We start from the raw sequence: 72,089 nt of genomic DNA, 5'->3' as shown, positions 1-72,089 counted from the left end.
GCTCTTCCCATTCTGTTTGATTTAGATTCTCAGGCTTTTTTCCTGTAACAACCTTTTTCAAGCCATTTTGAACTAGAATTGCCATCATCCGAACTTGCCACAGATTGAAATTTGTCTCACCATCGAACTTCTCAATTTCAAACCTTGTTGCTGCCATCTCTGACCGGGCTGATCTATGAAAGTTAAACTAGCTCTGATACCACTTGTTAGGATCGTCCCGAATAAGCAACGAACAAGTAAAAATAGTAGAAGAAATTGAGAAGATGAACACACAAATTTAACGTGGAAAAACCCCTCAAAAGAGGATAAAAAACCACGGGCAAAGATAATTTTACTATAATGGCAAAAGAATGAAGAGTACAAAAGATGGAGATAAAAACTAAACCCCGAAAACCCGAAAAACAAAGAACCCTCAAACGTAAACACAAAATTCTCTGAATGTGTTATGAGTTCTAATCTAATGGGTGTCTCTTAATTCTAAGATTGTAAAGGAGCCTATTTATAGGCTAAATTAGTAAGTCAAATAAACTATACTAATAAATGCTAAATATATTATACTAATAAATACTAAATCTTCTAGAAAGAAAATATATTTTTGTTTAACTTGACTTGCAAGCAATCTCTTAGAATTTGGGTCACACAATTCTAACAGAGGATCCTCCTTTGAGGGTCTAATCTTTTTTTAGTCTATATCTATTATTTTCTCCAAAAAAAAAAGAAAGAGAGGACTCACATAATGAATCTTAAGTTAGAATAAAATTGGAGATAACCCACATATTATTTACGCAATGTGGGAGTCAAACTTAGGGTATCAAGACCTCAGCCTTTGCTAACAATGTCAACGTTTCATTAGCAATTGGATTTTAATATTTATTTGAAATTACATCTTAAATGTTCAAAGACTATAGAACCTGGAGGCCCAATTAAACCATTTCCCTTCCTCCATTACATTTAACAATAATTTTTAACTTCACAATTGTAATATTTTAATTTTTAAATTTTATTGTGAATGAGGCCTTAAAATAGTCGGTAAAAGCTCTTGAACCTTTTTTTGTTAGGGTTTGAGTCACAGAGTTTTGTTCATATTTATTTTGACTTAAATCTTGTCATATGTGAGTCGTAGATTATTTTGGTTTAAGTAGATCATATTTGATTTGTGTTTTTTAATATTTAATTATGCTTGTAATGATCTAGATTTAATATCTCCACTATTGACAATTGATATGATAGTACTTATACCTCTTCTCAAATTTTGAGAATAATTTTTAAAAATATATAGTTTAAAATTTAAATTTTAAAAGCCTATGCATGTGTGTAGTTGAAAATAGTTACAATTTTTCATAGTTGGAGACACCCCCAAAAATGTGGGAGCTATGAATGATATTCTAATAAAAGGGAAAAAGAGCCTCCTTTGAGAACGAGAGTTCCTCGTTTTCTCGAAGCAAGGGGGTTTATATAGCTAGGTGTGGAACACATAAGACTCACGAGAAGGCGTTTAATAATTACATCCCTTTTTAAAAAGGAAGGTTATAAAATGACTTGCCTAAGGCAAGAAGGTTATAGGTAAGGTGTTTGTTTATAAGGTACCATCGCAAGAAATAGCATTTTTAGTAAAAAAAAAAAGTCACTAAAACTATAAAATTTAGTCACTATAATTTATAGTGACTAGATTTAAAGTCGTCATTTGTTGTCACATATACTTCCATAACTATCATATTTGTGGCAATTACTGCAAAGTCGTCACAACTTCTCAATTTGTTTGTAACATTTTCTTTAAGCAACTGTAACCAATTTGTACACTAGAATTGTAAATAATTGTGACAAAAATAAATGGCTATGAGTATTTATTTTTTCATCAAATTGTTGACACTAAAATTATGAGAATTGTGACAATAATAAATGGTCACTGACATTCAATTTTTATGTGACCAAATTTTTAACACTAATAAAACAATTGTGACGAAATTAAATTATCACAATTATTTAATATGTTTGTGACCAGTTTTGAAAAAATTAATTGATCACACTTTTTCTATTGTAACAAATATTTTGACCTGAAAATATAAACTCTCCTAAGAAAATAAAATTCAACACTAACAATTTAATTTGTAGTCGAACTCTATTTAATGAAAAACAGGAAATTAAAACTCTTAAAGCTAATTAATAACCTGGTTTTACAAATCCTATATAATTGAATCTCAAATTAAATATCTTAAGGTTGTTTATGAGCATTACCAAGGAGCAGCATCCACTAGTGTTCAACACTACTCAACTCATAAACCTGTTGACAAATTTTGGTAACAAAATCCTTGGGCTTTAATCTTTGTTGTTAATTTGGACGTATGCAAGCCTATATTTGATATCCAAATAGTTTATAGTAACATATCCTAAAGATTGGTTTGAACCAGATTAAGGAAATCGACTTCGCTCTATGAAGAGATTGGATCGAATAAACTTGAAAGCATATCCTGAATATTTAAGAGTTATCTAGGACTCAGATATTGTATATGTTGATTATCTCATTGCTTTATTGGGATGATTGATTGTAATTGAGATGATATATTAGCAAGTCTATATTTCTTATAAATCGAGGAGACTAGTATAGATAATGTACGAATTTCAAAAGCATTTATTCCTATTCATTGAGTGTCATTTCTTTAGAGTGTTTTGAGTGTAAAATCAAGTACTGTTTTATTTGGTTTTTATCCTAAAAACTTAGAAGAAGGTGATCTCGCTCTTAAGTGCAAAAATGAGATTTTAGCCTAGTGAGTGTTACAGATTGTAATCACTTGTTGTACGAGTTACTAAGATAGTGAATTATCTCTCTCGGCAAAGTTCTGCTGCAGACATAGGAAAACTGAACTGCATAAACATATCGTATGTTCATTGTTTTTCTTCATTATTCATTTCCAATGCTAAGCAGTTGACACTTCTCTTAGCACTGCTCTGGCATTGCTCAATTTTACTTGCAATATTTAATATCTTAAACAAACTTCTACGTAACATAAAACTCTAAAACTTAACCCTAAAGAATAGCAATTGATGGTTAAAGAGACTTTCAAAGACTTTAACTCGAAAAAAAATTCATATTAACTTATACAAAAAATTTTACTTCGCAGTTTTTATTAAAACAGTTGTCGTAACCATTTTTTTTGGAAAACGGGTATCAACTTGGAGAAAAACGAAAACGAGAGTCGCCACCAATCTTTTTAGGTGTGATTGGATCACCTTGTAAAAGTGATTGTTTTTAATAAATGGTTTAATTTATTTAAACAACGATTTTGGTCCACGTAAACCAAGAAAACAAGTTCGAGAGTCGGTTACGCACGAGGAAGGATTAGCACCCTCGCAACGCCCAAAAATTGGTACCTAGTTGATTAATTAGTGTCTTAGTGTCGAAAAAAATGAAAGCTTGAAAGACATTGAAATACAATCCCTCTTCGTAAAAATGCTAATTTGAAAATGACCGAATAAATTAAAAATGTTAAAGACTCCATAATAATAGTAGTAATTATAATGAAATTAAGTAAAAATAATACTAGATATAACAATAGTAATATTAGTAATAAAAATAATAGCTATAAAAATATTAACCATGACAATAAAGAATAATAGTAATAATAATAATATAGATAATAATATATATAAAATAATAATAATAGTTAGAGATAAAAGATGATGGAAGTAGTAATAATAATGGTATTAAAACAAAATACATATAGATACAAGTATAATAACAATAATGGTAATAAAAAATAGTAATAATATTTAAAATATATGTATATAAAAACAGTAGTAAAAGGATATGTATATATATAATAATAAATGACATTAGGATAAAATAAATATAAGTATAAATATGATAATAATGATAATGATAATGATAATAATAATATAGTAGTAATAATAAAAGTAAAATTAATAGTAAATTGATAATAATAATGTACGTTAATAACAATAATAATATATAAAGGATAGGAAATAATGAATGATAAAAAAAATGACAATAATATGATAATAAAAATAATGGTGATGGTAATAATGATTATAGTAAGAATATACAATACATAGTATTAGAAGTAAATACATAACACATACATATTAGAAATAAACATAAAAAAACACTATTAATAACTATATAAATATATATACATGATATAGTTTGAAAAACATAAACATAAGATGATATGAAAAATAAAAATAAAAATGATATAGTATTAAAGTATATGCATAACAATAAAAATACAATATTAAAATATATATACGAGTAATAAAAAATGTATCCGTATTAAAAATATATACATAATAAAAATACAATATTTAAAATATTTACACAGTATATGCATAATAATATTAAAAAATAACTATTAATGATATTACATAGATATATACATATGTAAAAAATAAATACATGATAATATTAAAAGTATGTACATAACATAAATATCATACATATAATATCTAAATATACATACATATGTATATAGTATTTAAAAAAGAAATATACATAATATAATATTGATATATAAATATGTGTGATATGGAACATAATACATATATATTTATAGAGTACATAGGTGTCATAAAAAAATAAAAACAATAATAGTAAAACTATTAATAATACTATATAATATATATAATATACATATATATAAGTATGACAAAAATATAACAGTAATTAAAATATAATAGCATGAATAAAATTAAAATTAAAGTAAAATAATGAGAAAGAGTAGAAGAGGGACGAAAATCGAAGCAAAAATGAATTTTGGGGTGAATTTCAAAGAAAACAAAAAGAAAAACAACCAAATTGCAGCATGCACATATCCTAGAAGTACTGAAAATGCAATATTCCCCATCCTAAAAAGCAGAGCGTGGTCGAGGACCAAATTGAAAAACGGGGCATATTCCAGGGCCGAATTTAAAGTAGCAATAACTTGATTATAGAGACATGAAAAAGCGGAAGGGCTAAATGTGCAAATAGCCCTTCCGCTAAAAAAATGCGTGGATCCTCTTTCTAGGCGGGTCGGGTCGCGAGTTCCCTCTCTCTCACACCCTAGCCAAAGTTAAAGTCCGGTGAACAAGCTGCCATATGCCCCGCCGGTGGCCGAATTCCCGAAGGTACGTTTTTTGCTTTTTTATTTTTTTTATGTCCTTTTGTTTTAGATTTTGATTCTTGATATTTCAACTTTTATTTTCCTGTTTTTTTGGTGTTGCTTAGATCTCTACTTTCTTTTGTGCTTAGATCTAAAAATTGTCAAATGTTTTTTTTTTTATATTTGCTCCAAAAAAAAAATTCTTCTCCCTCTACAATGGTTTTAGTATAGCCTTTTTATAGTCATTTACAAACTTTATTATATATATATATACTTAATGTCTTTTCTTCTTTTTGTATGGCAGGCAAACGGTGGTGGAGGCAAGTGCTATTTGCACTATCAATGCAACTAAGGCAGTGGGATTAGGTGATTTAGGGTTTCTTTTTCTTTTTCTTTTTTTTTATTGTGGGTATTGGGCTAATTGGGCTAGGGTTAGGTATTAGGTTTGGGTTTAGTGGGTCATTTGGTTTAATCTGAGCCTGCAAATTGGGCTTGTACAACAGTTAAAACTTAAACTCTCGAACTCAAATTGATACATTTAAAAATATATTACGAAGTTAAGAAATATAACTTTGATCTATAAGAAAACAACTTGACCCAAAAATATTCGTATCCCTCACAAAATTATAATATCTCCTTTAGCAATGTATTATTTGCTAGATGGTACTTTGCACAAGTAGTTTGCTTTGGCACCCATTGTCCGTCAGAGTTGACCATTTCCATCTAGACTTGGTGTTGAAGTAGGAGGAGATGCCCAACTTTGACTTATTTCATTGATGATATATCGATTTTATGAATATCTACTTTTTGATTGCTAAGAAGACATGTAAAGCACTTAAAAGTATGATTTGGAATAACAATGTGGACTACTATTTTTTTTCTTTTTCTTATTCTTTTTTAAATAATTATTTTTATAATAATAGTAGTAGCTTGCATGATGCATGTGGGGAAGCATAACATGCACATGCGACTTCTTTTTACAAGGATTTAGGTTTGTTCAAATTTCGGTTAAAATCAAATAATCAATTGAACTGATTTAATTCGGTTAATTGGTCGAATGTTGGTTAATGATTTTTTTAAAAGTTCGATTATCAATTAATTCGATTCGAAATCAGGTAATTAACCGAACTTAATAATTAATAATACAAATTATATGTAGTTTTAATTCTGTCAAATGAACATTTTTTTTTTATGTTTTATACTTGTTTTAATAAATATATATATTTCGGTTAACCAAATTACAAATATTCAAGAGACTAAAAAGATTGTTTTTCATTTGGGGAATCATGGCCCTTGCCTATCCCTTCTCGCTTCACCCCGAACTTATAGTATCAAGATAGAAAAATATTGTAAATACTGAAATTCAAACCCTAAAATTCTTAAATGTCATCTCTTAAAAAAATTTCACTTAAACTAACAAATAATTAAATTAAACTTCATGTTTTAAATGGATTCTGTTTTATTTTATAAAAGAAAATTGCAAAAAAAAATTGTTAATATACTCAAATTCTAAATTTATTAGATCACATGAATGTTTGCATAAATCAATTGAGTTACATCATTCAGCAGTGTTTCGAGCTATCAAATAAATGATTCAACGTCCTTTGAAGATTAGGGTGACACATGTATTTAAATAGGGTAACTTAATTGTTGATGGTTTGGAAATAATGACACTCACAAAACCTCTAGGCATGTATAGATATTTATATAGAACCCCAGATAAAATTCTTCAAAAGCAACATAACAATTGCTACAGAATAACTTAACCTTGTTTAGTCTAATTATGATTTTATCTGTGAAAAAAATTAGGTTTCTAACCAATCCTTTTTATTCATATAGAAATAATAATTTTTTTAATGACACTTGGCAAAGATTTGTCCTACACTTAGAATAAGGACAAAATTTTTAAAGAAAAAAATTAAACGAAAAATTTGGATAAAATTAAAATAAAATTTTCATACCAATTTGTCAAAGGGGAATGGCAGCCTGGCAGCGCGCCGGCTCCCCCAATTTCTTTAAACTTTTTCTTGGAAAATTTCTGTTTTAGTCCCCCTACGATCTACATTTTAGTCTTATTTATAAATATCATTATTTAAATTTTGTTAAAGTTATGCTTTGGTCCTACTTGAATTTTTATTTTGATTTTATTTCATAAATTTTTAATTTAATATGATAAATTTAGTTAATCTCAATTACCTTTACATTGATTATTCATAAAAGGAAAACAAATTAAAAAATGTAAATCTAATTCTAATTCAAACTTTACATTTTGCTTTTGTTCTATATGTAATTTTATGTTTTTCTTCTGTAATATGAATTGCAGTGGCAGGACATAGTGGAGACCAGCTTAAAATGATAATTTTTTAATTTAAGTTTTTTATAATTTATAAAATTTTAAATTTGTAATAGTAAAATTATAATTTAGCCTCAAAAATGATAAAAAATTGATTTAACCTTTTAAAAAATATAAAGATGTAGGCTATTAAAATGATAAAATTATATTTTTATTATCGTAAAAATTTACAATTTAATTTTGACACCTCAAAATTTCAGGCTCCGCCACTAATGAATTGATTTTATAATTGAAATTAAATAAGATATTTTTATGTCTTTTGCAATAATTAAATAAGATGTAGTGTAATACTAGAATTCCTATCACACGTGTATGCATGTGCAAACCATAGATTTAAAACATAAATATTTGTTTAAAAATAACATATAATAAATAATAAAACGTGTATATATATAATTAAAGGAGGCAATAAAATGTACATAATAAAATTAAAATGTATAAAAATATTAAAATAAAATTTTAATTGAGTAATAAATTAAAAGTTTTGCTAATCCAATTGGCACGTGTTCAGGTACCTTAATATGCACTTTTTACTGGTTTTTAAAAAATAAAATTACTAAAATACATTAAAATAATATATTTTATTTTAAATAAGAAGAGACACTAAAATAATTTCCACAATTAAACTGGGACTTGATTGATAAATAATATCGACCCACAAAAAAAATTTATAAATAAATGATGATTGAAAATTTGAAAATTTGTAGGACTGAATTGCATGGAATTATTACTAACTTTTTTTTCTAATTCAAGAAGTAAAAAAAAAATTAGTGAATTTAGCAGTTTCATATGAATATTTTCCTTTATATATATTAATCTCAAAGTAAAATTATATTTTATTATATAATCCTCAACTAAATTAATACTAATTTTCTTACACGTGTGGACTTTATGTCGAATATAATCAAAAGGAAACCTTATCGGGTTTGTACCATTTACTCTTTCACTAAAAATTTTTAAATAACGATTAAAAGTAACAAATTATCGTAAAAATAAAAAATTAATATAATATTTATTTCCACCCTAAAACCTTAAGCAACCCCCACAAACCCTTGCCGGATCTTCTTTCTGATCGGCGGCCGCAGTCACGGCCGCTGACCGGTGATTGAACCTTCATTGACTTATATTTTCTACTCTGTCTCATCTTCATATCCTTAAGTTCAATCTCCATTGGGAACCTTCCAACTCCAAATGCAAACAAATGCCACCTAGATTTAACAGGGGTTGCCAACATTGATTCTTTTTTCAACGAAAAATTGAACTTTTCATTGTTGAATCTCTCATTTTCAACCCCAAATTTGTTCTTCGAAACTGAAGCCGGCATTGAACATGACTTGTTGAAAAAACCCTTCCTGATCCGTGATTCCTTTGTTGATTTTGATGAAGGAAAAGTCCTCGACTTGCTGAATGGACGCCGTGATGAAATTTTCCAGGGAAACAAACAGCCGAAATCCTTCTTTTTCTCGTTGTTTTCTTGCTTGATTTTGCATTTCAGCCTTTGGGATTTGTTGCCAACATTGGGTTGGTCTTCTCTGTACGAAATAACTTTCCCACAAAAGATTACGTTGTTGCTATTTTCCGGGAAAATCGAAGGAGGAGCGGGAAAATCATCACTGAAGAACTCGAACAAATCACCATTAGTATTGCTTTGCTGATTCCTCAAATATTCATCATCGTTCCAGAACTGATTCGAATGATCATCGCCGTTCATTGCAAGATCACAAAGAGAAAGTGTTTCTTCTTCATTAGATTCATATCCAAAATCCTGCCATGAATCTTTGATTTGTTGCATGATTCACCCACCTCTTGAAAATCAAAGAATCAAAGAAACTATAATATAATGAAAAAGGAAGATGAAATTGAAAAAACTTTGATTTGGTGGAAGAATAAATTTCACATATATATACACATTATAAAAATGTAGACACTAAGACGGCTTTCTAGAGGAATAAAAATAAAAAAGTTATAAAAATTATAAGATATTTTATATATCTATTATATATATAGAGAGATACGACGTCTAGAAGGTGGCTTTTCTAGATGAATTTCTTTTTCTTTTAGTAAAAATAATATATTAAATTTAAAAGGGTAAAGTATAAATATAGTCATTTTTATTACGTTTTAGTCACTTATATTATCCTTCTAACGGCAATTTTACTTGGATGTCTAACTGAGATGAGAATAATATTTTAGTCAAAATGGAAAAAAAAGAGGAGATGAACAGTTTTTCTTTTCCAGTTCAATGTGTAATTAATTTAAAATTTTCAATTAATTAAAAATCTATTCTCGTCTCAGTTGGACATCCAAGTTAGCATTTAAAATCCATTTGGACTGGTACATAGGATTGCTATTAAAGAGGTAACGAAACTTAACGGCAAAGTAACCATTTCGTAACAAACTAATAACATATGTGAGTAAAATGTAATATAAGACAAATAAAAGTGATTACTTTTGTTGTTTACCCATATGATAATAATAATAAAATCTCTCCAATATTATTATACTCAAATTAATAATAAATTGTGATTAAGAAGGGTCTAAATAGGTCAGCTATTCTTGATCATAACATTAAGAAATTGGAAATAATAATTTTTTTGCTGTGTGAAAATGTGAAATTATTGCGGTGTAAATTAATTAATCATAACATTTTGAATGGTATAAATTCAACATAAAATTCTCTTAATTGAATAAATTAATTGCAACATTTTAGTAAAAGAAAGTTGAAAATGTGGAAATTAATTATGCCCTAAACTTTATAATCAAGCCAAAATAGGAAGTCTTTGTATTGTGGAGTAAAAAACTCAAATTTTATGGCATTAATATTCTTCATTCAAACCAAAAAACCCCCAAAATTATTGCAGATACTTGGAAAATAAAGGGGAAAAAAGCATTTTCATTATCATAATTATGTTGTATTTACAAGGAATTCAAACATTTTATAACCCTTAAAACAAGAAATTACCAAAGTCAATTCAAAGTAAATTGTGAATTCCATAAAGAATTAACTCATGGGATGAATGTAATTTAGGGACAAACTATTGCTTCTTTAAACACCGCAATATGAAATCAAAAAAAAATTAAGTTATTACTAATTGAGTCTTAATTTGATTGACATGGATATTGTTGTTAATGCGAAAAGGTGTAGGTTCGAGTATGATGAAACGCATTATCCTCCCATTTTTGAGTTGGGAAGAGGCTATGACCAGAACCTGTGTTTTTTAACGTGGGGGAAGTTAGAAAATTATTGTAGAGAAGCCAAAAATGAATAAAAAGTTTTGGGAATTGAAGTACAATTTTATCATTATATTAATTTGTATTAATTTTATCGTTGGAGCCTTAGCGGTATGGACCATATGGTATAAGTTGAATCCGTATAGAATTATTCTTCTTTTATTTAACTTTGATTAGAATAGAGTTTTCAACTTTTAAATAAATGTAGCCGAAACTCATCTCGTATCATTCATTTTTAAACATTAATAAATTTCTTATTCTTTACCCGTGGGTTTTTCCAAAAAAGTTTCCACATAAGATCTGTATGTTTTTATTTTTCTGTTCTTATTATTTTACTATCATTCTAACGCCACTATCTACGTTTATTATAACAAACTATTTAAAATATTTTTAAAAGCCCATAAATTATTCCACTTTCCAATTAAGTACATATATATTTTTTATGTTTTTTAGAGACATCCATTAGAACAAGTTCAATAATTAATCATCCACGTTTTGTAAACTCATTAAAAGAGTAGATATTATTCACGAATTTTTATGACTACTTCATACTCACAATGAAAATCGAAACCTATATACTTTTCTTATTTTCAAATAAATTATTCAATTTTAATCTAGTAAACTAGAGATAAAAGGAAGACTTTAAGGACTTCCCGTACAACACGTCAATGTGTCTGTTTTCTTTCTTTTTCTTTTTGCCAATATTTTATAATCGGTGAATTTTGAATTTCAGTTTAAATGTAAAGTAGTGTTAGAATGTGTTTAGGTTGGCTAAAAGTAATTCATTAACTCTAACGGTGTCTGATTTTAGAAATAACGGTATCAGCCTGAAGCTGGAAAATTATTTTAAAAGTAAAGAATAAATAAAATATAATTTTATTATTATATTAATTTGTAATTTTTTAAAACTAAAAGGACTAACAAACAATTTTTTTATTTGTAGAATACCAAGGCGATTGCCTGTCCCTTTCTCCATATGGGGTTGTTGCATTTGGTGTTCAGGATTTTCAATTGTTATTTTTTATTTTAACGTAGACCAAGCTATAATAAACCTACACCTAAACTTTGATTTTTTTTTTTAACGTAGACCAGGTTGTAATAAAAAGTATTTTGAAACAATATTTTTAAAAATTTCGATTTAAGATTTAAATGTTTAGTATTGATGTTAAAAAATTAATTTTAAATATGATGTTATAAAATAACAAATGTACATTTAAATAATGTTCAAATCAATTAATCTTATAATATTTTAGTAAGAATATAAAAAATAATTTATTATAATTTGTTTTTAATATTTTAATATATGAAATATAAATTTTAAATATTTTTTAAGTAATTAATATTAAATATTTATAAAATTTAATTTGAATATATAAACTATATTAAAATATAATCAGTAAAAAATTAAATATTATATATTATATATTTAAAATAAATTTCTAACTACATACCCAATATAAATATAAAATGCTTTATAATGATTAAAATTGTCATTTGTTCCTAAAAGTGTTTTTGTTAAAAGTGTTATTCGGTTCAAAAACACTTTCGAGAAACAATATTAAATTAAACCTTAATCATAATAAACCAATTCAAATTAACCCATCGTACGCTATTTAATGAAGTAACAAAATCCATAATCTAACAAATAGACTTTTTATTTTCGATAAAATATTTATTTATGTTATTTTTTAAGTACAATACAACTCAAAATTAATTATAATTACAATCAATTCAATGCAAAGTTCAATAAATTAAGAATTAAAATATATCCGAACAAAGTCCACACACGATAAAACTTAAATCTAAAAAAAAAAAAATCACACAATTCATTACGCCTTTAATCCGTTGTTTGGTTCAATGTATTACTATTACGGGGCTAAACCATTACTGACCTAATCGGTGAAATTCACCGATTTCTAATCCGTCCCTTTTGCTCAGTTTAGGTACTGCTTCACTTTACCCTCCTTGTTTTACCCTCTGCCTCTTCTGTTCCCCTTTGCCTCTTCTGTTTCGCCCGATTTGCTCCCTCCGTTTCTTTTCTTTTCTTTTCTTTGCTTTGCTTTCTCCTTTGCTTTCTTCCTTTGCTTTGCTTTCTCCAGTCGACATCTTCCTTTGCTTTCTCCAGTTTTCTCCTACCCAGCACCTTCTTCAAGGTTCCAAGTTCTTTTTGTTTCTCCTTTAATTTCTGTTGTATTGAATTCCATGGATGTTATTTTAATTTGGATTTAATTATGCCTATTGAGGTTATTTTTGCTCTTGAGAATCATAAAAAATAATTGGGTCATTTTTATTTCAGTTTCTTTTGTGTTCTTTTATTTCAGAATCATAAAAAATATTGAGGGTAGAAAACCGCCGTACTGCAAAAGCAGAAGATGTATCTACGTAAAGCTGCCGTTAGTTTGCTAAGGAGAGTTCGCCTCCCTTCCCACTCCATCTTCACTTCTGTTTCTCCTCCAACAACTTCAATGGCTATCGCCACTCCGTTGCCGTTCTCTCTTTCCAGTATGTTTCTCAATTTTTAAATTTTTGTGATCATTTTTGTTAATTTCGCTATTTTTCCTGAATCCAATTTCGATTCAGTGACGCTACATTGAATCTGATCAAGCTCGTATTATCCTTTTAAATTTGAGAGAGTTCCAATTCTTAGATTAGAATGCTAATTATTTGGATTATTCCCCAAATTGTTCATCATTTTTTTGTTTATTATGTACCAGTGTTTGTTACTTCTGCTATTTACTTGCTTTAGGAACCAAAAAGAAAAAAAAAGTGAATTTGGGTACAAAAGCAAACAAATTTAGAAAATGTAAAACTTTTTGGCAACAAAATTCTTGAGTTTACTTTTGATAGTAGAAATAGTGTTGCCTTTTAGCCATGTTCATGTTTGTTGACTTCCCTCGGAAAAAACGAAGAGGAAAGAGTGAACCGAGTAGCATAAGTTACAAGTTAACTCTGTCTGTAATGGTCTTTCATGTTTAGCTGTTATATTATCTAGTTCTTCCTGATATAATCGATTTAGATATTATTGCAGGAAAAATCCAATTCCCCAATCAATTTGGTAATGGAAGTTCATGGAGTACGACTTATATTGATCCTCCTATATGGACTATACTATCTATTCAAGCTGGTATAACTTCTCACTTTCTCTCTCATCAAATTTTCTTTCTTACCTACTATACTAGTCTTTATCTCTGCACTGTATCTTTTTTCTTTTGTCATTTCTACTGAAGCTCTTGTACTCCTCCTCAATCACACCCTCAAACATTTAAAAAGGACTCAGTTTTTCTTCTTTCTTTTTTTCAATGGGGTTCTCGGTTGATAAGCTACAATATTGCTGCCTTCTATTGACTTGTTGCATTAGATCATATAGGGAGTATTTCTATGTTCTATAAATCCTCTTATTCCCTTTTGGATATCTGGGCATCATTTTAATATGATTCCTGAAAATTCAAGCACTTTCTTAATGATTTTTTGGGTTAGAAATAGAACTGCAAAAAAGTTTAATGTTTTCTCCCTTTCTTATCGAAGTGTTTTGATTTTTTTGGTCTTTCACAATTCAAAATGTTGTTGAATTTCTTTGTAGCATATGTAGAATTTTTTGGTGTTTCAATCTAGAATTTCTTAACCTATATTGTTGTCTGCCCTCCTCTTTCTCCTATGTCTAATATATTTGAGAAAAATGGTTTTTACTATTTTCTATTGAAGAGTATTTGTTTCGAATTATGCACTGGATAGATATGCAAACAAAGAATATTGGCATCTTGATATCACGTTTTAACCTTCTTGTTCTTTGAGTTGATCAAAGATTTGTCTAATGTATTAAGTTTTTTTCAGGAAATTGTAGTTTGCATTGATTTTTGCTGGAGATGGTTTCCATATCTGATTCTGGTTTGGTTATGGCTACCAAATTTGGTGCTCATACTATTGATCATAAGTTTGATCTGATGTATGCAAAGTGTGCATTTGTGCATTGGTATGTCGGTGAGGGTATGGAGGAAGGTGAGTTTTCTGAAGCTAGAGAAGACTTGGCTGCTCTTGAGAAAGATTATGAAGAAGTGGGCTTGGAATCTAGTGAAGGAGATGAAGATGAAGGGGATGAGTACTAGGCTAGAATATAGAGTAAAATCTGCCAATGGACTTATTGGTCAGCTAATAAAAATGGGTTATTTTGTTTGTCTTCTCTATTGTATCAAACTTCAAAACATGTTTTAATGGATCTTTGCTTAATTTCATATGCTCTAACTTGCAGTAATTTCATATGCTTCAAAAAGTATGCGTGCTTCAAAAATGGGTTCTTTTGTTTGTATTCTCTATTGTAGTATCAAACATCAAAACATGTTTTAATGGATCTTTGCTTAATTTTTTTATTAAATTATATAAGAATATTAATTATTAATAATTTTATTAAATTATATATTTTAATTATAATATATTTAATAATAATTATGTTAATTTATATTTTATAGTATCATATATTATGATTTGAGTAAATTCATATAAGAATATTAATTTTAAGAATTTTATTAAATTATATATTTTAATTATAATATATTTAATAATAATTATGTTAATTTATATTTTATAGTATCATATATTATGATTTGAGTAAATTCATATAAGAATATTAATTATTAAGAATTTTATTAAATTATATATTTTAATTATAATATATTTAATAATAATTATGTTTAAATATGATTAAATTATTTATTATTGATATTAATAATCTTATTAAAATTTAAATAACAATAACAATAATCATTTACCAAAACAAATTTATGATAAGGGTATTCTAGTCATTTTAGTTTTTTTCCATTATGCTATTACACCTCTATTCCATTCAACCAAACACAAGATTACTATTACGCCTCTATTCCATTACATTCAACCAAACAGTTGATTTGCTATTACACCTCTAATCCAATACACCTCTAATCCATTACACCTCTAATCCAATACAGCGAACCAAACGTGCCCTTAAGGTTTCAAGATCTCAACCTTTAACAACATTTTCGAAACCTTATTAACTAATTTATATGATTTAAGTTTAAATAAAAGTGAAAATTAAAAATTAAAGATTTATTTGGGTTACTAAATTAGTAGTCAAATTTGATGGGTTTTTTAAATAATTATTTTAGCCTCTCTTTTCCCTACAAATGGGTCAATACGTTTACTAATTTTCGACTAAATTTATTTTTGAAGGAAATCTGTTTACTCGTAGAAGAACAAAGACTACATCATTGACTTTGTTAGAAATTTGATGTTCAAATTTGTAACTAAAAATTGCATATTTTGACCGTAATTTTACCGTAAGTTAAGTTTGAGGAATAATTTAAAATTAGGGTCATAGTTTTAGGATATTAAGTGCAAATAATTCAATTTAAGGTTATGTTTGTTTCACTAAATTAGCATTCGGGAAATGAATTGGTTTTTTAAAAAAATTTTGATATTTTCTTGTGTTTGAATGATTCTACATATAAGATTTTTCACTGTCTGGTAAAAATTTTTAAAACTTATTTGAAAGTTATTTTAAGTAAAACAAACACGATATAAATAATATTAGTTATAAAATACTATAGAAACATCTGTTTTTTATAATCAGAATTTATTTTATAATAATTAATATCTTGCATGGATTTAATAATAAAAAAGTTTAATTAAAATTTAATATAAAGTTACATATACGAGAGTAGATGGTAACGTTGGAGCTAGAAGGGACAAACGAAACTAAGGATGATTTAAACAAATGCTCATATTTATATTATTAAAATAATTATATTTTATATTGTAAAAAAATTATAATTATATTTATTATTAAAATATTAATGTAAATAGTTTTAATAAAATATAAGAATATTATTTAAAATTTAAAATATATTATTAAAATAAAATTGTAACATTAAATAATTTTATTAAAATCATAAATTATATTAATAATTTATTATATGGGTTGATTGAAGTTATTTTTTATATAAAAATCAAGTTATTCCTAAAAGATTCTTTTCTAGAAAATGATTTACCCACAATGCTTATAACTACATAAGTAGACAAATCCTGCATTGACAATAATGCTCATACCAATCGAGCTAAAACTCAATCGATAAGTATTATTTTTTATTATTTAGAATATTAATTTGATTTGATTTAATTTAATTTAAGTTTTTATTTTATTTCCCAAATTCCTTTTTTTTATTCTTTTCAAATTCTGGAAGCTTTTATCATAGTGACAGTTAAAATAGTAGGCTATTATTATATTTGCTGCTCGCAAGTCAAAATATGGAAAAAGAAAGTTCATAGGATCCACCTTTTGATTTTCTTTTTGCATTCAAAAACATTAAATTTATTCAAACATTTCTCCTATCACGTGCTATTATATTATAATATAAAGTTGTTAAGCAAATAGTTAGGAACTTTTGGAATTATTCATTTTCATTTTTAAAATTTTATTTTCATCCCATTAATCGGTTTATAAAGAAAATTATGTGTTTAACATTGGCAGAACATCCTTACAAGACTAAATTTTTTTTACAAATTTAAGATATTTTTAAAAAATTAAAAGAAAATTTTAACATTTTAAGGTTCGCTACCCTTGTCTGCCCCATCTTAACATCATTCTTATAGATAGAGGTGAAGCTAGGGAGGCTGACAAAGGTCCCGACCCCCCTAAAATGAAAATTTATTATTTAGACCCTTTAAAAATTTTAAAGTAATAAAAGTAAAATTGTACTTTGACCCCCTAAAATTATAAAAAGTTAATTTAATCCTTTAAAAATTATAAAGATATAAACTATAAAAAAAATAAAATTTCATTTGGCCCTACTAAAAACTTGTTCTAGCTTCGCCCCTACTTATAAACATGATATTTACATATGATCAGACTCGAATATAAAACAATAAGATTTAAAGTTTCAACCTTATCATTTCAATTTAAGTATTATTGGTTGAACCACTTTGACGTATATTTAGCATTATATTTAGGAATAATACTAAAAATAGCCCCTAACTTTTGATTGTTTGGTCACTTTTGCCATTTATCTTTTTTTTTAGCACTTTAACACCTAATGTTTATTTTTTTTGTCAAATTGATCTATTTTTAACGGACATGTTGACGTGGCCATTGGTTGATTAATGATCAACATTAACCGCTGACGTGACGATCCAAATATAATTAAATGCTGACGTAGCACTATTTTATCTTATGTCACGTCAACTAATGATTTTATAATTATTAAAACTATTATTTTTTGAAATATAAAATTATTAAAATTATTATATTATTTTTTAAAAATATAAAATTATTAAAATTATTAATTTCCAATTTCCACAATTTATTCTTCCCCGTTGTTTCTTTTCATCGTTCACCATCATCATCATTGTCTTTGATCTTCTTTCCCATTGTTTCTTCTTTCCATAATTTCTTCTTCCCCATTGTTTATTTGAAAACCTCAAAATCCATCCTTGAACCTCAACCTTGCTTGTCTCCAATCTTCTTTTCTATTTGTCAGATGGGCTCCATTTTTCAACTGAATCTCCAATTCATTTTCATCACTACTATCACCCCATATTGCCCCCTAACAGCTCATTTTCATCAAGTGGCCTCCCACCAAAGCCATTGCCCCCGAGCAGAACCACCATACCCATCTGCCATTACCCCTTATCCTTAATAGAACCCACTTTCCCATCGTTGAACCACCACATAAAACCCCCCACAATACAATAACTAAAAATATCTAGACAATAAAACTAGCAGCTAAAAAAATATAAGTCTTAAACCCAACAAATGAACCAGACTAGATAGTCAGAGGGTTTTTAGGTGTCTGTTTGACAACTTGAAAGGTGAGAAGAAAGAGCTCAACGAGATGAAATACATATTAAAAAACAGAAGCCATCTAATGAACAGAAAAGAAGATCGGAGACAAGGAAGGTCGAGGCTCAAGGATGGATTTTGAGGTTTTCAAACAGTTTTTTTGTAACAGCCTGTTTTTAGTCAAATCGAAACAGTGGTTTTAGAACCACAAATCTGATGTCAAAATAATTATTTTATTATTATTTTAATGTTTATAGCATGATAGCATGGTTGTGTGAAATTTTCGTGAATAGATTTTACCGTTTGAGGGATTAATTCGATAAAAAGTACTAAATCGCGTAAAGTGCAAAAGTGATGTTCTAATAGTTAAATGCATTAAATAGCTATAGAATGAAAATGTATGAACACTTGCATGGTAATTAGACCATTTCATTTGTGAATGGTCAAATATGGGTAAATGTTAAGTGAAATAATAATGTTTTTATTAAGGTTAAAATGGTAATTTATAAAATAAAAGTTAATTAATTAAAACAAAAGACAAATTGTTTCATTCATCTTTCTCCCAACCAAAAATAAGAACAAAGGAAGCCATTGGTGAGCTTTGAAACGGCTAATGCATGCTTCAATTGTAAGTGATTTTTGACTTGATTTTTAGTAATTTTTATGTTTTTGAGTTCGTTGTAGCTCAATCTATCTAGCTCATACCTTCAATTTCAAAACTGTTAAAATTTTTTGAGAGTTTCCATTGATGTATATATGTCTTCTTTGATGATTTATGACGACTTGTGAATATTTGATGATAGTTATGCAAGTTTGGTAAAGTGATTTTGAGTAAAAATGCAAAATAGGGATTTATTTGTGAAAATGTGAAAATATGTGGTTAAAAGTGTGAAAATTTGATAAATATGGGCTACTATGGGCATTATAGTAATTCAACTATCATAGGTACTAAAGAAATTTCATGAATTTATAATTTTGTGTAATAAAGACTAAATTGTAAAAGTGTGAAATTCTAGGGGTAAAAGTGTAAATATGCTTAAATATGTGTTTTAGATTAAATTGAATAGAGATATTATTAAATAAGTTAAATTTGAATATATTTAGATCAAGAAAAGCGGAATTCAGATCTAGATCGGGGAAAAACTAAAGTTATCGACTAATTGACTTATTTTGTCGTTTTCACATCTGATGTAAGTTCTATGTGTTAATTTCATTATAAATGTATGTTAAATGCTTTGATATTGCATAAACTGTGATTACAAGATTACGGATAATGTATGAATTGTGAATACAACTCTACGAATACATTCGACGATGAAATCGACAAGTGTGAAATCCTGGTTGAACCTTAGGAATAGATTTGGATACTAGTGACATGTCATTAGGGGTTACATTGAGTTGGCTTCGGGCCATGATATTAGCATTTCGGGAGTGATTTATACCGATTTGGCTTTAGGCCATGAATATCGGCTGATTTGGCTTCGGACCATGATATCAGTATTTTATATATAAGCTACCTTGATTTGGCTTCGGGCCATGGTATAGGTACTTAATATGCGAGACTCCCAATTATCTGATAGTATTTCGAATGGTTTAACGGGTAAATGAAAGATGTGATTGAGTATGAGTTTGATATGAAATGGTACATGTACGTACATGAATTGTATAAGCTTCAAATCGAAGAAACTTGTAAAGGATGTGCATAATCTCATAATTGAGAATAAGAAATGTTTGTTAGTTATTGTAAGCTACATGTTGTTATATTCAAATTATTAAGTTATATTTATGTGATTGAATTGAATTTATTTCATACGAGCTTACTAAGGTGTAAAGCTTACTTTGTTTATTTTTTTCTATGTTTTATAGTGAATTCAAAGCTAGCTTAAATTTGCGGATCGTCGGAAATCGCTTCACACTATCCATCTATCACTTAGTACCTATGAACTTTGGTATTTTAAATATATGGCATGCATATGGAATTTAGTCATTTTGGTTATGACTTGATAATGATTTTAGCCATATGAATTGGCTTGTAAATGTATATGTTTTGGTTTGTATGAATAACCATGAATGATGGCTTATTTTGTTTTATTTTGGTATGTTTGAATCATGTATAAATATACATGTTTATGTCTTGTGTAATGAGTTGGTTGATGGCTGTGTGATGATTGATGGTAATAGGTATCATGAGTGTTAAATGGATGATTTATGGACATCGGTTTGTTTGTGAAACTAGGCTAAAAGATGTATATTTGGAAGTGTATAGTTAATTAAATTGTATATGTGAATTAGGTATGAAATTAGATGGTTCATTGTGGTATTTAGTGATTTGTATTGATGGATAATGAAATGGTATGTATTATGCTTGTTATGAGGTTGATTAAATGCCTATTCATGCTTTGTGTTTGTGCTTTTGAATTGTGGTGTAGGTACATACAATTTGGGTGGCAAAATTGGCTTGGCAAATAGCCTATTTTTGTCTACATGGGCAGAGACACGGACATGTGTCTCAGTCGTGTGCTACACACGGTCATGTTACACGGTCGTGTGTCCCCTGGTGTTGAATTTGAAACCAAGTCAGTATGTTCCACACGGCCTTACACACGGGCGTGTGACTTGGCTGTGTGGCATAAATCAGTATACCCTACAGGTTTGACACAGTCTAGCACACGGCCTGGCACACGAGCATGTATGGTCATTTTTAAGGCACACGGGCTAGACACACGGGCGTGTGTGTTGGCCGTGTGACCCAAGTCAGAGAGTTACATGGGATTAGACATGGGCTGAGACAAGACCATATGCTCCAATTTCGAATGTCCATACGGCCTGTAACACGAGCGTGTTTGGTGGCCGTGTGAAACACACGACCTGGCCACACGGGCATATGTCCCTTGTTTTGAGAAAAAATTTATAAGTGTTCCAAATGTTTTCAAAGTTATCGGTTTAGTCCCGAACCACTCTCAATGCATGTTTAGGGCCTCGTAGGCTCGTATTAAGGACAAATTGATTGAGATTGAATGATGAATGCTTGAATTGTGAAAATGTATGCTAAGTGGATGTTTAATTGTTTTATAAGCCTGATAACGCTTTGTAACCCTATTCCGGCATTAAATACGAGTGATGGGTGTTACATTTTTTGAGAAATCAAATTGGAAAACTTGAAAGAAGAGAAAGAAGACAGTATTCTAGAGCAAGGCAACTTGAACAGCGTTGGACAATAGCGACGGTGAACGGAGGCAGTGATGATGATTGTGAACAGTGGAAATAAACAATGGGGAAGAAGGAATTGTGGAAATTGGAAATTAATAATTTTAATAATTTTATATTTCAAAAAAATAACATAATAATTTTAATAATTTTATATTTCAAAAACATAATAATTTTAATATCACTTGTTGACATGGCATATAAGACAAAATAGTGTCACGTTAGCATTTAATTACATTTGGACCACCGCATTAACGATTAATGTTGATCATTAGTCAACTAACAACCACGTCTGCATGTCTGTTAATAATTGATCAATTTGGCAAAAAGATAAGCATTAGGGGTTAAAGTGATCAAACAATCAAGTGTTAGGGGCTATTTTGGCATTATGCCTTACATTTAATATCTACTAGTATGGTTCACCCATGTTTTGCGCTGGTAGTGGCGTATCTAAGGGGCTGGCAGGACCCCCCTAAAATGGAAAATTGTTCATTTAGGACCTTTAGAAATTTTAAAATTTTAAATTAGTAAAAGTAAAATTACACTTTGACCCCGTTAAAAATAATAAAAATTTGATTTAATCATTTAAAAATTATAAATATATAGGCTATTAAAAATTAACTTTAGTCCCCCTAAAAAATTTTTCTAGCTTCACCCCTGCACTCTAGGTTGATTATTTATGTGTATGTTTTAAATTATAGAGTAAATTGAAGATTGAAGTATACTCTAAGATTTTTAGAATCGAACCGGTGGCCAATTGGTCAGGCCATTGATTTGTATGGTTCAGTTAAATAAATCACTAAAAAAATAAAAACTAGTTCAATCTATTTTTAACTTGGTTCAACCAGTCAATACCGTTTTGCAAGTCAATCGATCTAATGCCTCTCTTCAAACTAATATCCAAGCCAGTTTCTAATTCTACCGAGCGATTCGGTTCAAACAACTATGACTCTAAGTCTCTACACGTCATACATTTGGAATTTAGTCCTCTTACTTCTATTTTTCAAGAATTTAATACCTCTACTTTTTGGATTTAAAACCTCGCTTTCAAGTTATATACAATCATGTAACATTTTAATTGAAAAGTTAACAATATTAACTATTTGAACTAATTCATAACATTATAAGAATATAGTGACCGAATTATGTTAGAAATTAAAATATAAGGATTAAATCTCAAATTAAAAATCATTAGAAGGACCAAAAATGAAAATTAATCATTTTTATAAAATGAAAAAAAAAAGCATATGTGAATGTATGCCACGTGTCAGTATGAGGAAGGTCAATTTGAATTGACCTTCCTTTTATATATACGTATAAGAATTTAATCCCTCTACTTTTTGGATTTAAAAATATGCTTTTAAATTCTATATAATCACGTAATTTTTTAATTGAAAAGTTAACTATATTAACTATTTAACTAATTAATAACATCATAAAAATATTAAACTAATTAATAACATTAAAAAAATAAGATCAAATTATATTAAAAATTAAAATATAAAGATTGAATATCAAATTTAATCATATTAGAAGGACCAAAATTAATAGTTAAGCATTTTTATAAAACGAAAAAAAAGAGAGCAGGGTGAGTGTGTGCCATGTGTCAACATGAGGAAGGTCAAAGCATGATCTACCCATGCTTCGTGCCGGATTTGATTATTTGTTTCTATCAATTTATAAACTAAAAGTTTAAAGATTAAAATATACTCTAAATAAGGTTTTCAAAACCGAACCGATAGTTGGTCAGACCATAAGTTTCTATAGTTTTAATTAAAAATTCATAAAAATATTTAAAAAATAAAAATCTAGTCCAATCGGTCCGTACCAATTTGTAGGTCAATTAATTTAATGCCTTTTTTCGAATCGATACTCTGGCTAGTTCCTAATCCAATAAGTCAGATCGACCGGTCTGGTCCAGTTGAAACAACCATAACTCTAACTCTCTATACACTTCGTACAATTGGAATTTAGACATACTTTTATTTTCAAAAGTTTAATCCCTCAACTTTTCAAATTTAAAAATTAATTTTCAAATCATATATAATCATGCAACATTTTAATCGAAAACTTAACAATATTAATTATTTAGACCGATTAATAACATTATATGTAAAAATATAGAGACAAAATTATGTTAGAAATTAATATAAGGATTAGATCTTAAACTTAAGTATAATAAAGGGATCAAAATTAAAATTTAATTATTTTTATATAATGTAAAAGAAAAAAAAAACACCATAATGCAGCATGTGCCAATATAGTAAGGTTCAAAGGGACCTTTATATATATATATATAGATTTATAAGAATTTAATTCTTTTATTTTTTAGATTTAAAAAACCGTTTTCAAATTATATATACTTATGTAATATTTTAATTAAAAATTTAATAATATTAATTATTTAAATTAATTCATAATATTATAAAAAATATAAAGGACAAATTATATTAGAAATTAAAATATAAGAAATAAATCTTAAATTTAAATACATTAAAAGGACCAAAAATGAAAATGAAAAAAAGAAAAGAAAATGAGTATGTGCCACATGTCAACAGGAGGAAGGAAAGACTTTTTTTTATATATAGGCACAATAATTTAATCCTTGGACATTCTAAATTTAAAAATATATTTTTAAATTATATATAATCACCTAATATTTTAGTTAAAAAGTTAACCATATTAAATATTTAATTAAAAAATAATATTATAAAATAATTAAAATAATTAATATTAAATTATAATAAAATTTAAAATATAAAGACCAAATCTTAAATTTAAACAAATTAGAAGAACCATAATTAAAAATTAAGCATTTTTATAATTTTTTTAAAGAAAAGGTCGGTGTGCGCCAGGTATTAGCATGAGGAATTTTAAAGAACATTCTTTTTTTTTTATATTCATGCACAAAAAATTTTAAAAAATCACTTTTAAATTATAATTAAAAAATATCGATATTAAAAATTTGAACTAATTAATAATATTATAAAAATATAAAGAATAAATTATTTTAAAAATTAAAATAAAATGATTAAATTCCAAATTTATATACATTAGAAGAAATAAAACTGAAATTCAAAATTTTTTATAAAATGAAAAAAGGGAGCATGATAGGTGTGTGCTATGTGTCAGGAAGGTCAGAGAAACTTAGATTAATCACTTATGTTTGACTAAAACTATGTTTTGCTCTTTTAAATCATTATATGATTATTAACATTATCAATTTGTGAATAACAAAAAATTTAGGTCAAATTTTAGTGCTAGTCCTCTCTGCTTTTTCTTTTTAAACAATTTAATTTTTTCTTTAACTTTCCTTTTTCTTTTCTTCTTTCTTTATTTTTCCTCCTTTTTAAGCAAAAAGTAAACCTCCTTAACAAGCTTAGGGGGACCTCCTCAAACAATCGAGTTTTAAGGTATGCTTGGGTGAAAAGTGAAGGGATGGGAGGAGGGAGTAGAGAAGTAAAAGGAAAAAAAAATTATGTATGTTTGGTTGGGGAGAAAAGTGGAAGGAAAGAAAATAGGAAGGATAACTGTTTTTTATCCCGATGCATAAAAATCAATCCTTTCAAATTGGAATGATTAGGATAGAGAAAATAAGAGAGATATATATATTAGTTCAAAATTATGCATTTTTTAAATGTTTTATTTTCTTTCCTTCTATTTTTCAACTACACTAATTATTGGGTGGAAAGAAAATATAATTTTCTTTTCATTTTTCCTCTCCATCAAGCATATATCTATGGAAAGAAGATTTATGTTTTCCATCCTTCTAATTTTCTACCCCTTTAATTTTCTATCTTTCCAATTTTATTTCCATTCTACCAAACAAAGCCTTAGTTCTAAAAATCTCAACATTTACGCAACAATAGATGTCTTAGATTTCACCTTAGAAGCAAGCTCCGCTTTGATGCGGAAACCCAACATCTAGCACACAAGAATTCAAGAAGTTGGAATTACAAATTAAAGAAAAAAGAATTGAAAGAGGATCAAATTGATAAGAGAATAAAGTTTTATGGCCATTGATTGTAATTTGGCCCAAAAAGTTTACTTTTGGCTTGCGCATCTAACCGGGAGAGTGTAGGTAAGAGAAAAAATTATTATTATTATTTTTTAATTTATAGGGGAAAGGGCTAAAAACAATTCAAAAGAATAGAATTAAATTAAAGGAATTAAATCAAAAGATAAATAATTTATCTTAGGAAATCCTTAATGAACTCTAGATTAAAAGTTCAATGATTGATCCTTGTGTGCTGACCTGATTGTCATGTTGTTTATCGTCCTAAATGTGGTTTGAGTTCAAATCGTGTTAGTTACATTATTGTTAAGGTTTTACTCTTCTCTTATAATTCACAAAAAAATTCCATATATAATTGCACTCAAATTTTAATTTTTAGAAATATTGTGTCTGATATAATTGGACTAGCCAAATTTATATAAGTATTTAAATGATAAAATTTAAAATAAATATAAACTCTTAAGAAAGTAATATAAATATACACTAACAATTTAATTATGAAACTTTATTTAACCAATAAACAAAAAATTAAACACTCTTAAAACTAATTAAATATTTAGTTTTACAAATTTTATATAATTGAATATCTAATTAAATGAAATAAATATTTAATATATTAAACAAACTTTTAAGTAATATAAAATTCTAAAATTTAAGTCTAAAACATATCAATAGGTGGTTAAAAGGACTTTAAAAACCTTCAACTAAAAAACCCGTATTAACTCGTATAAGAATTTATGCTCGTGCAATCTTCATTAAATATAGAATATTATAATAGATCGAGTAAACATTATAATATTTTAAAATATTCAATAAATTTATTTATCTTTACTTAAAAAAATTATTTATCTATTTCCATAACTAAATTATATTCAACAAAAAATTTATTGGCGCCCATACAAAAACATTTTGCTATCTATTTTCACGTCATGCCCCATGTAGTGAAAAACTGAAGGACATAACTGTCAAAATGGATCTTAAATGAGGGTATTTTAGGGAAACAAAAGATGTTCGAAACTTAGTGGCTTATAAAACTGAAACGACAGGCTAATGCAAAAACCCTTATCAGCCGCTGGGGTTTTAGCTTCAAGTCTCTCTCTCTCTCTCTCTCTATCTGTTTCCTCTAAGGTTCGATTCTTAGATCTTAAGTTTACTGAAATCGTCTTCGGTTCTTTTTTTTTTATCTATTAATTCATTTGTTGTGTATTTCCTGGATTTTGAATCTTTCGTTTTTTTCGTTGTTACTGTTTCCTCTTTTTTTTTTCTTTTTTTTTATAATTTGATGTTTTAGGATCTTATTTGCATTTTTATGTTAGTTTCGAAGATCTATATAATGTTTATTTTTTGAATTATGATATAAATCATTTGTTTGTGTTTCCTAGATTTTGAATCTTTCGTTTTGTTCGTTGACTCGTTGTTACTGTTTCCTCTTCCTTTTTTTTTATAATATGATGTTTTAGGATTTTATTTGCATTTTTATTTTAATTTCGAAGATCTATATGATGTTTATTTTTTATGATTTAATCCATTTGTTTGTGTTTCCTGGATTTTGATTCTTTCGTTTTGTTCGTGGTTACTGTTTCCTTCTTTTTTTTAATTTGATGTTTTAGGATTTTATTTGCATTTTTATTTTAATTTCGAAGATCTATATGATGTTTATTTTTTGAATTATGATGGTTCCTTTTTTTTTTGCTTCAATTCGTTTGTGATTTGAATCTGTTATATTTTTGCTAGATTCATTGTAATGATAACAGTCGAAGATTTATTTAATAATTTTATGAGATTTTTTCTTTTTCTTTTAAGTTCGTTGTATTGAGTTTTTTGTTTTATATGAATTTTTTTATATGAATATTTTATAAAGTAAATTTGTTATTAGATTTTGTTGAGATAAAATAATTTCTATTAGTTCAGCCATTAATCAAATCATTCCTTTTTTTGTGTGTGTGTACGTTAAACTGTGAGACTGGAATCATTGTATTGTTTGTTAGGTTTGATATAATTATATAAAATTAGTAGACTATTTACAGTTTTTGTTTTTAATCTTTTTTTTTTTTGCATAAAATTACTAATAGTCAAAAGTGAATCTTGGAATCTATTATAATTGTTCTATATGAAAGTAAAATCGTTGTATTTCTTTTGGTATGGATATCGTTTGAATATTGCATCTCTATTTTTTTTTTTCAATATTTCAAACAAGAATTGAAGTAATTAAAAATTAAAATGTTTGTTTGAAAGATAAATCGCATGGCTTTGCTATTACATGGAATTGCATATTAGCATTGATATTAGAATTTGAGTCTTTCGTTCAGTTGTAATTCCCCCATGTTGACGAGGCTAAAGTAAATATTAAGATTCCGGTTTAATCTGTTCTTTGTTTCTGTTTCATTTTGTTTAATAATGTTAGTGCAGATCCTAGCTAACAGTGCATAATGGGTAAGGAGAAGGTTCACATCAACATTGTTGTTATCGGACATGTCGACTCTGGAAAGTCGACCACCACTGGTCACTTGATCTACAAGCTTGGTGGTATTGACAAGCGTGTGATCGAAAGGTTTGAGAAGGAAGCTGTTGAGATGAACAAGAGGTCATTCAAGTATGCTTGGGTGCTTGACAAGTTGAAAGCAGAACGTGAGCGTGGTATTACCATTGATATTGCCTTGTGGAAGTTTGAGACCACCAAATACTATTGCACTGTCACTGATGCTCCCGGACATCGTGACTTTATCAAAAACATGATCACCGGTACCTCTCAGGCTGACTGTGCTGTCCTTATCATTGACTCCACCACTGGAGGTTTCGAGGCCGGTATTTCAAAGGATGGGCAGACACGTGAACATGCTTTGCTTGCCTTTACTCTTGGCGTGAAGCAAATGATTTGTTGTTGCAACAAGGTAGAATTTCTTCTTCATAATTAATAGAGTTTTATTATTTGGCTTGTTTTTTTTGCTAATTGTTCTGTTCTATACAGATGGATGCCACAACTCCCAAATACTCAAAGGCAAGGTACGATGAAATCGTGAAGGAGGTTTCTTCATACTTGAAGAAGGTTGGTTACAACCCTGAGAAGATTCCATTCGTCCCTATCTCTGGTTTTGAGGGAGACAACATGATTGAGAGATCGACCAACCTTGATTGGTACAAGGGTCCAACTCTGCTCGAGGCTCTTGACCAGATCAATGAGCCCAAGCGACCCTCTGACAAGCCCCTTCGCCTCCCACTTCAGGATGTCTACAAGATTGGTGGTATTGGAACTGTCCCAGTGGGTCGTGTTGAAACTGGTATCCTCAAGCCAGGTATGGTTGTTACTTTTGGTCCCTCAGGATTAACCACTGAAGTTAAATCTGTGGAATGCACCATGAGGCTCTTTCCGAGGCTCTTCCTGGTGACAATGTCGGTTTCAATGTTAAGAACGTTGCTGTCAAGGATCTCAAGCGAGGATTCGTTGCTTCTAACTCAAAAGATGATCCAGCAAAGGAGGCAGCCAACTTCACCTCCCAAGTCATCATCATGAACCATCCTGGCCAGATTGGAAACGGATATGCTCCTGTCCTTGATTGCCACACCTCCCACATTGCTGTCAAGTTTTCAGAAATCTTGACCAAAATCGATAGGCGATCCGGTAAGGAGCTTGAAAAGGAGCCCAAGTTCTTGAAGAACGGCGATGCTGGATTGATTAAGATGGTTCCCACCAAGCTCATGGTTGTGGAAACCTTTTCCGAGTATCCCCCACTCGGTCGTTTCGCTGTGAGAGACATGAGGCAGACAGTTGCTGTTGGTGTCATCAAGAATGTGGAGAAGAAGGATCCAACTGGAGCAAAGGTAACCAAGTCCGCTGCCAAGAAGAAGTGAACCGAACAAATTTTGGGTGATTCAAAAAACCTCTATTATAGTGACTACAATAGAACTTTAGTTGTGTCCTTAATCCGAACTATAGTTACATGTTTTGATTGTTATCGTTTTGAGTTGTCACCGTCTTCTGGAGGATCTTGTTCACAGAACTGGGTTCTTGATAGACGGTGGTGAGGCTTAAATGATGTCTTTTATGTGCTCTTATTTTCCATTATTACATTCGCAAAACTTTGTAGGTCATTTCCTGGATTCTTCTTGAATGGTTTAATCAATATTTTATATCATTCTAAATTGTTTTTCATTTGTATTATCTCCATGATCCTTTTTACCGTATTAGAATACTCTGTTATTGATTATATATGAAGAAAATTTACCTCAATTAAGGGTGTAATTGAGTCGAGTCCAAGTAGAAAGAAGCTTGAGTTTAGACTCAGTTTTGGAACCCGTTTTGAGTTTCTTTTATGGCGGTTTAATCTAAGATTCAAAATTAGTATTTAAATTGGTTCGGTTAAGGATGGTTTCTATCATTGGGCTTCGGAGTCGGATCTAAGTAGAAGTTCGAGTTTAGGCTGAGTTTGATATTTTGTGATAATAAATAAAATGATCTGTTTAAGTCAGTTTGATTAGGTTTGTTTGTATAGTGAATGGAAAATTCCAAAGCTCAATTTCGGTATTAGTTAAAATAATAATTTATCTTAAAAATAAAGAATTTTAATTAAGTTCATGAGTTATTTAAGCTGAATACATATATGGGAAATTTTTCTCTTTTTCTGCTTTTAATATTTTAGATTATATTAATATGATTGGGGTATGACATATGTCGTATAAGTTACAGTAAAAATATACAAAAATTATTATAAAATTAATGAGACATTTATCACATTTTTAATCATGTCGTGGAGTATAAGAACTTCGTTTATTACTTGTTTTGCTTCTTATATTGAAAATTAAGTTTTTATACAATGAGGAAGATCAACCCAACTTGGATCTTTTCCTACTTCATGGGTTCACAAGGTTGTCATTGATAACATTCGAAATTCTAGTATCCAACACAGAGGATTATAGAAATTCCTCTGTCAGCTCAATAGAATTATTCCATTTGAGATACAACACCATGGGACACATGGCCAACACAACATAAATCTTATCACAAAAAAATCTTAAAAGCCATTCATGAGTATTATGAAGCTATTCCAGACCCATTAGAATGGTCCCAAGACTACCCATGGCATTGCAGTCAAATCAATCTTTCAAAGTTGGAAATTCATGATGAAGAAGATAAGGATGAAATAGATGAAATGACTGATCACAGTGAATATTCTATAGATAGTGTTCAACTTCCCCATTTAAATTTCAACAGTTGAAATAACTTTTTATGAGAATCTTTATTTTTTCTTGTATCATAAATAATAGAGTGTGCTGGTGTGTACTGTTTATTATTGTTTATTGTTCTTTATGTACTGTTGAAATCGTCCAGCTCATATTCTCCTTCAGCTAGAGCATGGCTTGTAAGATCATCGAATTTTCCCTTAATAAAAATATCAGTATATTTTATTATCCATGGCTTTCTAAATTCTCTGTTTCTCTAGATCTTCTTCTTATCAGAAGTCCAGTGAATGAGTTAACAATGAATTGCAATATAGTATGCTCTGTGCTTGTCATTTATAAATCCTGCACATCAAAAATATTAAAATTCTGATTCATATTAAAATTCTGATTCATGATAACAATATTTTTGAGGATTAAGTTAGTGTCTGGAATTAAACATATTTGCTCATCATTTTAGCCACGCCATCATTTCTATTTAAGAAAATAGAGGGTTAAAGTAAGAATTTCATTATAATGGACGAATATGTGAATAAATAAAATATATTTTAACAAAAATATCAAAATACAAACATAATAAACGAAATGGAAAACAAGAAAAAACAATCGAAAAATAATAAAAAATTAAAGTTTTCACTATATTAGAAAAGTTAAGTATTAAACCTTCAATATACATCAACAAATATTAAATGCAATACTATGAGGGGGAAGATCCTTTGGTTATCTCCGCCTTAATATGGTGTCAAATATTAAAATAGGATTAATCAGTAACAAAACATGTCATTTAATCATTTATAATAAGTTCCAAGCAAACAAAAATTTTCACTACATCAAAACTGGCGAAGCAGCAGTAAAATGAAATTCCATTTAAAATCCATGAAAGTCTGTGTTTCTCTGTAATCAACAGGCTTATTATTCAAGCAATTATCATAATCCTACCCTATAGACCATTCGTCTTAACAATGAAGCTTTCACGAGCTCTCGAGACCCGATACCCGACCTTTCAAATGATCAAATCATAAGTTCTTAAGAGCTGACTCATGAGTTGCTTTCTGGGGTGTGAGTCTTGCCAACAAAGCCTTGTTATGGCAATGCTCAGCATCTACAAAGTAGAAGTTCCCATTGGCCTTAAATGTCACGAATGGCCTGTTGGTCTCGGCTGGACGGATGTCTGCAAACTTAATGGTTCGTGGAATATATGTTGCTAACCAAGACATCATCTCCACCTCAAAGCTGTCTGAACCAGGCTGCCACCGGATTTTGTGGATGTAAGGGCTCACGAACCAGTGAAGTGCGGCAGTTGTTGTAGCACTAAAGAATATCACAGAGGATGCTACCGCACCTTTCACAATCACATTCATATCAGGAGAAGTCATGAATGTAATGACAGGGCCTAACGATACCGAGAGGCAGCAGGTCGAAAGTGAAAGCATCTTTACTTTCTTGATTGTAGAAGAAATCGGACCGTAGTAAACAACCCCGGCATCCTTCTCATCTTCGTCGTCTTCTTTGCTTTTACGAGGACCGATGCTGATTTTGTCGTCATCCTCAGTTGTCTTAGCTTGAGAAGCCCATCTTTTTTGGACACTGAAAATGCTCGTTGCATAGTTGAGGTTCGGCTTCGCATATTGGGTGCCAGACAGTGTTGCAAACCTAAAACGATAACCTAAAGCAACAGAGAGAAGAATAAGCAAGAGAACATGATATTGTCGCTTATATACTATAACTATAGCAGAAATAACATCCAAATCATAGAATGCTAACAAGAAGCATGACTGAAACAAGATTTCAAATTGTGTCTTAACATGGGTTCATGGAATTGTTGACCATAACATATTATTCACAATCAAATGACGCAGAAATCATGCAAACCTTTCCTGCAATAAAAAACTAAGTTTTTGGTTACAATTTTCAACTTAATCCATGGCAGCCTTCCTGAGTTGTATTACGTAGTTAGAGTCCTATACGTTTTGAAGTTTGCTTCATTACAGCTTGTGGAACAAAGGACAAAGCATATTAAAGAATTCAAGAATCATCAAATCCCTGATCTTTTCTGATATCCAGAAAAAATGGGGTGATTTAACTGTCAAGAAGTGGGGAATGATTCTAAGAAACAAATTCTGAATGTGGTTGGACAGGTAGATCAAATGCCATAGTGACGATAAAACACTAGTCACATACATCTAATTTCACGAAAGAGAACTATAAGCAAAGCATAAGTAGTAGCAAATTGATGCCAATTACAAGCAAACATTTGCAAGCATCAAGTTGGAGAAAGATTTTCATGAATGATTCAATGATGTGTGACATTTCTTGTTTTTCATACGACCATACAAGAGCAGACAAATGGTTTGGTTTTACATGCCAAAGCTAGAAACCACCGGCTAAACGTACACAAGATTACACCTGGCAACTTTAGATATGACACGAGAGAAACAACTAAAAATGACATGAACAAGTAATGCAAAAACATGGATACACAAATGAGACAAACTCTATAGAACACTAATTACTATAAATATATAACATGCACGAGATTATGACAGAAAAATAACACAAACACTAGATGGTATAAGCTATCTTGGTCATCAAAGGGGAATCTTCATGTAGGATTCAAAGATGTGCAACATTTCTTGCAGTTTATCATACAATAACACCCTCACTGCCTGACCTTGAGCAATGACGCTATTGATACTTGCAAGTAAACAGTTTGGTTTCACATACTATAGCTAGAAAACACTAGCTAAACCTTACTCTAAGATTAAACCTGGTAATTTTATATACAACACGAGAAAAATAACTAAAACTTGACATGAAATGACCTGACTCAAAGATCTGCTAAGTTTATTGGTCTTTTCAAGAACTCTATCATACAATAACTCGAAGCCATCACCCTTCTGCTCGGTCTTGAGCCATGAAGCTATAACAACTGAACTTGCAAGCAGTGATTTGGTTTCACATAATAATAGAGCTATAAAACACCAGCTAAACCAAGACTAGATAATAAGGATATACAAATGTGTCAAAATCTAAATAATGTAAATAACTAACATGTCAAAATTTATTAAAATATGTAATAACTTTAACACAGAAAATAACGCAAATACTTGATGCTGTAAACGATTTCAGTCTTACTGCAACACCAATTCGAGTAGATATAGCACTTTACAAACTGAACCACTTCCTATAACTAAACCAAATAAGACTTTGAGTATCTTTAATTCTAAAATTTTCAAAAGCCCAGAATAAAAATTGGCAAATTCCAACAACATAAAAACTAAATCTTTTTTCGCTTACATGTATGAGTTTTTGTTAATAAAACCCAATTTCCAGATCAAAGGAAATGCCCTAAATTTCAAAGAATGAGATCAGAAATAGGATTAACAAACATAGTATTGAGGTTTTAGTCTAAATCAGATGTTTAAACTTAATCTAAAACGAATGAATAACAAAACAGAAGGGGGGTTCCTAAATAAAGAAAAAGAGAACCTGAATGGATGTTTCTGGAAATGAGTTGCTTGGATTGGGATCGAAGCAAGTGGAAGAGAGCAGTTCTCGCCATATTTCTATCGGATTTTGCAGGGAGACTGAAATGTGTGAATCGAACAAGGATTCATTTTGTAAGGGTTTTAGATGGTTTTTGTAATATGAGAAAATTTAAATTAATCTTCGAAATACATTGCAATAAGGGCATTTGGTCTAGTGGTATGATTCTCGCTTAGGGTGCGAGAGGTCCCGAGTTCAATTCTCGGAATGCCCCATATCTTAGTTTTTTATGCATTAGAGAATTTAATTAAAGGTAAATTCCACACTTGGTCACTAAACTACTTAGTTTTTTATGCATTAGAGAATTTAATTAAGGGTAAATTGCACATTAGGTCACCAAACTAAGGGTAAATTCCACACTTGGTCACTAAATTATTAGTAAGTTTATATTACTATTCAAAAATTTTCATTTAAGTCATTGAGTTATTAAATTCATTGATGTATGGCCTTATTTGCTCGTACCACATTCACTAGTCAAAACTTTCCTTTCTCTTCTATTTTACATTTCAATTTTTTATTCATGAAACAATTTTGAATGTCACGAATCTGTGAACCAATATCTAAACAACTTTCTTTTCTAATCTCCGACACTAATCGTCAAATCAACTTGGATCTATGTTCATCTACTCGTTGGGGGTATTAATTCACCATATCAATCGTCGAATTAAGTGACCAAAATGGTCACTTGGATCTATGTTCTACAAAGTGGTCACTTAAAGCTTGCTAGATAAGCTCTAAAAGAAAAAAAAACTTAATAATCTATTGATTTAAATAAAAACTTTTGAATAATTCAACGATCATTTTGTAATTTTTTTTTAAAATTGAGTGTCTAAAATATAAACTTACTAATAATCGAATAACCTTGGGAGTAATTTACCCAAAAAAGTATTTAACTTCAGAAAATTATTATTTGTTTATCAAATATAATAAAACAACTAAAAGGTATTTAGTTTGTGTTAAAAAAAAAGATATTTAACTTCATTGCTATTATGCATTAAGAATAAGTAAAGATACAACTGAGAAATAAAGCCATTAAGCTAAAAAAATACTACACTAACATAATAATGGCTCAAAGACCGGAAAAAGCTTCAATTCCCAAACCCTAGTTATAATTTTTTGTCGCCCCCGCCAAAAGTAGAGGAAGAAGGAGAACCACTAGGAAGAAAGAGGGTAGTGGAGGTTGCACCAAGCCACTGGCACGCATGCCTACTGACAATAATAGGATAATCCCTATAAATTTTTTGTATTTATATTGCAGTAGTCATGTAGAAATAAGAAAGATATATAATATATTATTAAGTATACACTTAAAAAACATATGATAATATATAATATATTTAGATATTCTTAAAATATAATATCCCATAATAATATTCTAACAACTACAAATAGAGGTGACCTTGCGGCAAAAGTTTGTAGAAAATGCACCAAAGTCATTGTGGAGTAAGCCAAAATTTCAACTGAGGAGGAATGTCAAGGTAGCCACTTAGCCTTCGACCACTAGAATAGGTTCTCATGCATAGACTCGTAACCTCCCTCAAGCTTTATTCGATGAGATCCCAACAGAGAGTAATAATATCCATAAAACTTGAAGAATAAAGCTTTAGTGTATTGAAACCCATAAATGAAAGGTAAAACCTAAAGATACTAGAAACAACTCTTAAGTAACAAGCAGGGGCAAAGCTTGAAATTTTTTTTAAGGGGCAGAAATTAAATTATAATTTTTATTATAGTAAAAATAAAATTTTTTAAAGGATTAAATCAAAATTTTATCATTTTTAAAGAAGTCAAAATACAATTTTATATTTACTAAATTAAAAAATTGAAGGGCCAAAATGGAAAATTTTCCATTTTAGGGGGGCTGAGCCCCTGCCAGCCCCTTAAATTTGCACCTGGTAACAAGGCAAAACCTTCATCTGACGGTTGGAGAAAGAATAGTGTTATTTCGTCGTAAGAAAAACAATAAAAGAAAATAAGGAAAAGTAACTATTTAAAAAAATAAAAATAAAGGAACTAAAATCTAAATATATTAAGAATATAAGAATTCGACTAAATTTACTTATGGGTCACGTCACTCGTTTAAGCTCAAAGGTCCACTCAAAAAATGGACTTGGATAATACTTAAGGCTTGTTTTCTATATGGACCGAGTATTGGGCAAGCTATTTGACCTGAGCCCGGCTCAGCCTAACCCGAATATTATGCTATAAAATAATATTATATTAATTATATATGTTAAATAATAATTATATATATTTATATTTATATTAAATTACTAATCTAATAACAATTAAACCTGTTGCTCAATACCTAAAAAAGTATCCAACTAAATAACCTAACCCAAAATATAAAATTTTAAAATTTATATTTAATACAATAAACCATTTATTATTTTTATTTTTATTTTTATAACATAATAAAATATTTATTATATTTATGGTAGTGTTTTTTTAATATAAACACTTTTTAATACGTTAAAAAACTTTTGTTTTAATTTTTTTAGTGCATTATAGTTTTTTTTTTAAAATTAAATAAAAATTAACTTAAAAAATCAAATATGGGCTGATCAAGTTAAGCTCAAGTTTATTTTTCTTAAATCAGACTCGAGTTTGGACAAAAAGTAAACCCATTTTTTAGACCGAATCTAGACTTAAAAAAGTGATCTAAATATCTTGTATAAGCCAAACCTAAACCAGACCCGGTCCATAAATACCTCTCATTTAACTATATTATTTTTTATATATTTTCAGTAAAAGAAATTTATACTGTTATAGTTTTTTATACGTAACCATGAAATAATTATTTTAAAAAAATGAAATAAAAAACTTAAAAAATTTCACACATTAATTAAAACCTAAATTAATTTATTTGGGGGCCACTACCCGGCCCATGTAAATTCAATCCTATCATCTGTGAGTGTTATCTAATTTACCCAAATTCAATTCGGGTCACACTTTCGGAGGTAAAATCGGCCATTGAAGCTTCAAAATATGTCGAACCATTTGCGAACTCAGTCTCTGGTCTTCGGGATACCTTGGCCTGAACTCAACGAGGGCTTATTCTATAGCGACGTCGTTCCACATTCCGATTCCGGTCACTAAATTCATTTGTTCTCCTCCTTTTTCCTTTAAATTATGTTTTAATTTTTGAACTGAATATTTTTCATCTCTCTCTCTCTCTCTGTTTTGATTTTATAGAGCTTACTTTAATAGATTTTTACTCAAGGAAGTACAAAAATTCAGCTCCTTTACAAGGGTAATTTTTTAAAATTCTTTTTAAATTATATCAAAATTTTATTTGTTAATTCTCTTTTCCAAATTATTAACTATTGAACAGTTGGTTGCAGCGAATTCAAAATGGACAGGTAGGTTTCTGATAAAAAGAATTAAGTAATTAATAAAAATAAAAAATAAAAAAAAAAATCAATTTTTTTTGCTTTTTTTTTCCAGATATCAGTTGATGGAAGAGTCGTTAAAGATCCAAATACGATTCTCAGGTTTTTTTATTTTTAAAATTTGTTCTAATCATTATTTTCCAATTTATGTTAATATTTTAATTCATTTTTTCTTTTTCTTTTTTCAGTGGTGATTCAGTTTTAGTTTACCATAGGCTTCCGTGGAAAGAACCTGATGTTCCTCACTTGCTTGAAGTTTTATACGAGGATGATGACATGGTAAATTAATTATTTTAATTATGTTTGGTAAAAATAGAATAAAATTTGAATATTGGAGTATTTTTTAATTAATATTTAATCATGATTAGTTCAACTTTTATTATCCAGGAACAAGTAGGGGAAGATATGAACTTTAATTTCCGTTTAATAAAATCATTACCCGAAACTTCAAAATGTTTAAATTGCTATGAAATATTAAGATTATCAGGGCTCAGGACTTGTGGTGTCATTGTCATACGAGTATGTGTGTAAGACAGGTACACTTAATTTTTATTAAGTTTTTGCATAAATTTGGAGGACCTTTTTCATATGTTGTATCCATATCCAAGTATGCCTAGTCCTACATGCTATTTTAGAGTAAATGAAGCGTTCGGGGTAATATAGGAAGAAAATAATAAACAAAAAATAAGATGAACTCATGAATTTGTATGCATATATTTTTGTTTATGACTGTACCATCTTTAATCTATGATGCTCGGACAGGCACATGTTCAGGTTGTTGTTCCATATCTTTGGAGAGTCGACATTTTCATTTTCCCAGTCCATTCTGCAACATACACATCATACTTTTAAGAAAAAAATTAAGAGTCAAAGTGACATAATTGTAATCTATATTGCTCAATCTCTTCATTTTCTACATTAAGTACTCTGGAGTTTGATTAAATTTTCTTGTTAACAAATTATTACTACCAAATTCTAATGTCACATTTGGAACTAGAGTTTGATGTTTGATGTAAATTGAAATGTTTATGTTTAGGTTGCTTTAAACAAGCCTTCTGGTCTTCAAGTTTTGCCTGGAGGCCTTTTCCAGCAACGAACTGTTTTGACACAGCTTTGTTGGAGTGTAAAGAAGCAGAACTCTACACTAAACAGTCAAGAAACACATCCTGTTCCTGTTCATCGCCTAGGAAGGGGTACATCAGGTTCGCATACCCATTATTGCCTACTTGATGTGCACAACATGACCAAAGCATTATATTTCTTTATGTCATTGCTTACTTGTGCATCGCCTAGGAAGGGGTTCGTCAGTTTCCTATACTCATTACTTCTTACTTGATGTAGATAACACGACAAATGCATTATATTTCTTCATGTTATTGCTTACTCATGCATCACCTAGCCAGGGGTACATCAAGGTTTGCATGCTTATTTTTGCTTACTCAATGTAGACAGCATGACCAAGACATTATATTTCTTCACGTTACTGCTTACTCGTGGATCGCCTAGGAAGGGATACATTACATTGCATACTTATTGCTGCTTACTCGATGCTGACAACATGACCAAGGCATTATAATTCTTCATGTTATTGCTCAAGAGTAAGACGTAAAACAAAAGCTAGGAAGCAATAAATGAAGAAATAAAAAGCTAATGTTGTATTTCTTTTGCATCTGCATACTCTATCTTGAGTTGACTAAAAAATCTTGCAATAGTTTGTTGCTGTTTAAGTAACTACTATTTTATTGTTTCTTCCATAGATAACCAGTTAACCTCTGTTACTTGGACTCTGATGTGTGTCGGATACTGGTGTGTCCGTCATGGGTACGTTCAAGTTTTTTTTTTTAGTTTTTCCATATAATTAGAAGATCCTATATCAGTACCCATATCCCAATGTGTCAGATATGAGTGTCAGGCATGGTACTTAAAGAAAATATAAAGTCAGGGTAACAAAGCTGTTAGAAGTTTATTGTCCTTGCTACATGTTGTTGCTTGCCTGTTTATGTGCTATTTTCCTTTCCCTTAATTTTCTAATAAGTTATTGACCAACACGAAGTCTGATTATTATTGTTGTTGTCATTTTTTTGTGGGTTAATCTCTTGCTGGTTGGCTTCTAGGAATATTACTTTGTGCAAAGACAAAAGTTGCTAAAACTCGCTTAGCAGCATATTTTGCTGATGGAACATCTCGTGTCAGAGCTACCAGGTAGTAAAGGAAACCAATTGGTATTATACTAGTTTCCACTTACAGTTTTGATTGTGTTACTTGGACAGCGGTTAGAGTGTTAGATACATGCATGTGTCTAATATGGGTATGTTTAGCTTTTTCTAAGTTTTTTTAATATATTTGAAAGGTTCTAGGAGGATCATGTATCCCCATTCCCCATGTCAGATAATCTATTGGACATAAGTTTCGAACATGGATCTTTTAAGAAAAATAAGTCAAAGCAATAAAGGCTTTTCAAGTGAAAAATAGCTATTTTTATTACTAGTAGCTCTTCTTAAGTAAATAATAAATTTTTACATAAGTTTCTTTCAGACCTGATTATCAGAAATTAAGCTTCATGTCTCAGTTAGTGGTTTTTGTTGCAAGTTACAGTACCTATGTTGAAAGATTCTGTAATCCCCAAGTATCTGAAAATAAGTTTCAAGTCTAAATTCAATGGGAATTTATAATTCTAAGATGATAATGAAGGTATTTCACTATATGATGGAGTAAGAAAAAAAGAAGTTAAATGTACATAGTTTGATGTTGTCAAAATTCCCAAAGAAAACTGCAATAGCTTGGAAGAAAGTAAAAGGCATTGGATTTGGAAGAACAGCGGCAATGAGTAGAGCCCTAAGTGGCTCGGGAAGTTACTGATGTTTTTTAGTTAAAAAGAGCCACTATAGGCAAAGAAGTGTATTTAGTTCTCAATCATTTGACTAGGACTCGGATGTGAGTGTTAGATACGAGCATGTACCCGAAAAAGGTATGATCAGATTTTTCTAGGATTTTCATGTATTTGGAGGGTCTTTGAAGTCATATATCCATTTGTCAAAGATGAGTGGCAGACACAGGTAGTTTAACGAAAATGATGAGGTGGAGCAACTTGGTTAAAGTTAGACCATTGAAAAAAGGAATATTGAAGTGCAATGGCATGTGTAGTTTACTGATTAAGCTATGTGATATAACTAGCTTGAGTAATGAAGATGGAATAATTTGTTAAATCCACAGTACAGATTGAATCATGTCATTTTTGAGCTTTCCTTTTATATTTATAATTGTATTACTCAGACTAATGTGTAAGTGTTGGATACGAGTATGTGTCCATCATGTTCAAATTTTTCTAAGTTTTTCATGTATTTTGGAAGGTCCTTGGAAGGTTATATCTCCATATTTATGTCCAAATGTGTCATACATGGGTTTTGGGCATGGATATACCAAGCAAAATTAAAAGTTCGAATAACATAGATTTATAAACCTCTTTCCAAATTTTAACCATATGTAATTTCTGCTGGAACTGACTTACATGTACAGTAATAGGAAAGCTGAACGAAGTGGTACGAGGAAAATATCAAAGATATACCGAGCACTTGTGACTGGCATACTTGTTGATGACAAGGTAATCTTACAGCATACTTTTGCTCATAAGAATGACTATGGCTTCTTATTTCTATTTGTGTTTTATCCTTATAAACTCATAATATTGGTGAATTCGGTCATCTGCATCCACTGACCTTGCATCTCAGTTGAAAATTTTCATGGCATAAAGACTTTGTCAATTGAATATTGTTTTTGCATCACAGGTTATCATCAATCAGCCTATTGGAATTGTGCGATATCCCGGAGTGGCCAAAGGACTATATGTTGCTTCACCCTCAGGTGTGTTTATATCTAACATCATCTGTTCAACAGATATCATCTTTTGAAGTTCAATGTAGTTTCTAAAACATGGATTTAAAGGACCAGTACTGGCTTTTCATGAAGTTTGAGACACTGAGTTGTAAGATTTATTCTGTGTTACTTGGGCTCGAGTGTGAGTGTTGGATACGAGTATTTGTCTATCAATGGTATGGTCAGAAATTTCTTTAGTTTTTTCATGTATTAAGATTATACTTGAAGGTCATATCTGGATATTCATGTGTCGGATATGAATGTTGGACATGGGTGTTTTAAAAAAGATGAAGAATCAGAGCAACATAGGATCGAGTTGCTTTTTCATGATGTGCTTAAGTACTATCTGTTCTGTTATTGGCTTGTAATTTGTCACTTTTTTTTTTACTTAATTAGGGAAGCCTGCTTTGAGCAAAGTTGAAGTTCTTGAGAGAGATGAAAAACAAAACTGTACATTGGTTCAGGTATGTGTGACCATGACTATTTAGGTGGTTACAAAGAAGCTTAGATAGATTTTTGTTTTAATTTGCTTTTACTAATGTTTTAAGTTACGTGTTTGACAGGTTGAGATTGAGTCCGGACGGCCTCACCAAATACGGATTCATCTTTCTTTCATAGGACATCCCTTGTTGGGTAAGAACTGAAGCATTACTTTTGTTTATATAAATTCAATAGTGAATGAAATCTTTGAGTTCTTTTTTTTAACTTAATGCGGCCATTTCTAAACGAAAATGTGCCACAAATGACATTTACATTTCTCTGACTGTTCATTTTTATTTAAGCATCCATGTCCACACATTTTGGGACATGGTTATGGATACCCTCCAAATACGTGGAAAAAACCTGTCTTGGACAAATACTATACGATACTCACATCTGAGTTTAAATAACATATAATGGCGTGTTGTATAAAGGCTATTGTTGTTGTTGTTCAAGTGATATGTTTTTGCCAACTTATCAGGTGATCCACTGTATATTGCTGGGGGCCAACCAAGGTGTTTTGACCCTGAGCTTGTTGATGAAAGTTTTGCACAAGATGGGTATGACTACATTTGCTTGCATTTCCTTCCTGATCTTGTATGATTAATACGATGATAATAGCATCTTCTCTTCTGTATAAACTTTTATTGTGATTTAGATTTACCTTAAAGTTTGATATCTAACTTGTAGATACCATTGTTTTGTCTGATTCAAATCTCAATTTGTAACCAAGTTATGAGAGATGGTTGAGGGTTTGTACCCATTAGGCACGATGTGACATAACTTATTAGTATCTGTGGCATTGTTTAATTGACCTGTGTCACATATTCGGGTATAAGTAAGAGATGTGATCTTCTACACTTGTAAATACATGAGAAAACCATAAAAAAAAAATTAAACATATCCTTGTCGGATACATACCAATACCGTATACAATTACCAGAGCCTGAGAAAAATAGGTTGATGAGGTACTTTGTTTATTAACCATAGCCGAACAAACCTCAGTTAGTACTCTTAGTTATGAGCAACGGTTAAGGTTTGTACCCCCTTAAGTGCGTTGCGACATAACTTGTTAGTAAAAATAGTTATTCATAATCTCTAAGCTCGTATGTTCTTGTTTGGCACTGTTTAATTGACCGCTGTTACAACTTTGGACATGGGTTTAGGATATAATCTTCTTAGGATCTTCCAAATATAATTATTCGTGTTGAACATATATCTGTATATGATATTGATATTATTTTAGTTCTAGGAGTGCAAGCCTGGAAATGAGTTACTGAACTGCAGAGTATTTAAAATTGTCATGACAGAGGGTACCAGAGGCCTACGAACCCTGTACCAGGAGACTGCGGCTATTACTTGCATGCTCATCAACTTGTTCTTTCGCATCCCACCACAAATGAGGTAAGTCCATAAGTTACGATAACTTTTTTCTTTTTTTTGGAAATACTCTGTATCCGATGCATATCTAAGGGTGATAAAGGTCCGATTTGGTTTCAAGGGAAAAAAAGTGATGTTAATGCGTAGTATTTCGTCTTTTAAAAGCTGAACCCAAATCGAATTGAATATCATAGGTAACTGAACCGAACTCTATCGGTTCAAATCAGTTCGGTTCTTTGTATTTTTCAAACTTTATGTAAAAATTATATTCTGTAAAAATATTTTAAATTTTTTTTTCACTCATTTAGAAATACAATATCTATTTTTATAATATGAAACTTTAACATTAATTAAAAAATATAATTTGGTTCGGTTCTGTTCAAATAATATGAGTTTTCAAACTCATGAATTGGAAACCGAACTAAACAAAAAAAAAAGTTTATCTGAACTGAAATCAAACCAATTTCAGTAAAATCAAAATCAAAATTGAACCGAACATATGTTTCCGAGTATTTTTTGATTTTCTTGGTTTTCTGGCTCGGCGTTATGCATATTTGAATGCGAGTGTGGGAATAGAATCTCTCAACGTAACCATATATTGTGTTAGACACACGCTTAAATCCAAGTAACATAGATCATAAGCATATGAAATCGACATTTAGTTTCCTAGTAAACATGCACATCTATCCATATGCGTACCATTTACTTTGATTGTAATATCACTTCTATCTTCGTAACAATTTACAAGTTCATTGTTTACATTCTTGTTGCAGATGATTTCCATCACCGCGCCGCTTTCCTCCATCCTTCAAACGTCAGATGAGGCCAACGGCTCGCTGGGATCCATGTCCGTCAACTCAGCTAATTGAGAGAACATTGCTCATTTAATGGCCTTTTCTACTGGCGATACCGGTAAAATTCGATTACTCGATCATCAAGAGTAGTGTTATCTTTTTTATTAGAATTATCATCACGGGTATAGCTAGGGGCAGGCAACGACCTTGGCCCTCAAAAATGGTGAAACCACCTTTTAAACTTTCAGGTTTTGTGAAATTACAAGATAAGACCACTCAAAAATTTATAAATCACTTTTGACCCTCAAAACAATTTTCTGATTTCACCATGTATCATCATGAAGGGAAGGGTTCCAAGATCTAGTAATCTTTGTATTTTTGCTTTGTATTTAAGATACTCTAGATTATATAAATCTTAATTTATTATATAAATTATATAAATATTTTATATTCCTATAAAATCGGTTATTATGAATATAATATTCGTAATAAGGAAATAATTTAAAAATTGAGGTGTACAAATTTAATAGATTGTGAAAATATTAATAATTTTCAGCGTTAAATTATTTACATTAATGCAAGTAAATCTTCTAATATATTTGAAAAGTATATGTAATATGGATCAAATTAATTAATTTTCTATATTTGAATTTTTTAGGATATACAAATCTTTTTTTTATATATATTATATTATAAAAAAAAAGGTGTTATTAGTACAAACAATCATCTAATACTATTTAAATTTTAGTGTTTCTAGAAATTTTACATGAAAATAAAATAATATTATGTTTTTTTACAACATTAAATTATTTTGTTTAATATATATTTATAGTTTTATTAAAATATTAATAAAAATGAAATGTATTTTAATTAAACGCATCATCATCTCATGTAAAATGGTTTTTAACACTATTTAAATTTTAATTTTTTTTCTGTCAAATTTATAAATGTAATATATTCAAAATATTACAAATATATTATATTTCAAATAATTTATATTAATGATAAAGCCGTGAAATAAATACTTCTGTTATCCATCGATTTCGATATAAAGTTGATCTGTATAAGGATTGGCATTCCATTAAGGTTGAACTTTGGATAAGGTTATTTTTTTAACTCGAGTTATCTCGGAAGTTGAAGAACTAACGGATCAATTGTTTCATTAAATCTAACAAATCTATTATTTGAATATTAATTAAATAATAATAATATTTAAACTCTTTCATGACAACAAGAATTTAGCAGTTACGGTAAGATTTGCTTAACAGTTCTAAGTTTATGCGGTATTCAAATATAATTTAAACAATACTCACAAATACAAATTTAGAAATTATGATTAACACTAAGACATTCATATCATCTGACAAATTAACAATACCCCCACTTATTGATTCTAATCGCTCTTAAAGAACTGATCAAGCTGAATCTTTCCATCCAATTCAAATGCCACTATCACAAATTACAAAACCAGAAAAACAAAAAACATGTTTTAAATTAAATATTAGATTAAGAAATACGAAACTCATTAAATACTTGTTAGAAAAGAAACTCACCTAAGCAAGATGTTGGATGCAAAGCTAGTTTCTTCTCACTCTGTTTCTTTGTACCCACTTCTTGAAGTTGTATTGCCAGTCTCTCTCTATCTTTCTAACAAACCACCATGGTCTTCCAGTTGTAAATACAATGTAACTCATGCTCAATCCTAGCACCACTCCACTTACATACCCCATCATTACAACTTGCCAAAAGGAGGGTATTTCAGAACCTTCATGTTCCACCACCAATGGTAAAGGCAGTTCGTCCACCCCATGATTGACACATTGCTTGGACAATGGTAATCCACACAATCCCAAGTTACTGCCGTAGGAATCATTATTAAAGGTATTGAATTGATTCCCATGAGGAATTGGTCCAACAAGATTGTTTTCTGAAAGATTAAACAATTCAAGAAATGTCAAATTTGTCATTTCAGATGGAATCCTACCGCCAAGCTTATTTGATGAAAGATCTAACGATTCAAGTGCTACCAAATTTCCAAACGATGCTGGGATAGGACCGATGAAGTTGTTGTGAGAGAAGTTGAGCATTTGTAGGTAAACAAGTTGCCCGACTTCCTCAGGAATTTCTCCACAGAATTGATTGTTTGACAAGTCCATAGATACAAAAATGGCCACAGCCTTCGTCAATTCAAGCTCCAATCTTTTCGTTGTTACTTTCACAGGAATTTCATAAATACTACTGCCATATATCATCATATTTTTGAAAGTTGCGGAGTAGAACTCATCAGGTTTACCTTTCATTGCTCTCAAATTTTGAAAGAGTTTCGTGGGCAATGTACCTGTGAACTCATTTCCAGAGAGATCAATTATTCGCAATGCAGAAAAACTAAATGAAGCTATGGAATGAGGCAATGATCCATGAAACCTATTAAATCTCAGTATTAGAATTTGCAATCTTGGAAGTGAAGCTAACCAATAGGGAAACCTATCTGATAACTTGTTTTTCCCTAAATTTAAAAGTTCCAATGAAATACAATTAGCCAAAGATGGTGGTACTAATCCTTCCAATAGATTGTCATTCAGTAAAAGATGGCTCAACTTACTATTATTCACAAAAGAATCAGGGATCTTGCCATAGAAGTTGTTCATCTGCAAATTCATGAACTCGAGAGACCGTAAATTTCCAAAACAATCAGAAATAGTTCCACGCAAGCTGTTTCCGGACAAGTCCAAAACATCAAGTGAACTTAAATTGCAAATAGAAGAAGGGATGTTTCCTGTCAATTTATTCTTTGAAATGATGATCACTGACAACTCCTTTGAACTTGGAATTTGAGGATTCAAGCAAGTTGAGAGAATTGGTCCTTGAAGCAAGTTGGAACGAAGGTTGAGATATCCCAAATTGTTTCCTGGAAATTGCTCCAAAGCAGTCAAGAAGTTATGAGAAAGGTCCAAAGATATCAATCCTTCCCACCCTTCAGCTTCCCATTTGGAAATTCCACCAGAAATCACGTTATTAGAAAGGTCTAAAAATGTCAACTTCGATGTTCGAAAGAAATTCGGGAACTGCCTTACGCTACAACCAGAGAATAGCACAGTTGTAAGCTGGGGGAAAGAATAGTTCACATCATTGCCGCTTGTGCTTAATGATAATAAACTATTACTTGAAACATCAAGAAATTCAAGACTCGTGAGTTTTGAAAGCATATCTGATTTGATGCCACCACTCAAGTCGTTTGATGACAAATCAAGTGAAGTAAGGTTCACAAGATCAAAAATGGAATCTGGTATTGGACCACTCAAGTTGTTCGATGACAAATCAAGTGAAGTAAGGTTCACAAGATCAAAAATGGAACACGGTATTGAACCACTAATGTTATTATAACTCAAATAAACCTCTTGGATGGAACTAGGCTTCTGAATTCGATCGATCGAACCCACTAGTTTGTTATAACTGAGGTCCAACTGTAGAAGAGATGGCAGAGTAAACAGCCAAGATGGTACTCCACCACTTATAGAGTTATATGATAACCAAAGTTCCTCCAGAAATTGAAGCTCACTAACATGATTTGGAAAGGGACCTTCCAAGTGATTATATGACAAATCCAAATGGGTAATTTTTGTGAGGTTGAAGATAGTTATTGGAAGTGGACCACTCAAATTGCATGAAGAAAAGCTCAAAGAAGTTAATTTTCTAAGGTTTCCAAAAACATCTGGAATCTGTCCTTCAAGCGAATTTCCTTCTAAACCAACGGAAATGATTTGAGTGAGATTTCCACATGATGCTGGAATTGACCCCTTAAAACCACATTCGGAAAGGTCCAACAACTCAAGGCCACTACTCCAGTTTGTGTTAGGGAGATAACCCGCGAGATTCTCATTCCCACTTAAATCTAAAACTTTGAGGTTTGGAAGCTGAAAAGCTTGAGTTGGAAATTCCCCATGCAATTGACACCAACTGAAACTCAAATGTTCTAGTGATGAAGACAAGTTCAGTAAAGAAGTAAGTGCAACATCAGACATATCTACAGTGTCAAGCACAAGGTTTCTTAATTTGGTCAAGTTTCTTGCAAGCATGTCGAAACCATGGCCATCAAATCTCAAATATGATTCAATATCATCAAAGAACCCATTATAAGAGAGATTAAGATGGGTTAAACTCACCAACTGGCTAAATAATTTTGATGAGATGATGCCATCGAAACCATTATCAGCAAGGTTGAGTCGTCGGAGTCCATGAAAGTGAAACAAGCTGCTAGTGTTCTCAAGAAGAGAGCCTCTGAGGTTGTTGGAGCTCAAATCAAGCCATTGGAGGTTGTGAAGTTGAAAGAGGCTGTTGTTTGCAAAGAGAGAACCAACAAGGCAACTGTGACTAAGATCCATGCCGATTACATGACCAGTTACGTTGTTGCATTTCACTCCCTTCCATGAACAACAATCAATGCTTTTGTTCCATGACTCTATGTCTATCCTGGGATAAGGATCTCGATAACCATCATCATGATAAAAATCGCAATCAACAGAAATGGTGGTTTTAAAATGGAGCAAAGCATCTCTCTGGTGTGGGAGACATAAATGAGAGGATGGAGGAGGAACAGAAGAAGACAGACTCCATGAAAGTTGCAACACCACCAAAACCAGGCAAAGGCTTCCCATTTTTTTTTCTCCAAAAAAAGAAAAAAACAAGTACAAAGTTAAGGAACAAAGGTATGTCTCGTCTATTGTAACAACAGCCAAGTAAGGCATAAGTCCAAGTCTATCTCATTTTTAGACGTTTGTTTCAATTCAATAAAGTAGACAATTCAGCCCCACAAAATTAACCATTGACTAATTCTTAATATCATTTATGAACTTAGTTAATACTTCAATTACAATTAATATTAATCATAACTACTTTACTATGGATTTAACTTACTAACAATCTATTGGCTTAATAGCAAAGTATGGGTTGAAGGATAATTTGCCTGAAAGCTTTATGAGAAACAATAGTTCTTTTCTTTGGAAAGCGTTGTCCAAGATATGGCCTTTGTTTAGAGACAATCCAATATGGTCAGTGGGGGATGGGAAATCAATTCGTTGCTGGCTGGATCCTTAGATACCACTGATTGGACCTTTAATAGATCGAATACCTTCGCATTGGAATTTGGAAACGAATTGCTGACTTGAAGATATGGTAACTTTGGAAGCTAATTAGAATATTGATTTCTTTCGTATATGGGTCCTTGAAACAATTACTAGTCATATTGTGAGTATTCCTCCTCCACATCCTGTTGATGGATCGAATAGGATTTCATGGGCGCCTAATTTTAAAGGGAATTGCTGGTGAAGGGTGTCTATTGATCATTGAAGGAAGATCATTGGAATCCCAAGGATCCGATGTGGAAATCTCCATGGAATTTCAAAGGTCCTCAAAGAGTTCGACTTTTTCTATAGCTCACTTTCAAACAACGCCTTCTCACTAACATGGAGCGCGTAAGGCGAGGCATTGGTTAGGAAGCATCTTGCCTGGTTTGTGGTCATGTTGAAGAAAGCAATTTGCATGTTCTTAGAGACTGTTTGGCGGCAAGAGAGGTTTGGAGACAGGTAATTCCTTCAAGATTTGATAGCAGGTTCTTCACTTCCAACATTTCGGATTGGTTAATTTCAAATTTACAATCTCATAAATTGTTTGATTCCTTAGAAGTTAGTCGAGCAAGCTTAATTATTGGTCTTATAGCATGGAGAATATGGAACATAAATCTTTTTGTATTCCAAGGTTTAATGTGGGAAGCAAATGAGATTATCAAAGTCTCTATCACGTGGGCGAAACCATTTTGGAGTACACACAATAAAGCTTTGAAAAGAAGACTCACCACTGCTAAAAGGAATTGTCTTTCAGTAAATTGGATTCATTTGCACATTGATGGAGTTGTTAATTTGAGTACAGGATATGCTTTTACAGGGGGAGTGATACGAAATCATCAAGGGAATTGGATTATGGGATTTAATCACTCTCTAAGGTTGTGTTCGGTTTTTGACGCTGAATTGTGAGGATATCTTAAATGGGTTGACTCTTTTACAAAGACCGTGGTTTGAACAAGATTTCCATTCACAGTAATAGCCTTGAGGTAGTCTATACTTTGCAAAGGAGTGATATGCTAATTGAAACTCAGCATTGGTTAGACGGATTCAACAGAAGTTACGAAATTTTCAGCATTGGGTGGTTAGACATGTCCCAAGGGAGGCCAATATTGTTACAGATCGAATTGCAAAAATAGTAACTGTTGATATGGAGGGAGTTAATGTTTTGCTAATTACTCCTACAGATTTTTAAGAGCCCTTCAAAGCGACAAAAAATAATTATTTTTTTTATTATACTAGTGTAATTCAATTTTTTAAGTTTTGTTTTTTTTCACCAAAAAAAATCGAATTAAATCTTTATGTTATTGATTATTAAAAAAAAATTGAGTGAATATATCAAAAGTTTTTAAAATAATTTTTTAGTCAACCATTATTTTCAAAACAACAAGTCAAGTAAACACAACATTTCCAAGTCAAGTAAAAATTGTTTCCTTTAAAAAAAGTCCTGGTTGTATATTAAAGTCAGTCAACATTTCTATTAAAAAGCTAAAATGTTCAGAGTTGAATTTATCTCAAAACAAAGAATAATAATCAAATTAATAAAAGATATAAATGTTGAGATTATACTCAATTTTTCTTTACTTCTATAATTTAAAATTAAAATTCTTTTGATAATACTATTAATTTATTTATGTTAAATTTAATGTGTTATCAATTAAAATGCCACATATTTAAATGTGACAGAAATTCATTATTAGTGTATCAATTGGACTTTAATTTTTAAATTAGAAATGTAATTAAAGAGACTAAATTTTAAATATCGAAAGGGTATAGGTAGGGGCCTAGGGTTAATTAAGCCAAAATTTTCATATTAGTAATTAAGCCAAAATTTTCATACAAGTAAGTCCAATTCTTAGTTATTTCTTGAAATTTTTGTATTTTTGTGACTTTTACAACTAGGTCCACTTGTTGAATTCATTAGTTTTTGATTTTATGAAAGAAATTGAAAGTTTCTATGAATATTTTATGGAAGTATATGATGATTTAGCATGGCATTAGAGCTTTAAATTGTTTATATGCTGATTTTATTGAAAGAATTGAATAGAAAGTGAATTTTTGGGACCTAATAGTGAAAGAGTTTGAAGTTAGCGTTTTATGCGGAAATTCTGAATTTAAATAATTTTGAAATAACTTATAATGTCTAGGTAAAGTATTAGTTGGGAAAAATTAGCTTAATTGAGGGGTTAATTGAGCAAGGACTGAATTGTATGAACTGTGAAATTTGGGGCAAATATCGAAATCAATATTTGTACTAAAACAGTTTTGGACAGCAGCAGTAGTCTAACTTTGAAAATTTATAAAAAATTGTAGAAATCGAATTAGAGAATGAATAAAATATGAAATTAAAGCTTATTTAGTCTAATTTCTTATAGAAGAAATTGTGTAAGTAACAGAATTGTAAATCATGAGATATAATAGATTTTGTGAGACAAGGTTAGAATAATTTTGGGTTCTCCTGTTCTGACTTTGGAAAATCATCAAAAATTGGATAAAAATAATTATGGGCTTAAATTTATATTTTTAAAACCCCTAATGAGTCTATTTTCAATAGAAACAAAAATAAACATCATTAGATTTCCGTACAAGAAGATAATTAATTTTTAGTGAAGAAGGGCTGGAACTATCAGACTGCAGAACAGGGGAGACTTTAAAAAATAAACTGTACTTATTGGCTAAACCAAAAATTCTGAAAATTTTCTTATAAGAAGATATGTGAGTCTAGTTTCATGAAAAATTAGCAGATCTGGAGTTCTGTAGCTCAAGATAAAAATAATTAGTGACTATGACATGGATGGACAACATTGGAATATACATAAGTAAATAATAAAATTATAGATAATATTACTTATAAGCGGGTTATAAGCATTAAGAATGTGAAATAGAGTGAAGATGAAGTCAATACTGATAAGTGAATGATTTTACAATGATAGATCGAGAACCCAAAACAAATCGAGGAAAAGAAAAAGTAGTTGATTAATCCCTGAACTTTCACAAATTTTGCAAATCGACCCAGGTAAGTTCATATAGCTGAAATTTAATGATTAAGTGTTAATTTTATGAATTATATAATGTATGATGAGATATATTTATTAATGAATTGAGAATAAAATAACAAGCAAAAACCGAATAAATGATCAAATTGAGCGGAACGTCAGATTTGAGTATTTCTAATCAGTGACAAGTGACAAGTGATAAGTGGTAGCATTAGCTACACTTATCTAATTAGTGACAAGTGACAAGTGATAAGTGGTAGTTTTAGCTACACTTATCTGATCAATGACAAGTGACAAGTGATAAATGTGATCTGTGTAAGATCGTGGCAGGACTATGAGTTCAAAAAGTGATAAGTGATCATACGTAAGACCATAGTTATACTATGGCAAAGTGAAAGTGGAGTACTCAATTTTCCGTAACCGTTCCCTAATTTGATTAAGAATGGTATATGATAAATGGACCCAAAAGAATTAAAGGAAATGGATAAGTGGTAGTGAGTTTATACAAGAGAACTTACCAAAGATTGTGGTTGACAGGTGAACTTAATAATTGTGTATATTGTATAAGTGTCTGAATATTTGGTAAGATTTATGTTTTATGCCTATGAACTTACTAAGCTTCTATAAGCTTACTTGAATATATTCAATGTCTCTTATAGATTGACGTGGAAGTATACGGAGGATCGGATCAACACAGAGAATCACACTATCCAGATTATCTCCGGTAACTTTTGTAAATTTCCTTTTTTATTTATATGGCATGTATAAGGTTTGATGATTATATAAATGCTAAGACTTGTTTAATGAATATGCATTAAAGTAAAGAATGATGAATATGTTAAATGGTATAATTATAATAGAAGTATAATTTGGTATGAAATTGGTTGAAATGAATTGGTTGGTTGGATTGGTCTCGGTTTTAAAATTTGTAGGGAAGGTTAGATATTTATAAAGGGGTTATATTGAGCTTATAAATTAAAAAAAAACTTTGGGATTTTCCAAAAAATTCCCTATGGTTTCGATTTAATTCTGGTTTGGTTCCGAAGTATGTTTTGGGCTTTGGAGGCCCATCTAAAGGATGTCATGACATGTTCTAGTAAATGAATAGTATTTAACTCGTAATAACGGAAAATTAATTCGGTAAACTCCGGTAATGCCTGGTACCCTATTCCGGCAACGAATACGGGTAAGGGGTGTTACAAGTTGAGTCAAATCAAGTAAAAAAATTTAGAGTTAATTGAGTTGTCGAATCTTATATTAGCAATCAAAGTCAATTTGAATTTTTTCTGAATCGAGTAAAAAAATTTCGAGTCAAATCGAGTTAATGAATCATATTATTTATACTCATTGTTACGTTTACATAGACTAATTATTTAACTAGTAGACGAAATACAAGATTATTTAACTACTTAAGTAATGCCGATGGGCAAACATTTATCAAAACGACGTAGTTTTGCATTTTATTATTTGGATTTTCGGGTAACTCGAATTGTATAATTTATATTCAAGTTAAACTGAAAAATTTGAAATTTTTTATTCGAGTTGATTTGATTAACTCGAATAACTCAAACTATTTAATTTAGAATTTGAATTTTTTTATCGAATATTTTAAATCAGATCGAATTTTGCTCACCCCTAACTATTAAACACATTAATGATGATAAATAAGTCCAATAATATCTTAATTAATGTAATGAAACAACAATATTGACTATAAATTTGCAAAATTAATATCAAGGGAAATTTGGGTATTATAGAAACCATGTATTTACTCCAATCCTGTAATTACAGAATAGATTAAAATATTTTTATTTTGAATAATGAATTAAATAATAAAAAAACATATTTAAATAAACTTACCAAAACTTTTGTTTCAACTTAAAAATATATTCAGTAAGTGGGAAATTAATTTTATGAAAAAAATTTTAACAAGTGAAGAAATATGGATACATAGTAGGGAAACCTTTTGCTTTTTCAATTTTTTAAAACAAAATTTACTACTTCAACTTCAACTAAAAAAGAATCATTCAGTAAAGCTTTATTCCCTTCATTCTTTTTACACATTCAGTAAAACAAAAATAGCAATAGGACACAATTTTCTTCTTTATGATTTTTTTTTAAATTTTTGAAGATACATTTCCAGAAAAAAAAAATGTAAATGAGACTTAAAAAAACTTGCCTTCGCACCATCTAAACCAACAACAATAAGTTAAAAACATATGAAAATATATATAAATTTCGATTTTAAAAATTATTGATAGTTAAATACACTATTTTTAGAGATGCACGTTTAAAAAATGTTTATAAGTTCAACAAGATTTTAAGAAAAATCAAAAAAAATCAAATGAGTTTCTATATTAAATTTATACTCAGATGAACCCTTATCATTAATAGAAAAAAAGCTAAAAACCTATCCCTTAATGATTTTTATCTTTCATCATGTTAACCGGTAAATTAATTAATGAACCAATCAAATAATGAGATGTGATAATATTTATTTTAATCTTATTTTTTTCTCCTTAATATATAAAAAAAACTTAAAATTGTTAAACAATATATTTTAAAAGTATAAAATGCTAAAAAATTATAAAAACTTATAAAAATAATTTAAAATCTCATAAAAAATCCTAATAAGTTATTAAAATAAAAAATATATATAAATTCATAATTCAAAACAACTTCTAATAAATTATAGAATATCAAAAATATATAAAAATGTATTTATTGGCTCTTCATTTCGGAAATTATATTAAACACGTGACATTAGATAGTTAAAATATTTGTTCGAATATTGGATGGAAAAACTAGTTTATACAAGCAAAGACACTAATCCAATATGGAAATGAATATATCCAATATAAATAAATATTTAACTTTTTGGCATATTTTATGAAAAAAAAATTCATTATCCACTATTGCAAGACAAGATAAAAAAAAGGTAATTTATATAAATAGACTTAAATAAAAAAGTGTTTTAATATTCCAGAACACAAAATTATCCATCAAATATATATTAACTCAAAAGTTTCTAACAAACACAGATTGCAACCAACACCTACCCCATTCAAACCACTGCAACTTAATTTGATTCGCTGCGTCTCGGAGATGCATGATTCTCATCATCTTCTTCATCATAAATAGGGCTCCGATCATCTTTGGGGAGCGGGCTAGGACTGCGGCTGTTCCCATTTTCCTTTGCGGAGCTCTTATAATCCCTGTCTTCAGCATCAGCTACACGATCTGGAGTTCTGCTCCTCCCCCTGGGACTCCCACTGTAATCCGAACCATTGGCATGTCTGCGATCCCTTGGGGATGGGCTACGTCTCTCTTGTGGGCTTCTTTCATCACGTGCTGGACTATGCTTCCTTCCCCGAACTGGGGACAGAGAACGCCTGTGGCGCTTAGGACTCCTTGATCTTCTATCGTCACGCTCGAAACTTCTTTCTCGCTTCACAGGTGATCTCGATCTACTGTACAAGGCCCAAAGATTCAACACAGAGGCATAAACAGTTAACCAACAAAAATAATTCACATATCAGATCCGGAATCTTGGATGTGGAAAGCTAAATACAAACCTGTCACTACGCCCTCGGCTGTAACTGCGGCTTCTGCTTCGACCACGTCGGGCACTGGGTGAACGCGAGTAACTCCGTGGTCTACGGCTGCAACAATAGAGTCATTTCCCAAGTAAACAAAATAGAAGCTTTCATATGATAATATATGATTACGCTCCTTTTCAGACCAAACTAGTGAGAGTAACAAAAAGTAGATGGGACTTTGAGGGAGGACGACCTCAGTTTCTTTGGACTGTTTTGACAATCTCTTTCTATGTGGCCTCGTTCCCCACAGCGGTAACACTTATTCTTCCAATCGCCGGCTTTGCAATCACGAGCCCAGTGACCATCGATTCCACAATTGAAGCAGCGCCCAGATCCAGGAGTAGGACCTCTTCCAGCATAATCACGAGATCCACCAGGGCCTCGGGGCACCTAAAATGCAATTCAATTCAGATTCAATATTCAAACACTACCGAGTCAAGTCTAGGGCAACAAGGAGAAAGAGAAATGACACAGTATACGTTTCCACAAACAAGGCAATTTTTAACACTTTCTACCCCACCAGCAGTTCTCATATTTTGTTTCTAATATAGAAACCGAGTGGCAACAACAATATTCTAATGTGTAGTTACGTAAACGGCTTTAAACTCTTTCTTCTAGGCAGCAGTATTTAGACATATTCGTTGATTTAAACATCAAACTCATAATCGTAAGGCATAAACATGCAAATATTATTGGCTTCACTAGCAAGTTGTACCTAGTTCCAAAGTTATTGCTAGACCACATTTTGCTGCTTTAATCCCATCTATAGGTCTCTACTACCAGATTTCAAAAACCCATGTCAGCATTCAGAACATTTTTTACTAATACCTCAGCAGCAACTGAAATGAACATGCAAATTTTTTTTACTTATACCAAAGGCATAAAGGAATAGGGATGTATATACATGATAAGATTAACCAATGAATGGTTAAATTTGTCAATGGGTTTCATGTAGCATTGTTTCTAGAAAATTGTGGCAGTCAAGTAATCAGCAAACTTACTCCCTTGGCAAATTCCACAATGATACGGCATCCGTCTAGGTCTCGACCATTCAACGAATATCTTGCATCATCAGCATCTCTAGGGTCACTGAATTCCTGTTAACAAGGAAACAAACAAAAGCACACACAAAACGAACAAAGAATAAAAAATCCAAGTAAAAGATCATATTTTCAATACATAGTGAAAAATCTATAGATATAACGAAGAAAAGTTTTTCAGATAAAATTACGAGTAAAGATATACATACAACGAATGCATAGTCGCGCTTCATATCCACATCACGTACTCTGCGTAAACGGGTGCCAGAAACAGTAAGGCCATCAGGACACAATTATCGAAGGGTTGATAGTTTGCCCCTCACAGATGAACCAAAAACACCCACTTTTGAGATTGTTGCCATTTCGATAAAAACACGCAATAACACTATAGAAAGACTCGCCAAATCCACCAAGGTCACCCTCTCACCATAGACCTCCAGGTTAGGCAAAAGCCAAGGGACCTTCAACAAGATCATTCAAGTTAAACCACACAGACAGGTGGACGGTTGCAACACTCTCACTCGTATTTTAATAGGAGGACCAGATGTCAAGTGCTACATTAAGGGTTTTGGCAATGACTATTTTCTCCTACTTCATTGTCACTACACCCTGAACTAGGGATGGCAATGGAACGGGGCAGAGGCAAATGTCACTAAATTCACCACCACTCCATAGTTGGCACGCTCTACTCCAACGCCCACCCTGCTCCACTATGGATGTAAAATCTTGAAGACCACTACCACCTCTATGGATGTTAGATGCATCAATCCCCACCTCACCCACTTCGTTTCAACTTATTTTGCTACTTATCTTTAATGTTTTCAATTAATTTAAAGTTAAGTAAATATTTAAATATGATTCTTTAAAATTTATTTAAACATAAACTACATGAACTATAATACATTATTACATTTTTACCCTTTTAATAGTTAAATATACAAGGATACAATGTAATTTCATATAGTGGAGCGGAGTGAAATGGGGCAAGCAATTATCATAACCACCCCGACCCGCCCTGCATCCACTTTTCAAAAAAATAATCCGCTCTATTTGGAACGGATTGGTTCGGAATCCATCAAGAGATTCAAGTTTTGCCATCCCTACCCTGAACCTATCCTAAAAGGCACCCATAAAAAAGAATAGAACCACCACTAACACCCAAACAGAACACTTGGAACAAGCACATTAAATTAAATGCAACTATAAAATAAATTTAGGAATTCTTCAACATAAAAAAAAAAGAAAAAAAAAAGAAAGACTAGATTACCTTCCATATCTGCTAAACATGTCCTCAAGATCACGTGATCTTGTCCTTGAAGACAAGTGACCGACATAAAGGCGAGTGCCACCACGGTGATCATCATACCTAGGCATTTTTTCTTTCCCTGCAGTAACTTCCATTAGAAAGAAAATACAGCCACACAAATTAAAATAACTAGAACATTCCAATTATTATAACAAAACATAAAAGAAAGATTTTGTCTTAAATGATGGAATCAACAGTAGACTTTAAGCTCAATTCATCTTAAAACTCTTCCTTTCGCTTCCATCGTAGAACAGAAAATACAAATCAATTTTTAATTTAACAGACAATTAAAATTTAATGGTAATTCTAACAGGAACCTTCTGTATAAATAAAACCATGCAGTTTACCCCCCCAAAGTATTACCATTTTTATTTTTAATTCTTTAAGAGCATCTTCTTTAAATCCAATTGCACAACAGAAAAATCAAGCATTAACAGTAAAACAAATTCATAGTTCATGCTATCTACGATCACGAATCTCATAAATAAACAAGAATAAATAAATAAATTTCTCCGAAAAACTAGGTTTTTAATTTTAATTCTTTAAAAGTATCTTCTCTAAATCCAATTGGACACGCACAGAGAAAATTCAAGTATTAAAGCAAAACAAGCTCATTTTCATGTTGTCTACTATCATACATCTCATAAATAAACAAGAAAAATAAATAAATTCCTCTAAACAAGTTTTTTAATTTTAATTCTGCAAAAGTTAACTTCTTTATATCCAATTAAGAAATAAATAAACGAACTCATATTTCATGTTATATATCATTATACATGTCGTGAACAAACAAGAAAAAAATACAATAAATTTCTCTGAAAAAAATTTAACTCAAAAAGGAACAAAATTGCGGAAGAGATTTAGTTTTTCAGTTCACAATTCGAACAGGCTAAAGAATTAAATTCATACATCTCTAAATTACAATTATAAATCATAAAAAACGAAAAAAAGAACATAGAAAAAAAAGCGGAAAACAAAAAGCTCGAGAATATTTCAGATCTACAAACAATAATAAAGAAATTAGAGACGTAAGAGCATGAGATTAAAAACAAAAAGCAAAAATAAAATAATCAAGATACTAAAATGAGAAACAATAGAAGAAAAGAAGCTTACGATTAAAGTTTCAAAAGAGAGAGAGGCGAAGGAAAGGAGAAGATGAAAAACCCTAGATATTTTTCGAAGACAAAGAGGGGAGAGTGAAAGGAAGAAAAGTGGGAGAAGTGAATTAAACGCAGCGTTTTCTTTATAGGGGCCTTACGCCCTAAGGATAAGGATGAGTCAACACACTCAAACACTCAAAAATCAGAGAAAGCATAATTACCGAAAGACCCTCCCCTGGGTATGGAATGACAATAATAGGCTTGGAAAAAGATGTGGCATGTTTCAAACTTGGACTAAATATAAAAGAACACTGCTGGCCAAAAAGAAATTATAAAAGGAACACCTTACCCAAACCATAAAAGAAATCACAATTTGCAGCTAAGGACAATCAAAGGGGTCGGTTTATTGGTATGATTGAGTTTTTTTTTAAAATTTTGATATTTTAAATTTGAATCTCGTTTTGTTTGTGTAAATCATATTTTTTTATTTTAATTTTTATTTTAATTATATTATATAATTTGTTGCAAAGAAATAATGTAACTCACAGAATAATGTTGAAAGTAATATTTTATAAATATAGTCGAATTAATTAAGTCATCAATTTTTAATCTATTTGATTAAATAAATTATTAAAATATTCGTAAAATTATAAAAAAAATTAAAATAAAAAATTTTGGTTCGTAGATTCAATTGATTTTTTAACCTAGTGTTTAATCTTAATTCTTTTGTTTGGATTATTAAAATTTTGTTAAATGCTTTTTGTTAGATGGAAAACATGATTAAACTATAAAAATTTTAATAGCACTGACATAATAACTCGGGTGATAATTTGTGTATTTTATTGCTTACATAAATATTTTAATAATCAAGTGAATTGCCAAACCAAAGAATTTTAAAAAATTTACCCTAAGCTTATTGGTTCCGTCAGAAGGTTTCTTTCCGCCTCATTTTCCATATGTTGCTATTTTCTTTCCGCCTCAATTTTTCGTCAGAAACATGTTTTGTCAGTATACCATGAAATACTAATTCAAAGAAAATTAAGTCTCCAGATATGCTTTATTAGGACTCATTCAGACTTTTCAATACTTATTTCTGAAACTGAAGGAAATATTACCCAAACATATATGATAAAAATTTAGAAAAGAAACTGAACCAACTCCAGAAGATTTGATATTCACACCCAAATCCTTTATAAAGGCATTTCAGGAAGAAGAACACAAGGAAGATTGAACAGCTTGTTAGATTTTCGATTTTGTGTTCCGATTTGCTCTATTGGTTTGCGTCTTAAAATAAAAAATAAAAAAAAATGGAGCAAATTTGACCAAATTTAGCTCCTGCAAGTACACTAAATAAAAAAAATCTGGTTTTGGACGATATAGGAAATTCAGTCTGATAGATGAATTAAAAAATCAAATCGATAAAACAAAAATGGTTAAAACCTGCAATTTATATTCATGTCCTAAGTAACAACAGCACACTTTTGGTGTGACATGTATCGGATTCAAGGGAAATTTCTTATTCATATTTCAGATCGACCTTAGGTCTAAGCAGCTGTTGATAATACGATGCTCAAATTCGGGCTGAATCTGATCATTCAACAAACAGACCTCGATAAAGGTATTTCGCAATGAACACAACCGAACCAAAAGGCTTGGAGGAAGTAGTTCTTAATAAAGTCTAGCTGTTTTCCTTGAAGCTTTTCAATAAATCAAAAATCATTCTCAGAGAAATTAACCGCAAGGTCCCAGTAATGGGCAACTCTTGCATCAGCAAATACCTTTTTCGCGGCTGCTTCGGTGATGCACTCGTGAACAGAGAACCTGTTGAAACTTGATTTTGCAACGCTACCTTGCCAAACCAGCACACACTTGTTAGGCGGTTTCTCTTCGTCTTCATCTTCATCTCCGTCCTTGTCATCTTTTACAGCTTCAGCCCAGTTGATTCTCCGAAGCATAAGCTTCCCATACCTCTTAATGGATTTGCTTCCACCTTCCACTACTACAACAGTAATGCCCTCGGAAATCACAGCACAACCAGTCAACCGATTTTCTTGGGCATTAACATCAACTTTGAAGCGGGTCTTGGGATCAGAGAGGTCATTGATCCTGTAAACCGAAACAATAGTCTCCACCATATTTGGGTCATCAAAAAGCTTTCTCTCTTTCTTTTCACGGCGCTCGGCAGGAGTAAGCTTGCGAGCAATGTTCCTGTCGACATGAGCTTGTTCCCGCTCAGCAGCAGCACTTCGGATTTCCATTTCAAGCTTAGTAGGATCTTGGGTAGCTTCAGAGCCTAAAACTTTCATTAAATTGCTCAACTTAACTTTTGGCTTCGGAGGTTCTATCAGGCCTTGTCTAATCATCTCCTGTTTATCCTTCTCCCGGGCCAGACGTCGCTGAGTCCGAAGTTTCTTCTGCTCCTTCTTGGTTAGCTTCAGGGGCTGAGGTGGTGGGGGAGCTGGCTCAGCAGGAGGCTCAATCGGACGAGGATGTTCAACATATATTGTGATTTTCTCCTTCTTCAGTTTATCTTCACACAGCACACCATCAGGGATATCATCGTAGGAACCCGAAACCAGAATAGGTAAATCCCTGCAATACAACAATAAATATTTCCCCAAACAAAACACAGTGAGAAAAAGGGAACTCAAAAATATGAAATAACCTAGCAGTTCTAATCCATGTCGCTCCGGCTCTTCATTTTTCTTAAAATACCCGTGTCCAACACATATTCAGACATAGATATGTGAATATGGTCCAAAGACCCATCAAACAAATGGAAAACTTTAAATATATATACTCATATCTGACACTCATACCTGAATTCAAATGACATAGATTGTAGTACCTCCTTTTAATTTATTTATACGGAAATTACATATGATGCTGAAAATAAATGCAAAGTTTTTCGGCTTTACACATGGTGAATAGCATTTCATGCCTCGAGTCTCAGTTTGAATATTACTAACAAAATCAAGAAGGCAGGAGTTTCAAACTTTTGCTTAGCGAACAGTATGGTATCAAAACAAACTCCTCTATGGGAAAACGAAGATGCAACCCAATAATTACAGCCTAACCAGAGAGAAGAAAAACAAAAACAATCATTGCAATGAACTGCATTTTTAGCAATAAATGAATCTTTCTCACAAATAATTCCCAGCTGATGGATTTTTCAGGTTTAATTTCAAGAGATGTTGAATCAACCAAGATCTCCAATGTGATTGAATTAATTAAACATATGTGAACTTAAAATTAGATGATAATGAAAGGAATATCGACTTACCACCACTCTATTTCAGGAATTGGGTCTTTTGGTTTCTCCTTTGTTATAATTCTTTCCGACACCTCAATTAAATTTGGATTTATATCAGCCTTTGCCTTTGCCAATTGTGCTTGCTTTGCTTTTAGCTCTTTCGCTTTTGCTTCTCCAAATTGACTCTGTAATAAAAAGAAAATTATCACAAAACCAAGCAACTAATAAAATGATCAAACAAATAAAAACACAATAATACCTTCAATTTGATGACCTCCGCATCTTTTGACCATTTCCCTTCCTCTACAAACTGAAAAGTCATCCTTTTTGGTCTAAGAAGCTTGTTCTTATCGATTCCCATCCGTGTATCAAAATGTGGATTTGATTCTGGATCCACCTCCAGTTCAGGTTTAAGGATCTGAAATGCATCTTTCTTTTGCTTGTTAATGTTGACCTGAAATATCAAATGGATTGAGTTAAAGAACAGCACATAAATAGACTTGAAAGCAAGAACATAACAACAATTGCACCAAGACAACAAATTTCACGAACCTTGAGGGTGCTAAGATTACTTGGTTTAGTCACATTTATGATATTACCGTGCTCATCAATTTCTCTACCGAGTGCATCAACACGGAGAACAGGTGCCTTCGTAGGTTTCTGTGGAACTGGAACATCTACTTGCACCTGTCCGGGAAACAAGTTTATTAGAGGAGCAAACTGAGGGTCCTGGCGGAATCCCATCTTAGCAGCCAGCTCCTGAGCACGTTTAACAGCTTCTAAATTGGGTATTGACGCAAGGCCCGGAACAGCAGGCATGCCAGTAGTAGGTGGCTTCACAGAAGCTACTGCTGCAGAGGCAGGGGGAACTGATGAGCTTGATGGTCCAGTGGCAACAGATGTAGGCACAGTTGAGACTGGTCGTTGAACTGTTCCAGTAGTCACTACTGAACTCGAGCTAGGGCCTTTGTTCAACTACACCAAACAATACCCATACAACTTGAATATTTTTAATTTAAAACATCCGGACAAAACGGAAAAATGAAAAAGATGAACTTACTGAGGGTATCTTCTTCAGTTTCTCAGCTAATTCTTTCTGCATTTGTAAAGCCTTTTTCGCTTTGGCTAAGGCATCAAGAGAGAGGTTTGCACCACTTTTCCCAGTAGAAGAAGAGCCATCTGTACTAGATCCAGTAACCTCATGAGATCCGGTAACACTATATGCTTTATTTTCAGCAGTAGAAATCGAAGATACCTTGGTAGGAAGGGGGTGACCAGTCTTCGGTAATGATGCCTGAGCAGCACCCTTCAGGTATGAAAAAAAGTAAATTACATCAGCATGCAGACTTACAACTTGGCAATATGATATAACTTCAGATCAATTTTAAATTAGCATAATATCAAATAATTCCATTAAAACCTGATACATCCCATATTTTTGTTCAAACAACATTGTGCATCATTATAAATTTCAGATCTCATGCTAGCATGTGATGTTAGCCAATATCTAAGCTTTTTAGTCATGCTTGAGTTAGCATATATTCTTGAGCCAAAAATGATGAAACATTTTATTAACAATAGACAACAGAAGATGGATAAGTTCCTTGAAAGTTCATCAAATCTAAGTTACTTGAACTCGAATGTGAGTATCAGAAATGGTATTGTGTGTCATCATTATATTCAATTTTTTCTAATTTTTTCCATGCACTTGAAGAGTCAATCTTCATACCCATGTCCGATATGCATCAAACATGGTGCCACTCAAACACTTCAAGAAAAAAGAAGAGTCAGAGCAACATCCATTAAATCATGTATTAAATCATGTAATATGATATTCTATTTTCTACAAGCCTTGGATTAGCTGCAAATGTAAGACAGCAACAACTATGACTCTGGCCACAAATCAATGTAACTAGCAACACAAGGAAACAACTAGGAAAAAAAATTCCAACAAACAAGTTCAAAAATTCATGTACTAAGTACTAACTCACCGTAGTTTAAACACAATGTATACCATAATGCAAGAATGTAAAAATTCACTCCTAGTAGGAATAGCCATTTGAAAGAAATGCATAATATCAAGGAAATTCAATGTTCAAATGTGCATTTAAGCAATGCCCACAATGTGACATTACAGCCGCTATCTCTCTCAGCCACCAATATTCATGGCCAACATTTATCACAATTGAATGCAATAGCATTTATTATGTCCACAAAAAGGTGACCAAAAAATGCATCCGCAATGTCAATTTAAATCCCAGAAAACTACATAAAATCAACTAAACAAGTTTAAGCTTCCTTTATAATCCCAGACAAACTTAAACTGATACAGACTAGATTACTAAACATAAAGCAGTAAGGTTAAATCTACAATCGAAGTTATTATACTTGCTACTTATACTATTTTCTTCTCATTACATAAAAATTTGCTTCAAAGCAAAAGAAAATGATAGAAAACTAAATCATATTAGATTCAAATTCATAACAAGCTCGTCATAGAATGCTCTAGAATTGTTATCACCAGTTAAATTTTAAGTGCATTTTTTTCTATTCATCTACCAAAACCAAGCAAACAAGAAAGAACAATTATCGCAAAGATAAAAGTAGCAAAAAAAGAACATAAAAGACTCACATTTTGAACTGGATCACCACCATTGGCGCCATTGGAGAACTCAATTTCATCATCTGCTTTAGCCTTATCCCCAAATCTCCTCCTCTCTCTCTTTTCTCTTCTGTTTTCTTCTCCAAGTTTACTCCTCTTCTCTCCCCTCTCCTCACTCTCTTCCCTCTCTTTCCTCTTCCTCTTCGCTTCAACTTCTTCATAGGAACCCTCACGATGCTTCTTATCTCTCGAACCTTCCCTCTCAAAAGATCTCTCGCGCTCGTCACGGCGCGATGTGGAAGATCTATGATCGGATCGCCGGTGGGAATCGCAGCTGTCGTGGTGGTGATCGGAGTCACGGTGGTGCCGGCCGTCGCCGGCTCGGGAGCGTTTGGTTGCGTGTTTATCTTTCTCCATTTTCTAGGGTTAGGAATTTTCGGCAAGGGTTTTGGCTCTCTTTATCTCGCTTTCGGCTCAGGCTTTATTTTTATTTCCCTTCTCTACAATTTTGGTAGGAAAAGAAACGCTAGAAAATCATATCTTTGATATGACACGGCGTCGTTTGATAGCTGTTTAAAAGTTGAGTAAACTAGCTCGTTCGTGATTTAACTATGGACAAATTTTCGTTTTGGTGACTCAATTGTTCAAACTTTACCCAGGGCCTAGCCGTTAAATGACTAACCATGCTGCCGTTTTTTAATTGTCATAATAAATAATGGGGTAAATTTATTTAAGGTCACTAAACTATTATTAAGTTTACCTTTTGGTCGCTTAATTTTAAAAAGTTACAAAAATGATCATTGGATTATTCTAAAGTTTTCATATAAGTCACTAGTTTGTTAAAATTGTCGTCGTATGACATTTTCTATTGACACCACCTGCACCACTTGAAAGCTCTCATTTCCCTTCTCTTCTATAGTTCAATTTTTTTCATAAGAAAGCTTTGAATGTCATAAATCTGCAAACCAAAATCTAAACAATTTTTTTCGACCTTCGATACTAGCCATCAAATCCACTTGAATTTAAGGTATGTTCTTCTACATGTCAATAGGTATTGATCTGTAATACCAATCATCTCCTAGAGCTTACTGACCGAACTTTTTTTTAAAAGGGTAAACCATATCATTAGTCGCTAAACTATGAATAAGTTTTTGTTTTGGTCACTTAACTAAAAAAGTTACAAATTGGTCACTAATGTTTCCAGAATTATTTTTTTTACTATTAAGTGACATTTTTTAAATTGATATAATAACAATTTTAGTCCTTAGTTTTTATATTTTCTATCTAAGTTAATGTTGAAAAAAAAGAGAAAATTTGGATCTGCTTAAGTCTTCTTCATGGTTTTTTTCCTTAAATTGATTTATTTATAAAATTATAGTTTTAATAAATAAATATCATATTAGAAATTGAGAAAAATAAGTATTCATTTATTCATAATTTTTTTAAAATTGTGTATGTACTTTTATAAAATTTTAGATAATTTTATCAAAAAATAATTTAATAATTTAAATAATTTAATATGTGCATATGGTAATAATGATTATAATTATAAAGCAATCAATGCACCTTTAAATAGTGAAGGGCAACGGTGTTTTAGGGCTTTGAAAATGGAGAAGGGAATGAATGTGAAGAATGATGATGAAAAAATAATCGCAAAAATGAAAAAGTAATCTTTCAGCATTCTTATCGTGCTTTGAATGTGCAATTCAGAGGTTAGGACAAAAAACAATATTCAGCATCTATTCAGTGATTAGTGGGAATAGAGAGCTAAACAGCAACACTGATAATAGGTATTCTACTGAACCAAACAATGGTTTGTGGTGAGTCCATAGAATTGAATTATAATGACATACCATTACATTGAATCAAAGAGGGTGTTAATTAATTCATATTTTTTACATATAAAATATTTACACATACTATAATTTAGTGCACTTATAAAGATTTAATTAGTTCATACTTTTTATATATATAATATTTACGCATGCATACTATAATGTAAGTGCATAAATTGAGATTTAATTAAATTTATATTTATATTTAACTTTTTAATAAAAATAGTAAAGAAAGTAGCATTTATTTATAAAGTAAAACAGTGAAGAGGTTGACAATTATTTATAAGGTAAGTGTGAATATAGGAATGTTAAATTTAAAAATTAAATTTTTAATAAAAATAATGAAAAAATTTACACTTATTTATAGGGTAAAATAGTGAAGAAATTGATACTACTTATAGGGTAAGTGTAAACATGGGAGTATTAAAGATTTAATTAAATTTAAAATTAAAATTAACTTTGTAATAAAAATAATGAAGAAATTGGCACTTATGTATAGAATAAAATAGTAAAGAAATTGAGGGTAAGTGTGAGCATGAGAGTGCTCTCTAGCCAAGGTGGATTAAAATTAATTTTCAATGAAAAATTAAAAATAATGAATAAGTGAAGTATGAGAGTATTATCTAGTCAATGTGAGATTAAAATTAACTTTTTAATAAAAATAGTGAAAAAATTGTCACTTAATTATAAGGTAAATGTGAGATGTGCGAGTATTTTCTAGTCAATGTGGGATTAAAACTATTTTTTTAATAAAAATAGTGAAGAAACTAACACTTATTTATAGGGTAAATATGAGCATGGGAGTTCTCAAGCATGTGTGGGATTGAAATTAACTTTTTAAGGGATTAAAATTATTTTTTAAAGAATTTTTAATAAAAATAGTGAATAAATTGGCACTTGGGCTAAGTGTGAGTATGGGAATGTTCTCTAGCATGTGTGGGATTGAAATTAACTTTTTAAGGGATTAAAATTATTTTTTAAAGAAAATATTGAATAGTGACTTATGAGAGTATTCTCTAATTAATAGAAGATTAAAATTAACTTTTTTTTAATGAAAATAGTGAAGAAATTGTACGATAGCAATCTATATGCTTTTAACAGCTAGAAACAGCAGCAAATAATATGCTTATAATGAATCAATACTGTAGCAATTAACATGCTTATAACAAATCAATACAGTAGCAAAAGACATGCTTATCATGTGTGTGGATTAACAATATCATACAACATGATGTACATACAATCAATATTACGAATTCAATAGACATATCTTATTCACATATCATGCATATACATTAAGAATTCGGTCATTCAGATCATGCATTCTAATACTCATATTATCAAGGGTTCAACTGCAAGAAATAAAAACTTTAAAAATAGTTCAGGGACTATTTAGAGACTAAACAGAATAATTTATAAAATTCTGGGCAAAACTATAAAATCTGAAAAAATAGGGGTCATAAGGTCGTATAGCTGGGCTTTGTGGAAGGGTTGAAGCCATGTGAAGGGCTTACACAGCCGTATGGCCAAACTGTGTAACAGACAATGGCCATGTGGCATTTGAAAAATTATCCTATAAGAGGGACAAAACCATGTGGAGGGTTCTTGGCCGTGTGAGATTCGAACTATTCTAGGGTTCTAAAGGCACATTGTCGTGTGAGGGGATGTGTGGTCCACACGCCTATGTGCAGACCGTGTGGTCCTAATCCTAGGTACGGTTTACCCTGTTTTGCTTGTAAAAGAACACACACCTTTAACTGGTAGCCCGAACAACGTCTTTCTCGATCAAAACTGGTTTGGTTCACCTAAATCAAGTCATTCAATCGACAATTTCACATGGGTTAATGTTTGATTTCCAAGTTCCGTCAAGATTAATAAAAGATTTGATTTAAAACCAAGAAAACTTGCTTAATCAATCACAAGATTATCGTTAGATAGAAATTCTATAAAGATTCAAGACCAAACATCGGGATTGAGTCATACTTACCGGTTGTTGGTAAAGATTAAGGGTGTTACAGACGACAATTACGAATCTGGTAGAAAACGTTTCAAACAGAAATTAATTTTGATTCAGAAGAACAAAATAATTCTCAGCAATGGAATGAAATTTTGATGAAAAGAAAAGGGAAAGAAAAGAGAAAGAAGAAGATAAAAGAGAGTTGTGGGAAAATTCTAATTGAATTGGAAAAGAAAACAAAATCCTAGGGTAATTAGGAAAAGAATGACTAAATAGCTAGAGTTTTCAAATCTTTAAGGTTGCATGGTAATTTCCCCTCTTGTTGAAAATAAAATGGACTTGGGAATGAGGTGGCTCAAACTTGATTATGCAAAGGGGAGAAGCAAGTGTGTTACCATTAGGCGAAGGCTTATTTCTTGTTAAATAATATTTGTTTTGATGTGGCTTTTATTCTAGATTTTTGAAAGTAAGAAAAAAAGAAATGAGAAAGGAGTAATATAAACTTAGGACATCTAGAAAGTGCACTAACTATCTAATCGTCAAGCTTAATTCAATATTTCGTTAAATATTTCAATTAGCTCCATATATTTGGAGCGTAGCTTAAAAATACTTTTTTTTGCTGATTAGCATCCTTGTGCTCAATCTTCCAATTTACGTACATGTACTCAACACTTGAGAAGATAAATAGGATCTCTTCTAACAACCCCGCAATAGAAATAAGAGTGTAAATTAAAAAAAACTAATATAGATATCAATTTTAAAGAATCAGTTTGAAATAATAAACTTTACACATCTTTTGCATATAAAAAATAAGAGTGATGTCGTAACCATATTACAGACAAAGATCAATTTGAAGGAGCTTGAGAAACCAAGCCCATGTCTCCATATTTTCAACCTCAACTAAAGTTAAGCTATGGGGAAAATCTGGTTGTTTCCAACCCTTCCAACAACACTCAATATTTCACCTTTGAACCTATCATTTAAAAAACATTCAACTAAACTTACAACATCCCTCAAGTATTTCCTAAAATCTTCTTTCAAATCCCCAAAACATATATACAACCTCTTGAATTTTGGTGCCTCATTAGGAGTAGGTCTCTCAACCATTAGCTTAAAACTATAGTTAGGATCTACTTGCCTTAATGCAAAAACATAATCAAAACAATCTATTGAATTCAAATTGAACCCTTCATCTAATTTGTTTTAGACACCATTTCTTATCCCTCCAAGACACATTTTTAGTCAATTCAACCTTCAATTCCTCTTTAGCCACTTGAACTTAGGAACAATCCTAATCTTACTATGAAATATCTGCATATAAACCTATAATTAACTCTTTGGTTGTTAAAGGATATGGAACATTTGTAGCCATTTATAAAAATCAAATATAAGACTCATCTACATTAACCCTAGTTGTATATGCTAAGATGGACACCCTTCGGCCTTACACTTTAGACTTGTTACCCTCATTTCTAACAAACCTAATGTTACACCTATTCTTAACAACATAAGCCGAAAGTGCCTCTTAAAATTACTTAGGTCCCTTAAATATCATCCTTAACTCAAACCTTAATGGAACAGGCTTATTGCATCTAAATTTCCTAGATTTTTTATACACAATCTCCCGCATCTAAGTTACTAGGTATAACTTCGTATATCATTGCTATCAATATAGTTAGCATTCTACACACTATCCTCACTATCCTCAGCAGTTGCATTTTTCTCCCTAACAAGGTTCGTAACATTTACCTCGGATTGTATTTCTTCCTCCCCTAAGTTTTGACTCATTGCTACCCACCTTACTGTCAGACTCATTTACCCCTTCAGTTAACGCTACACCTTCCTTGTTTATCTCTTCCCCTAAACTCACACCCTCCTTATTTATCTTTTCAGCTCACTTTACGCCCTCATTAACTACATTAACTAGGTCATCTTTTTTCTTTGAAAGATGACTAGGTCCTCTAAAAAGGTTAAAGGTCAGTTGTCAGATATCTTCTTACAAAATAAGTACACTAACATAATGCTCTATAGAAATATGCATATGGCCAACATTAGTTAAGTGATTACTAAGGGTAATAAAGGATGAATTATCATAACAAACCCTAAGCTCTTTCTCTAACACTAAACTTTATTCTAAATATGCAAAGCTCTGAACATTCCCATCTCCTGATTCTTGAACTATTTCAACAAATGTTCCATATTATATAAAATAATATCTAAATCCCATTTCACCTCTTGCCCCCAACATAGCTTAGCATAGAAATTTTGACTAAATTACCCCCAAATGTATAATGACTCTGTGTTTAATCCATACCATTTTCACCCTTCTACAAAATCAACAATAAACTTTTATTTTAATATATCCCTAAACTTAATGCAAACCTAAACACTATTATTTAATTTCTCCAATCAAGTCCAAATATGTTTAACAAATATTATATTACCACATGCATCAAAAATAATTTCATAACTAAAAAAATCATCATTAACTACATTATAGAAAACCAAGAAATAAACTTTTACACACATATTTGAACACAATACACACTATTGTTATGTAAAAGTGTCTTTATAGTGTGCAAAAGTCATGATCCTTATTGTATGCACTTAACTAGTATCTTTATTGCAAGTCTTTGGTGTATATTGTAGAATGTTGCATGTCTTTCTTGTAACTTTGAAAATACACACATATATATATATATAATATATATTTATATTGTCGAAACCCCTTTTTGAGATCGACTTATATTTAAAAAAGAACGAAAATAAGAGTCGCCACAAATCCTTTTTATTAGGTATGATCGGATCAAAACTCATTTTAATAAAATGTTATATTTAAAACGATACTTTTCTGTCAACAAAATCTAGGAAATGGGTTCAGGAGTCGGTTACGCAGGAGGAAGGATTAGTACCCTCGTGACGCCCAAAATTGATACAT

The 72,089-nt window shown here is 30.8% G+C and overlaps 5 protein-coding genes, 1 non-coding gene and 1 pseudogene across 18 annotated transcripts; 3 read left to right on the top strand and 4 right to left on the bottom strand.

Moving 5' to 3' along the window:
• The first annotated feature begins 26,799 nt into the window (after positions 1-26,799).
• On the top strand, positions 26,800-29,839 carry LOC121230751 (elongation factor 1-alpha-like; annotated as a pseudogene).
• Positions 29,840-31,641: 1,802 nt separating this feature from the next.
• Positions 31,642-34,624, bottom strand: LOC107891175 (uncharacterized). Its single transcript, XM_016815873.2, has 2 exons — positions 34,371-34,624; positions 31,642-32,547 (listed from the first exon to the last, which is right to left on the bottom strand). The coding sequence occupies exons 1-2, from the start codon at positions 34,441-34,443 to the stop codon at positions 31,898-31,900; spliced, it is 723 nt and encodes a 240-aa protein (XP_016671362.2). The 5' UTR covers positions 34,444-34,624; the 3' UTR covers positions 31,642-31,897.
• On the top strand, positions 34,570-34,641 carry TRNAP-AGG (transfer RNA proline (anticodon AGG)). Its single transcript has one exon. It is a non-coding gene; the product is annotated as a tRNA-Pro (tRNA).
• A 2,678-nt stretch (positions 34,642-37,319) lies between these two features.
• On the top strand, positions 37,320-44,778 carry LOC121230750 (RNA pseudouridine synthase 5). Of its 2 annotated transcripts, XM_041116080.1 has the most exons (14): positions 37,320-37,518; positions 37,623-37,680; positions 37,762-37,789; positions 37,875-37,921; positions 38,008-38,098; positions 38,856-39,021; positions 39,934-40,021; positions 41,336-41,420; positions 41,605-41,680; positions 42,089-42,156; positions 42,256-42,325; positions 42,654-42,732; positions 43,483-43,576; positions 44,326-44,778. In XM_041116080.1, exons 1-14 carry the CDS (start codon positions 37,416-37,418, stop codon positions 44,419-44,421), a joined length of 1,149 nt encoding a protein of 382 aa, XP_040972014.1. In that variant the 5' UTR covers positions 37,320-37,415; the 3' UTR covers positions 44,422-44,778. The 2 variants fall into 2 exon arrangements, with proteins under 2 accessions (XP_040972014.1, XP_040972015.1); XM_041116081.1 differs by lacking the exon at positions 44,326-44,778 and having other exon boundaries at positions 37,325-37,518; positions 43,419-43,576.
• Positions 44,779-45,607: 829 nt separating this feature from the next.
• On the bottom strand, positions 45,608-49,151 carry LOC107926162 (receptor-like protein 9DC3). 3 transcript variants are annotated; one of them, XM_041116079.1, is made up of 3 exons: positions 46,949-49,151; positions 45,900-46,684; positions 45,608-45,795 (listed from the first exon to the last, which is right to left on the bottom strand). In XM_041116079.1, the coding sequence occupies exons 1-2, from the start codon at positions 49,089-49,091 to the stop codon at positions 45,924-45,926; spliced, it is 2,904 nt and encodes a 967-aa protein (XP_040972013.1). In that variant the 5' UTR covers positions 49,092-49,151; the 3' UTR covers positions 45,608-45,795; positions 45,900-45,923. The 3 variants fall into 3 exon arrangements, with proteins under 3 accessions (XP_040972013.1, XP_016712452.2, XP_040972012.1); XM_016856963.2 differs by having other exon boundaries at positions 45,900-49,151; XM_041116078.1 differs by lacking the exon at positions 45,608-45,795 and having other exon boundaries at positions 45,937-46,273; positions 46,374-49,151.
• A 6,236-nt stretch (positions 49,152-55,387) lies between these two features.
• On the bottom strand, positions 55,388-59,772 carry LOC107941565 (serine/arginine-rich splicing factor RS2Z32). 8 transcript variants are annotated; one of them, XM_016875124.2, is made up of 7 exons: positions 59,518-59,772; positions 58,366-58,483; positions 57,308-57,347; positions 57,060-57,155; positions 56,252-56,448; positions 56,035-56,121; positions 55,388-55,929 (listed from the first exon to the last, which is right to left on the bottom strand). In XM_016875124.2, exons 2-7 carry the CDS (start codon positions 58,470-58,472, stop codon positions 55,539-55,541), a joined length of 918 nt encoding a protein of 305 aa, XP_016730613.2. In that variant the 5' UTR covers positions 58,473-58,483; positions 59,518-59,772; the 3' UTR covers positions 55,388-55,538. The 8 variants fall into 8 exon arrangements, with proteins under 8 accessions (XP_016730613.2, XP_016730615.2, XP_016730617.2 ...); XM_016875126.2 differs by having other exon boundaries at positions 55,388-55,926; positions 59,518-59,676; XM_016875128.2 differs by having other exon boundaries at positions 56,035-56,115; positions 59,518-59,676.
• Positions 59,773-60,923: 1,151 nt separating this feature from the next.
• On the bottom strand, positions 60,924-65,866 carry LOC107941564 (protein RDM16). 3 transcript variants are annotated; one of them, XM_041116072.1, is made up of 7 exons: positions 65,390-65,865; positions 64,013-64,063; positions 63,818-63,941; positions 63,310-63,732; positions 63,017-63,211; positions 62,788-62,942; positions 60,924-62,096 (listed from the first exon to the last, which is right to left on the bottom strand). In XM_041116072.1, the coding sequence occupies exons 1-7, from the start codon at positions 65,578-65,580 to the stop codon at positions 61,214-61,216; spliced, it is 2,022 nt and encodes a 673-aa protein (XP_040972006.1). In that variant the 5' UTR covers positions 65,581-65,865; the 3' UTR covers positions 60,924-61,213. The 3 variants fall into 3 exon arrangements, with proteins under 3 accessions (XP_040972006.1, XP_016730612.2, XP_040972007.1); XM_016875123.2 differs by having other exon boundaries at positions 63,818-64,063; positions 65,390-65,866; XM_041116073.1 differs by lacking the exon at positions 65,390-65,865 and having other exon boundaries at positions 63,818-63,936.
• Positions 65,867-72,089: the final 6,223 nt, after the last annotated feature.

Source organism: Gossypium hirsutum, chromosome A06 (genome assembly GCF_007990345.1).
Source record: "Gossypium hirsutum isolate 1008001.06 chromosome A06, Gossypium_hirsutum_v2.1, whole genome shotgun sequence".
NCBI lineage: Eukaryota > Viridiplantae > Streptophyta > Magnoliopsida > Malvales > Malvaceae > Gossypium > Gossypium hirsutum.
Note: the sequence above shows the minus strand (reverse complement) of the source record. Positions and strands in the feature narration are given on the sequence as shown.

Coding starts and splice junctions, on each gene's coding strand:
- LOC107891175 (XM_016815873.2), bottom strand. CDS start 34,443: ATGGCGAGAACTGCTCTCTTCCACTTGCTTCGATCCCAATCCAAGCAA. Junction 32,548..34,370: donor TTCCAGAAACATCCATTCAG/GTTCTCTTTTTC, acceptor CTGTTGCTTTAG/GTTATCGTTTTAGGTTTGCA.
- LOC121230750 (XM_041116080.1), top strand. CDS start 37,416: ATGTCGAACCATTTGCGAACTCAGTCTCTGGTCTTCGGGATACCTTGG. Junction 37,790..37,874: donor AGCGAATTCAAAATGGACAG/GTAGGTTTCTGA, acceptor TTTTTTTTCCAG/ATATCAGTTGATGGAAGAGT. Junction 37,922..38,007: donor GATCCAAATACGATTCTCAG/GTTTTTTTATTT, acceptor TTCTTTTTTCAG/TGGTGATTCAGTTTTAGTTT.
- LOC107926162 (XM_016856963.2), bottom strand. CDS start 49,091: ATGCCTTACTTGGCTGTTGTTACAATAGACGAGACATACCTTTGTTCC.
- LOC107941565 (XM_016875124.2), bottom strand. CDS start 58,472: ATGCCTAGGTATGATGATCACCGTGGTGGCACTCGCCTTTATGTCGGT. Junction 57,156..57,307: donor AGCGCGACTATGCATTCGTT/GTATGTATATCT, acceptor CCTTGTTAACAG/GAATTCAGTGACCCTAGAGA. Junction 56,122..56,251: donor AACAGTCCAAAGAAACTGAG/GTCGTCCTCCCT, acceptor CTATTGTTGCAG/CCGTAGACCACGGAGTTACT.
- LOC107941564 (XM_016875123.2), bottom strand. CDS start 65,776: ATGGAGAAAGATAAACACGCAACCAAACGCTCCCGAGCCGGCGACGGC. Junction 62,943..63,016: donor CGGAGGTCATCAAATTGAAG/GTATTATTGTGT, acceptor TTTTTATTACAG/AGTCAATTTGGAGAAGCAAA. Junction 62,097..62,787: donor ATTCCTGAAATAGAGTGGTG/GTAAGTCGATAT, acceptor GTTGTATTGCAG/GGATTTACCTATTCTGGTTT.